The sequence below is a fragment of the Astyanax mexicanus genome, chromosome 4 (assembly GCF_023375975.1).
Source record: "Astyanax mexicanus isolate ESR-SI-001 chromosome 4, AstMex3_surface, whole genome shotgun sequence".
Lineage (NCBI taxonomy): Eukaryota > Metazoa > Chordata > Actinopteri > Characiformes > Acestrorhamphidae > Astyanax > Astyanax mexicanus.
In genome coordinates this window covers 34,248,821-34,320,909 of record NC_064411.1, presented here as the reverse complement: position 1 = coordinate 34,320,909, position 72,089 = coordinate 34,248,821, and the positions used below count along the sequence as shown (strand labels likewise).

The 72,089-nt window shown below is 38.5% G+C and overlaps 2 protein-coding genes across 2 annotated transcripts; both read left to right on the top strand.

Moving 5' to 3' along the window:
• The first annotated feature begins 23,246 nt into the window (after positions 1 to 23,246).
• Positions 23,247 to 34,004, top strand: pi15b (peptidase inhibitor 15b). The gene is made up of 5 exons (XM_007252983.3): positions 23,247 to 27,544; positions 31,335 to 31,453; positions 32,185 to 32,317; positions 32,582 to 32,697; positions 33,367 to 34,004. Exons 1-5 carry the CDS (start codon positions 27,257 to 27,259, stop codon positions 33,500 to 33,502), a joined length of 792 nt encoding a protein of 263 aa, XP_007253045.1. The 5' UTR covers positions 23,247 to 27,256; the 3' UTR covers positions 33,503 to 34,004.
• Positions 34,005 to 43,756: 9,752 nt separating this feature from the next.
• crispld1b (cysteine-rich secretory protein LCCL domain containing 1b) lies at positions 43,757 to 67,757 on the top strand. Its single transcript, XM_007253010.4, has 15 exons — positions 43,757 to 44,001; positions 46,251 to 46,549; positions 54,207 to 54,325; positions 56,399 to 56,531; positions 57,419 to 57,534; positions 57,712 to 57,812; positions 58,085 to 58,252; positions 60,510 to 60,570; positions 61,145 to 61,211; positions 62,374 to 62,504; positions 62,597 to 62,640; positions 63,664 to 63,736; positions 63,837 to 63,906; positions 65,054 to 65,187; positions 66,592 to 67,757. The coding sequence occupies exons 2-15, from the start codon at positions 46,292 to 46,294 to the stop codon at positions 66,641 to 66,643; spliced, it is 1,527 nt and encodes a 508-aa protein (XP_007253072.3). The 5' UTR covers positions 43,757 to 44,001; positions 46,251 to 46,291; the 3' UTR covers positions 66,644 to 67,757.
• The last annotated feature ends 4,332 nt before the right edge of the window (positions 67,758 to 72,089 follow it).

The following is a 72,089-nucleotide window of genomic DNA, read 5'->3' as shown; positions in this document are numbered from 1 at the left end:
CTCGTTCCACCACTTCATGCTCAGCCACCTGGGCTGTCCGCAGTGTTAATGCGGCCAGTTCCACTTCCTGTCCAGACGAGACAACCGGCCAGCATGGCTCTCGGTCACTCAGATTTCAGCCAGAGGCACGGTTGGTCTTCCCCTCCGTCCCAACCACATTAAAATTCCCTCCAACGGAACATGACGCTTTACAGCTCACAATATGAACTCACACACCATCCCACATCACACACTGTAATTCAGATCTATTTAAAGAGCTGCATTTGGATTGTCCAAAATGAGGCCGGCACTTTGGTCAAGCAGCACCAGCTGGAGTTCAGCAGGGCAGCACTGTTCTCTAAAACTGTTAACGTGTTGCTAGCCTACCTGCTGCTAATTTACACCACTGGTACAGGTAGGCCTAATTTATTCAATGTACCGTATTTTTCGCACTCTAAGGTTCACTATCAATAATCATCAATTTTAAGACGCTCCGGATTATAAGGCACATTTAAAGAGATACTATAAGGAACTTCTAATTCAGCAGGTCTCGCTGCTGGGTGTTGGGGGGAATTAGCTAACTATGTCAAGTAAATCTAAGATAAGTAAACAAAACTGTAATAAAAAAAGACTTTCTTTTAAAGTCAAACGAGCGCTGGATGTTAATCTACACAGATTTCTCTCCTGAAAACTGTTTATTTGGGTGTGTAAAGCGCTTCCATTTATTTACAGTAAGCTTAGATTCCCGAATTTCTCCAGCACTAAGGCTAAAGCATTAGTATTAGCCGCTAACTGCTAGCACTGAGGAACCCTGAGTGCTCTGGTAAGCCAGGGCAATATAAGCTAGTGGTTTGTCCCACGTAGCTTGTTTTAAGACGGTAAGCAAACAGGATACAGTCCAATATACTCCCCTCTGAACAATGAAAGAGCTAGTGTGGTTAGCTGTTAATGCTAATGCTGCTCCAGCAGTGCTAGCTGGGGTTATGAGCAGGATACAGGTTGATAATACTCACCTCTGAAAGAGGAAATAGCGCTTAGCAGCTAATGCTAATGCTACTCTAGCCCCGGTGCTGGAGAAACTTCAATGAAACTACTGTGTAATGCTGTGTACTTCAGTTGAGTGGCTTTACTGCTCCTTACAACCTGACTGGTAAAATAAGGCGCACTGGATTAAAAGGTGCACTAACAATTTTTGGGAAAATTAAAGGATGCATGTTTTAGGTGCACCTCAAGTGCGCGAATAATATGGTAAATTATCACTCACCGCTGTCTTGTTTTTTTCATTTTCCCAAAACACACTTGACACTGTGGATGGAGGAATGTCACGCTTCAGTCTTGGTGCCATGCTCGCCAGTGTTCAACCTCACTCACAAGATAACACCTCATAACCTATACACAGATGTGGATATTCACAAACTATCCCTTCAGGTAAGAATTCAGTTCAAACACTCAATTTATATACTGCAATCCCATGACTTTTGGCATGTCTCTGTAGTTCAATGGGGTTACATTGTATTATACTGTATATACTATACAATCGTTTGTTTCCATTTGGTAAAAGGAGTAGCAGCTCAAGGCTGTGTGGTCGGGGGCTTTACTCTGTATGGTGGTGGGCTTTACTTCACCCTGCAATCAAACTTAAAATCATTGCAATACTCAGGCTTTCACGGCTCATTACAGTCATGTGTCAGATATATAATACGTATGGATATTTAATTTGTGAGATAAAATGTGAGATCATACAAACTGTAAAGACGGGTGTTCTTCTGAGGGGTTTGTTTAAGTGTGTGTGAGTTTGTATGGTAACTCTCAAGGTCCTTTAACCATGCAAGCCATGAAGCTGACCAAGGCTGTTTTCTTTTCACAATGCCCCAATCAATCGTACCACAAAACAAACCACAAATTAACTGTCCAGAGACCACCTCAGAAGGTGGTCTGAGTTCGGTTTGTTTGTGGGCCCATTTAGAAAAGTCTGAGTTTGTTTGACATGGTCATACATCCTAAAGAAACCATTACTCAATGCTCTGGGACCACTTCAAAAGCTGAAACAGTCTAAGAACTCTTAGATGACCTCTAAAAGGACCACTTTAAAGTCATGAAGTTACAGTACATATAAAAAATATCTAAATGTTTAAAAACACAATAATGTAACCCATGAGTGTAATTACTGCCTAACTAGAGGTTAAGCAGACATTACATTTCTGCATTTCGGCACCATGATGCTTAATTTTGACCCTTTGGACCCTTTAGACACTGACAATATTACACTCAATTTATTTGAAAACAAGAAGGCGGGAATTCCAGTCAAACGTTTCTACAGCCAGGCTAAAAACAAGGACCAGGTAAAAATATTCTCTAATTTTAACTAGAAAATAGTTTATTAACTTACTGTAGAATTTAGTTTTTGGACATATTGTGTCTTCCTGATCCTAAATGGCAAGGACCATTTTTAAATGTTAAAATGAACTTCTGTCCCCATATGAGGACATAATATAAGAGGTCATAAGATTAAATCCTGCATGGGGACACAACATACCTCTGTGTTCATAAGAAGGAACTTTATTGTGTCATTTTGTTTCTAAATTCTCCAAACATTCTTTATCAGAGACCAATCTTCTTGTGTAACTCTTTCTTTATATTTAGTGTGCAGCATGAGGTTTTAAATTGTCTTGTTGAAATATGCATGGAAATCATTGAAAAAAAAAGATGAGTTGTTTTAAAGACAGCATATGTTTCTCTAAGATTTTAAGGTACGTTTCTGTATCCATCCAATGCTGCCATCACTGAAAAAACGCATACCATGGCAGATGGCAGGTGCTGGCATTTTGAATTGTTGCAGTCTGGATGGTCCTGTGTTTGGTCTGACATTCATTTCCTCTAAAACAAAAATATAAAAGATCTGGAGAACTGACTTTGAATTGAAGTTTTAACTATTGTTCTGGAAGGCTATTTAAATTAGGTGGAGGAGTGGGTGGAAAAGAACAGAGGTGGAAAAAGTACTGAAAAATTGTAATTATGTAAAAGTACCTTTACTTTGCTAAAATTCTACTCAAGTAAAAGTACCCATCTAAAATTCTATTCAAGTAAAAGTAAAAGTACCCATCTAAAAATCTACTCAAGTAAAAGTAAAAAAGTTTAAAATGTACTTTGAGTAAAAGTTACATAGTTGCTTTTAATTATTTAATGTAAAAAAGTAAAAACAAATCATAAATTAAATTGTTTTTAATGAACTATTATTCCACATAATAATTTGGACCTTTCAGGCAGTATTTGTTCAGATCACCGCATAAAACAAGTGGCATAGGTTGTTTTTTTTCTTTACTGTTAAACAGTTATGGTAATATATGTGACTATAAACTGTAATTTTATAGTTTTACAGTTCATTATTATTTTTTAACTTGCCATTGCTATGCTTTAACTGCTATTTACATGTTAAGCAGATTGTTTAATGATAAAAAATAGTTACACCACGTGCTTTCGCAGGTTTGATATGGAAGTTTTGAAAGCTGGCAGCTCTGTCCGGCTGGGCAGGCACATTTTGCATTGCATAAGGACGTTATTGCCTCGTTATTCCACGCGCGAGCATCCGTGCCAATTTTTTTTTTATTTAGACGATTGTTTTTTTTTCCCTCAGCATTTTATTTTTTACTCAGTAATTGGAAGCTTTCCAATGTAGCAAAGTAAATTACTTGTGTCAAAATGTACTTGCGTAAAAGTAAAATTACCTATTTTAAAAACTACTTTAAAAATTACAAATTACTCATAAAATCTACTCAATTACAGTAACTTCAGTAAATGTAATTAATTACTTTCCACCTCTGGAAAAGAACAGTAGGTTTTCAGCTCTGGCTTATGAATATTCATGACATGCAAATGTCTCACGCCTGATTGGCTAATAGCACTGTGATGCTCCCTCCATTGCTCTGCAAAGGGCGGTCGCAAGCCAAGGTGGGCGAGACCAAGAAGCCTAATTTACAGGTTGACATCAGTCAGGTGGCTTTTCCTGATACACTTGATTTTGTGTCTATTTTCTTGTATTGGCTAATGCAGCCAATGGGGGCTGAAGAACAGTTTCACATGCAACATTCATGCATATGCAACTCAGAGTGACCTGTTGAATTTCAAAAAGAGCAAGTACTAAATGGCTTCTAGAAAAATGACCTTTCAAATTTGTGTTTTTTTTTTATTCTTCAGTTGCTCCCTAAAGACTCTTGTGATGCTGCTTTTGTATCAAATCCCAATTAACTAACTAACCACCTGTTGCCACCATCTGTTTGAAATCACATAATTTTTATTTTGTGAAATGAAAGTAAGCATACTATACATAAATATTTTTATATTCATTTTTCATACTGTTTCTACTGTTTCTAAATTGAGGTTGTGCTATTTATTTATGGACATACCTCACAGTGTTGAAGTATCAAGGGCTCTTATTATAATCTATTATTCAGCACAGCTACTCTAAGCCTGTCTAATGCGTGATAAATGCAAAATCATACACACAGACTTTGCTAAAAGGTTGGAGGGTGAAACCCTGCGACCCCATGACATCAGCCTGTTCTGGGAAATTAAAAAGTTGCCCTTGGACGTTTTTGCCGAGGGCCGCATCCATCACTTGTCATGCTTCATAAGGCAGGGGTGAACAGGTCCAGTCTCAGAGGCCTGCACAAGCCAGTGTTTTCATTTCTGTAACAAACTCAGCTTTGGTAGTGAGGCAGTGAGCGGGTTCAGAGGGGTTAGAACAGGAAAAAACAACAAGATAAAAGGCCGTCACTTATCATAATAGGACGATAAGCTTGTTAAACAACATTAATCTGTAGCATTGTTTAGCTTTATTTAGGTAAAGTATCTCATTTAATACACTGTAAATATATGCTGCAGTCTCTTTTTAAGGGTGGATAATATTAATAATGCACTCTAAATGTAGTTATTGTCATATACACTGAGGTGGAGCCACAGTTCATCGTTAAGTTGAATATTAAAGGAACAATATGTACTAAATGACAGCCTGTGTGACGAATGGCTGACAATTAAAGGGCTACTGCAGTCAAAACACTGGGGAGATTTATCTGCCCTGCCCCCTCACACAGGTTGCCTGGTTGAGGACTCTAAATTTGACAAACGAGTGCAAGACAAATTCAGCTTTTTCAATGGCAATGTATAATCACATTCCTAGCTATAATTAGCAACATTAGCTGAAGCTCAGTGAGTACCTGTTCAGAAGAAAATTAGTCAGTTTGGCATCTGTCTTGTAGTCCTTCTGGGCTCTAAGATGTCTCTATTCATCAAATACATTGCCAGAATTTATTGTATTATACTACATTCGGTTAGCTTTTTAGAAGGATGCAGGTGCTGCAGCATGCTGTGGTAGCATTGTCTGCCCCATCCCCTCACTAGGGTTGCCAGGTTGAGGACACTGAACCTACACAAACAAGTGCAAGATGTGCTCAACATCTAATCACATTTTTAGGTAAATTAAGTTAACATTTATGCTGTTTTCTGCGGGGGTAGTAAAAAGCTGTGGCCCGACTTTTTCTCCACTATGACTTGATAGCAGTTCACAATAGCCTGTTGTAGAATGATGGCTTTATCCAGCACTAGTCTAGATCACTTTACCTATCTCAAATATTATCTGCCTTGATAACCCAATGTGAGTCCTCTAATGTAGTGATTTTTAAGAATGCCCATCCCTACTAGTGATTGTGATAGATTTAAGAATTAACAATATTAGCTGAAGCTGAGTGCTTACCTGTTCAGGACACAATTAGTCTGTTTGGCATCCGTAGTCTTGTAGTCCTTCTCGGCTCTAAGGGGTCTCCATCTATCAATTTTTATTTGCTTTTTTTTTCAGTTTACTTAGTTTAGCCATTTAGAAGATTTCCACTCCATAACAGACAATTTAAAAAACAACATACTGGCTAAAGCTGAAAATCTGATGACACATCCTGATAATTTTTTTTTAACTACAGAAAATATAATACATATTGGTTCCTGAATAGCACATTCTAAATGTAGGTATAGTGATATAGACAGAGGTGGCGCTACAATACAGTGTACAGTTGAATTTGAAATGTAAAGACACATGCTTTGTATCTTTCCTGATACATATATTTAAGCAGTAAATCACATAAAGGCCACCGAGTTTACGGGGTTTTTCCAGTAAATAAATCTGACACGTGAACTCTTCCTCGGCACTCTGCTGTCAGACCACAGCGGAGCTCCTCCGAGCTCGGGACCTTGCCAGAGCCATCAGGTTCCCAAGCCTCAAGCTGGTGGCTTACTGCCACATTAACCATAATAGCACACACTATAGTTAGGCCTTTTAGCAGGATTATGGATTCCCACACATAGTTTTCTGATGGTGTGGGCCCGGCTCATCTTTGGTGGCTGTAGTGAGTTACGAGGTGGCCGATATAAATCACGCTTAGGGTTCTGGACACCAAACCCACACCTTCACCAGTCTACTGTGTGCTGGTAAGATGAGGTGACGGACTGCAGCTGCATAAGGTGAACTGTAACCACAGATAAATTAAGCATTAAATAAGCATTTTAGGGACAAAATAGAAGAATAATGAGGAACAAAAAATTATTTTAGATTAAAATCATAAAAGATAAATAAACGGTAACAAATGGTTTTATTAAAACTATGTATCTGGCCGAATCGGTGCCATTTCTGTCCCCAGGAAATTACATGTATAAATGTGCACACAAAATAACTTTAAAATACATTTTATTAGTAAGCACTGACATAACTGCAAAAGAAAAAAATGTAATAAAAAAAAACCTACTTAGAACACTGAAATAGCATTTGTTACCCATCCCCACTATCTAACTATATACTTTTCCATAAAAAAAATATATATATTTAAATTCATTTTTGATAGTCCAAATCCCACCTGTTTTTTTTTCATAATAAATGCATAATATTTAAGTTAAAATACACGTTTTAGTTGTGCCCCTGGGTTTCACTCCTGTTACAGTAAAACATTACCCCATCTGAAAAATCTCAACACTCTTTCCTGTTACCTAAATTAATTCTCAGATTTTTGTTTTGAGAATTTTTTTTCTTTTGTTTTTTTTTAAGTACACATTTTGGGAAAATTACTAGAATGTGAATTTTTAGCTATTATTTTATTAATTTTGCAAGTTCTTTGCTAAAAACTCATTCCTGTTTCTTTTATTCCTGTAATTCAAACCTTACAAAATGTAACAGGAATGAGTGTCAGTAACAGGAGTGAGTTCCAGTAACAGGAATGAGTGCCATTAACAGGGGTGATTTTTTTTGTCATAATATCAATTATTTGAACATGCAGTTAACCATTCCTTTAAAATAAAGACTTTCTTGAGAGCAAATGAAAGGAATTACCGGACTTGCTTTTAAATATGCTTTTTAAATGTCACATGAGTTTTGTAACCATCTTCGTCTTAGTAACCTCGTAAAAAATGAAGTAAAGCTGCCTGAGTATTACCAGTACATGTTTTAATAGTTAAATATACAGTACAGGCCGAAAGTTTAGACACACCTTCTCTTTTTCAATGCGTTTTCTTTATTTTCATGACTATTTACATTGTAGATTCTCACTGAAGGCATTAAAACTATGAATGAACATGTGGAGTTTGTACTTGATTCTGATTACTGATTTGCACACTCTTGGCATCATTCTCTCAAAGTGCTGTAGGAGGTGGTCACCTGAAATGGTTTTCCAACAGTCTTGAAGGAGTTCCCAGAGGTGTTTATTAGCACTTGTTGCCCATTTGCCTTCACTCTGCGGTCCAGCTCACCCCAAACCATCTGGATTAGGTTCAGGTCCGGTGACTGTGCAGGTAGTTTTTTGTTAAGTACATAAAACCCCACATGTGTTCATTCATAGTTTTGATGCCTTTAGTGAGAATCTACAATGTAAATAGTCATGAAAATAAAGAAAACATATTGAATGAGAAGGTGTGTCCAAACTTTTGGCCTGGACTGTATGTGTTATTGGATTCAGAGTTGAAAAAAGATAAAAAAAAAAAAGTTTAATTTGGAAGATTTACAACAAACAAATGGCACCCTTTCGTTGGACTGGCCCATCTTATGTTGTATAGGTCCCCCTCATCACCTCTGAAGGTGTCCTACAAGCCAGTTATCAGGAGAGTAACAGAAGGTTAAACAAGGATATCATAGAAAAAAAACCCCAGAAAAATAGCAGCAATGAAACGCACTGCTTTTATACGATAGTAAATCAGAGTGGATGAAATTTGCTGGATGGACTCCAGAGTTTATGAGCAATGATCCTTCATTAGACCCTGAGCATGACGTTGTGAAAGCTGCTCATGGGTTCACTTCATTATTGTTACGCAGTACTGTACGTTCACAAGCTCTAATCTCATTTCAGGGTTCATAGATGCCAACAGCAACAACCACACTGCCCTAAATGGAGCTGAGGTGGTGTAAACTGGGGTTGATGTCATGTTTCTGGTTGAGCCGGAGGGCTCATGGTGGTCCGGGAAACTCCGTAAAAATGAGTCAGAGGGACGGAGGTCTTTCATCAGACTGTTTTTCCCATTAGTGAAAAAAGGTCACTAATGACGGACAGAGAAACACTGGACTTCTAACCTTAACGTTAAAGCCACAGGTGAGGTGAGTAACATTGATTATCTGGTTCCAGCAGCACCGTCAATGAGTGCAATATATTATAGTGTATATGGGTGACTTGGGATGAGATGAAGCTTCACAGCGTGAAGGAAAAGCAGCAACTATTGTTCACCACCTCCACGAACTCCTTTAGGATGCTGAGAAAACTATTCCAGGTGACTCCACCTCATGAACATACTGAGATTAAAATGCCAAGAGTGTGCAGATCTGTCTTAGAAAAATCTAAATTATAAAACATATTCTGGTTCCACGTCACTATATAGCTTTAATGTCTTCAATATTATTCCAATATGAACAATGCAAAACATAAAAAGAAGAAAACATTAAATGAGAACAGGTGTGTTTAAACCTTTGAGTGATACTGTAATTGTAACTTTAAAGCTTTGGCAAAGGCCCCACCTCCCCCTCATATTTGTATGCATGCTGTTTAAAGTGAATGGAGTCCGGGAGGGATCCCTTTGGAAATTAGGTTTCACTCACTGTCACTAAAAATTTTCACAAGGCTGCTGCTTTAGGTTTAAAGGGATACCAAACACTCAGATTTTTGCTGACTCCACCCTCAACTCAAATGTAAAAAAGGCTAAAAAATGAGAGGTGTAGTTTGGGAGTGGCACTGGGTGATGTATGGGTTTAGAAGCAGGGCAGGAGGGAGAGCTGATTGGCTGAGCTGCCGCTGGTTGGACATCAGCAGGGGGGTGGTATTATTGATTGGTTGATCTCTATATTATGAGTATTTGTGTACAAAAGTACACAGACACATCATCCTCACCTGCAGAGGCAGAAGAGACCGCAACAAAAGCATTATTTTAAGGTTAGGAAATGTTTATAAAAATGTTAAGCAGGACGGATATGTTTCATTACTTCATGTAATGAAAAAAACGTAATGAAAATAATATGGTTTAGGGTTTAGTGGATCTTTAAAATTGGAAAGCCTTCTAGGGCCCTCCTCTGGACTGGGGTCCCAAGCTGTTGCTTGGTTTGCCTGGTTATAAGAAGCAGGGGCAGGGCCTACCCTGGCAGACTCTGGCAGAACTGACTTTAAGGCAGTGTGGAGAAAAGATGAGATGTCAGCTTTTGCAAGCAACAAAGTGAATGTGTAAGTGCCGCTCTTTTAAAGGTAGAAGCTGGTGACTGAAGAATATAAAGAGAGACGTGGCATTAGAGTCTTCTGGTAGAACTTTCAGAAGTTCCTAAGGGCATTTTCACGCCGACACTTTTTTAGTCTGGTTAAATCAGACTTTGGTTCATTGGTGTGATTTGTTTCAGCAGGTGTGAAAACAGTAATCGCACTCAAATGTGGAATAAAACAACCATACCGAGACCCACGAAAGGAAGTGGTCATGGTCTGGTTCCAAACAAACTTCGGAGTGGTTCGCTTGTGGTGAATTTGAATGTGATCTGGTCTCAATCCAACCCAACTATTAAGTGAACTCATTTTATTTGAGTTAAATGGCTGTTCAGGTGCAGTTAAACCTGATTAATTACTTAGATAAATACTACAGCTATGAACAAACAATCAGTGAAAACAATGTGCTTGTGTTGTTTATTGGTTCACATTTTGGTGTTTAAGTTTGTACCTGTGTGAAAACAAAACAAACTGAAGTTGAAGTAAATCAACTTATCAATTGATTCTGACCAGAAAAACAAACTTCAGGTGTGAAAACATAAAACTAAAACTAGGAAAATCTCCATTCAAAATGCTGTGTAGTCCAGGGCCCAAAGGCTCAAGGCCTAATGTTCATCTTAATGCCAGATACTGTAAGACATTTTTAGACATCTTGCTTTTACAGCTCAGAGCTGCTTTTGCAGTATGAGGTGGACCTGCTCAGTATTAGACAGGAGGATTTAATGTTATTGCTTCTAATGGTTATAATTTAGGTAGATGGATCCCTGGTTTCTAATTTGTACATAAGGGCTTAAAAATAAATAACAATACGTTTATTTTCTTAGGATCTAAACTCCAGATTCCTCTCAAAGCTTGTATGATATGTCAAGGGAAGAGTAGAGATTCTGGCTTTAATTCAGCACTGAGGAGTTACACATCTGGCCTGTGAACAGTTCTTTCAAATGCAGTGATTCAGTGGTTTGTGCTGGCAGACACAACCTGTGCCGTGAACAGTGAGGAGCTATCCTCTGATGATGTAACCACTTACCTTTCTTAGGTCAGATTCAGTTTTACTGTCCTGTCCTGGTTGCCCTCAAAAGATATTGGGAAAAAACCCAGGGTAACCCAGGGTACATATGGGTAAGAACCCAGTCAATATGTAAATGCAATATATGACATAAAGTAACAGTCCAAAGTGTGGCTTTTCATTATTTGAAAATGTTCTGCAGATTGTAGATTATTATTAAAATAATCCAAACTATGAAGAAAAACATATGGAATTGCTTAGTAAAAAGTGTTAAACTAACACTTCAAAGTAGCACCTGTTACTTAGATAGAGATAGCTTTGCATATCTTGGCTGGATTTTCAAAATCAGATTTATCAGGTAGAGTCACATGGAACACAGGTTTAGTTAATGTTTAAGAGCATCAGCTGGGTTGTAAAGAGGTAGAGTTGGTGTACAATAAATAAACCTGTTTGAGTAATGCTCTAATTCAGACTAAAACTGCTTAACTAAGTAAAAGGAAAATTAAAATATTTGAAAACTAATCCAGCGACCATCAAATGTTATGATGAACTTGGCTCCCATTAGAATTATGTTTTTACAAGTGGGAAACTTGAGTGTGACATAAACAGCTCTGGACAAAATCAAGAGACCACTTCAGTTTCTCTGATTTTGCTATTTATGGGTATATGGTATAAAATTAACATTGTTAGGTATAAAATTAACATTGTTGTTTTATTTTATAAACTACGGACAACATTTCTCCCAAATTCCAAATAAAAATATTAGAATTTAGGACATTTATTTACAGAAAATGAGAAATGGCTGAAATAACAAAAATAATGCAGAGCTTTCACACCTCAAATAATGCAAAACAATAAACAAGTTCATATTCATCAAGTTATAAGAGTTTAGAAATCGATATTTGGTGGAATAACCCTGGTTTTTAATCACAGTTTTCGTGCATCTTGGTATGTTCCTCTCCACCAGTCTTACACACTGCTTTTGGATACCTTTATTCCACTCCTGGTGAAAAAATGTAAGCAGTTCAGCTTGGTTTGATGGCATCCATCTTCTTCTTAATTATAATACAAAGGTTTTCAATTTGGTAATATTAAAGAAACTTATAATTTTAAGTCTCTTATTTTTTTCCAGAGCTGTATATGTGACATATATTGTGACCTTTCACTTTAACAGACTCTAGGGCTGGCTAAGGTCTCCTTTCTTGTCAGCTTCTTTTTTTTTACTGTTGATTAACACAGAAAACTGACTCGTTGGCTGGGATGTTGCTGTGACAGTCAGTAATCCAGTGGTTGGGCAACACAAAACTATTCACCACTGTGGAAATAATCCAGAAACAAGTGTGTTGAAACAAATTTGACTGTTGGCTTTCGATTGCTTTTAAGCATTCAAAACTATTTTGGCATTGACAGTGACCTGACTCTTCTCCCTGTTAAAACTGCATTGCTTTCTTTATCCAAAACATCGCCTAAATCTACTAAAAAGTCAATTATCTTGTGTGTTGTTTAATTTATTAGTGGAAATGAAGCATTAAGTCACCCGTGAATAATAAAATTAGGCTGTGACGAGTGTGCTCACTTCAAAACAACTCAGGCAGGACTTCTGCCTCAATTGCATTAGTGTGAATACACACTGTACATCTCAGACAGATTGTGGTGCTGGTGTCACGGCCTCGCTGAGTCATACATTGGCTGCAGTGTTGTGGGGCTTGACACACACACACACACACACACACACACACACACACACACACACACACACACACACACACACACACAAACACACACACACACACAGACACACAGCCAACATGTGAAAAAAAAAGAAAGAAAAAATCACTCTTATGGTCATCACCTCTGGTGGCTGGCCAGCACCCCGGCTGCCAAAGCCTGAAAGCCTGAAGCCCTGAGCTGAGGCCAGCAGAGCAGGATGAAAAATGGAGCCTGTGGTTGCGTATGAATCTTGGGAGAGAGAGTAAGCACTGTACTGTACACACATTTCACATTTCGCTCCAAAGCTTTAAAGGGATGGTTTGGCCTTCAAATCAAATTAACATAATTAAACCCCTGAACCCATATGCAGTCCATTAGCTCAGATGTGTTTGGTGTCAAAAGTTTGCTTTGTTAGTTTAGCACTCGATCATCTGACAACATTTTATGCTCACTGGTATCTTACACCCCACCAACAGTCTGTTTTCAGCCTTTGCACCTGCATTGTTTAAACTGCAAAGGCGCTTGTGAATATGTCTACACTGTTGGGCATGGTGTTCTCGAAATGAGCTCGCCAGGCTCGCCACTGACTGACTGAAAACAACCTAGACAGATGTCCAGTCCACCATCAGATGTTCATTGCTATCCTGGCAGTGAATTGTAAACACACGCGCATCCCCCGCTTGTTATGCACACATGGACACACAGCAGAGCCCAAATACAGGCAGCTGCACCCCTGGAATAGCAATCCACTAAAGTCAGAGCGCACCTGGCTCTTAAAGGTAATGACAAATGAAACAATGATTGGTTTATTCCAAGACACACCCATTATTAATTAAGATAATTAGAACATGACTTTTGCGCATTTCGAGACACGCAAAATACATACTCTCATTATGTGTATAAGCCCCTTTTTTGCTGTTCTTTGTTGAGTTTGTGTGTGTGCCATGTCTCTTTTTTTGTTTTTTATAATTTTATTTAACATTTTTCCCATTTTCTCCCCAATTTCTCCCCAACCCACTCATAAGGACTCCCCCTATCACCAGTAATTCTCCAACACACCAGGAGGGTGAAGACCTACACATTCTTCCTCCCATACATGTGAAGTCAGCCACCACTTCTTTTTGAGCTGCTGCTGATGCAGCATTGCTGAGCAGCCAGCTTGCTTGGATGAAAGCGCAGCGACTCGGTTTTAATACATCAGCTCACAGATGCCTTGTGCTGTGGACATCACCCTAGAAGTGATGTGGGGAGAGAGCGCCATCTACCCACCTGGAGGGATCAGGGCCAATTTTGCTCCCTCTGAGTGCTGGCAGCTTAATGGCAAAGCTGCATGAGCGGGGGTTCGAACCTGTGACCTCCCGCTCGGCGCCCCCGTTTTTTTTTAAAATATGTTTTTAATATATATTCTTTTGTATTCTTTTGGATCCTTTTTATTGGAATTAGTTTCTCAGGGGGACGTCTGTAAAAACATTTCACACTTCTACTCAGTAATTTAACTTTTGAATCCAGACTGCAATTTTAAAAAACAGGAGGAACAGTGAGTTTTTAGTCTTTTTCGGTCACGTGACATCGAGTTCAGTAGCTCCTCCATGTCCACTCCCTGTTGTGTTTACATGGATCTCTATGGAAACGCACGTCCAAATTGTCATTACGGTGCATGGCAGTGGACAAATAGCTATTTTTTATAATAATATATAATAATAATAATAATAATAATATAATAACTAAAATTCAGCAAATAGAGTTCAGCAAAAGAGTAGATAATTCAGCCTGTAATTTTCTTAGAGGACGTCTGAGAAAAACACATACATGGTCGTTCCGGATGGGAATAAAATCACAGAGGATAGGGCTTTGGCCAAGTCTCAGTTCTTCTGTTTCTTGTTTTCTCAGTTTCATTTTATTTATCCAGTTTTTGTTATCTTTAGTCTTACCTTTGTGGTTTAGTTTACTTTGTCTTGTTTATTCAGCCAGTATTAACTATCAGCTTTGTCCCTTCTCAACAGAGTTTCTCCATTTTCTCCAAATCCTTTGGTGATATTGTGTATTGTAGATTTCTTTACAATTTCTGTTAAGGGACAATTTCCTGAAAGTGTTCCTCAATTTTAGACACAGATTGGCATATTGGTGAACCTTTTTTATATCTAGCCGTGTGAGTTTGCAAATTGCTGCTATTTCATATGTTTTTGTAAATTTTTGTATTGTTTTTGGGGCGAATTGGAAGACAAAATCTAATCTAGTGTAATTTTACTTAATTTAATTACTCTACAAGTGTTGTGCATGAACACCCAATCTGGGTAAAACCCTGTGACGGCTCTTTTCCATCAGTGCGACTCGGTTCAGTGAGCTGTTTATGGCTTTCTAATACTATCAGAGATTTATTAGGTGTGTTTCTGTTGGCTGGAGCGAACAGAGTGAGTGAAACGAGAGATTGGAAAACACACTTGCTGAAATGATGTGTGTGTTTCTATGTGTGTGTGCTGATATTGTGTGAGCCAAACATCTGTTTCTGCTCTGAACATCTGCCCTGCAAGTTAACTGACAGATGTTTTGCAGACATACAGTATCACCACTGAATTGGGACACAAATGTTTTTTTGGGGGATTTTTTCATAATTAAATTTATTAAAGATCCCTGATATTTGCCTGAAACAATATTGCAAAATGATATATTGCTGTTGCATGGATTATTTAAGCAAGATACCCCTATCTTTCATATCTGCCACACCTGCAGTTTGAGGGCTGAAGATCACAAACAATGCAAAGAACACAAATGTATCTTCATTTGGAAAGAACAATTCTAAAGTTTTAAGAGTTCAGAAATCAATATTTAGTGGAATAACAGTTTTCATGCATCTTGGCATGTTGTCCTCCACCAGTCTTTCACACTGCTTTTGGGTAACCTTATGCCACTCCTGCCGCAAAAAAAATATTAAGAGTATCAAGCAGTTTAGCTTTGTTTGTCCTCCTCTTGATTACATTCCAGATGTTTTCAGTACTATTTATACTATGTACACACTTATTTAGTATTGATATGTTTCTACAATATATTAGCCATATTTTGATGATCCTCATAAGAGGATAATCTTAGATAGCTTGGATTTAAAAAGAAATTCCCTTTATAAAATTCCTTTATAAGTGTTTACATTTTTATTTGTAGATTTGCTTGTAAATCCACAGCACTGTGTTAGGTGTGGAGTGATGCCTCCTAATATCAACATGTTACACACATCATTCCCAGTCCCAGAAGGCCTTGCTCGCCTCAGGAAAGCTCGGAACTACCCATACAGTACCAGTACTGTATGCTGTATTACACATGGCCAGCTGTGTTCGTGCAGATACTGTACAAAAAAAATAAACCTGATAACTGGATGGAGTGATTTAAAAAAAGCTGCTTCAGAAACAACAACAAAAGCCTCCCGAGGGCCAGTGACAGTGACGCAATCACTCCGGCTCATTCGCCTTGGCCTTTAATGGCCTTTTCAGTGCGAGAAGCTTTCTCCGGCCCTCGCTCCGACATGTGAAAAGCAATTGTTCTGCCGCAGGTGGACCGTGGATTCTGGCACGAAAGGCATATGTCACCAGATACTCGGGAGTCAACTCATTTCTGCACATGGCGTAACAGTAATAAGGCTATGGCGGCCTTTCGCTGGAGATGGAAATCTAATAAAGACGCCCTCCAGGCCTAGAGGTGCAATTCAGACTTTTATACCGAGATAAATCGGGCCGAGTGCAGCTCCACAGCATCGTTAACACGCCCCAGAATTTACAGATTAAAAGGCTGCTGTGCTTATTTTTCTCTTTTAAGGAGTATAAACACAATAGTTATACATAGAAGCTTTTGCCTTTAGTGAACTGGTGCCTGATTACAGGTTTGTCCTTTGCTAGTTTTGCTTGGACGAGCACTGAGACCTAAAGCCAGTGCAGCAGTGTGGAAAACTAAGGAGTATTTTGTGACACAAAGTGTACCGAAAGGCTTCTTTCTCTTTCTCTCTTTCTATTTCGCTCTCCACCACATCTACACTGCCATTCAACAGTTTGGGGACTCTTTTAATATCGATTAGCTTGTTTGATCTGTTATTTGGCTTTAATTCCTCACTGTAGGCAATGCAGTTTCTGCAGTTTCTTACTGCATTTCTCAATCAGATATATTCAGCTCTGGAAAAATTAAGAGACCACCTCAGTTTTTGAATCAGTTTCTCTGATTTTGCTATTTATAGGTATATGTTTGAGCAAGACAACATTTCTCCCAAATTCCAAATAAAATTATTGTCATTTAGAGAATTTATTTGCAGAAAATGAGAAAAGGCTGAAATAACAAAAAAGATGCAGAGAAAACAAGTTCATATTCATAAAGTTTTAAGAGTTCAGAAATCAATATTTGGTGGAATAACCCTGGTTTTTAATCACAGTTTTCATGCATCTTGGCATGTTCTCCTCCACCATTCTTATGCACTGCTTTTGAATAAATATATGCCTTTACTCCTGGTGCAAAAATTCAAGCAGTTCAGTTTGGTTTGATGGCTTGTGATCATCCATCTTCCTCTTGATTAAGTTCCAGAGTTTTTTTATTTGGTAAAATTAAAGAAACTTGTCATCTTTAAGTAAAGCTTCTTATGGATAGTATCCCTCCTGGTGAGAGTTTGTTGACTGCTGCACAGGCCTCTGTTATAAACCTAGGGGTAAGTTCATAATTGTTTGTAGTGTGTAGAGTCATTGTGTTAGAGATGTGCTGAAGGACCACTAGAGGGAGCTGCCTATAAAATGGTGTGTTCTCGGTTTCCTAACCATAAGTGGTGCATGTGAAAGAGCTAACTAGTTACTTTTATGTAATGACATGACTGTAATCAGCTCAGTTGTTAATGTTGTGCTTATTGAGATTTTCATACAAGGGGCTTTATTTATATTGTGGAGCTTTCATTGTATTAGACTATATTTTAAAGCTGAGCCAAAGTGGTGGCGCATAAAGTTGTATTTTTGTGGCAACCATTTAGAAAAAAGTATTGAAAAAAATATTGTTTAGGTATCAGTATTGAATTCAAAGTATCATATCAGTATCTGTATAGAAACTTTTAAAATGATACAAAGGCCTAGATGTGACTCTAGCTTTGGTAACCCAAGGGCAGATTAGATAAACTAGTTGTACATATTTGTATTTACTTTCAATTTAAATTTTCATTTTTTTTCATCTTTTTGTTTCAGATTTCTGACTCTTCTGCACAGTATTGTAAATTCAGACTGTCATACTGAGTCTGCTGCAACCAGACCATAAATACACACAGTATGAAGCTTCACACACTGTCTGTCTACTCTGTTACCACAGTGCAGGACACCAATATCCACAAAAAAACCCACCCTCAGTCAGAGAATTAGCAATGCAACGACTCGAATGGCTATAAAGTAATGCAATATGAAGTTATGAAGTGGGCTTGGTCTCAAAAATCACATTTCGGCTCACGTTTTCATACCGAGTGCGTTTGAGCCTTGGCGGTGTCTCTGTTAAACACATTTTCTGCTAAAAAATGGTTCCACCATTATGTGTTATAATCCCTCAAACAGCTGAAGTGAAACGCTAGATGATCCTTGCGGGACGTAAATCAGACCATATTGCCCTTTTTCGGGCATTGGATCTTTTATTTAAGAACGGCCTTGCTTTTAAGCTGCAGCTATATCATCTTCCAAATGATTCCCAGACAGAAGGATCATTATGCATTATGTCACCCTTCGGCTGAGCAGTTTAAAGGAATATTACACCGCAAAGTGATAACACACTGCAGCTAACAGTGAAGGAAGACTAGCTTGGGCCCAATTTGCATTCCTAACGATGTATTAAGCGAGCGATAAAAGCCTAGCCAGCGTATAAATGAAGTGCATCAACAATATTGCCCTCAGTTGACTCAAATGAGGTTTCCAAGAACCGTGTCTGTTGGGTGTCCAGTTATTGGTATGTGGCACAACTGGGATTTCAACCTAAATTCCGTCTGAATGGACCGCCACATTTGTTTGGAGTCCAGTCTGCAATAACAGCAATAATTGTCAAAAATGTGTGCATGTTTCATTAGGCATACATTCAACCGTTTCCACCTGATTGGGCCAGAAATGCATTCGTTTTAATGCTTGAGGTACAACCTAACGTCGATTTTAATTCATGTAGCATCGCTGAACCAAAGCATTCTGCACTGACGTGATCTCACACTACTAAAAACAGGGGTTATCAGGGGTTCTTTTTTAGTCAAAAAAGAAATTATTCTACTGTATATAGAACCATGATCACTAAAAAGTCTTCAATGGATAGCCAGAATTTAGTACTATACTTAGTTTAAATTAGTTTCTTAACCCTGATCTCTGCTCTAAAATTTTATGTTTTACACTGGATCCAACTGATCAGCTAATAAACTACACATTATAGTGTTAAACATTATATATCAGGATATTCATATATATATATATATATATATATATATATATATAGACATTTGGCGAGTTCTCTTGAGTCTCTTGAGCCATGGATCATCTTCATACCAGGCTACATAAGTCTTCTCTGTTCTTGATAGTGTGTAATGTGAGGTGCAGGTGCGATGGATGAGGTATAAACCAATGGATGGAGAGATTTATCTGGAAAGGGTTTTTTATTGAATGATGACGAACTGGAATGAAAATAAGCTAAAATGAAATAGTAGTAACGAGGCTATATTAAAAGTATGATTAAAAAGTAATCTAAAAAATAATTACTCCAGTAAAGTATAGATAACCAAATGTATAGGTAATTAAGGTAATTAAGCATTTGTACTTCATTACTTGACACCTCTGGCGCTGGGTGCACCGTACAGTAGCTGTATAAGGGAAAGCAATGCCTGAAGATGCTCAGAGGCTCATGATTCAGCCGTCGTTGGAATATCCCTGTGTTTTAGGGTAATTTCTAAGAAAAGTGCAGTACAGTTCAGAAAGAAGAAGGGAGGGGTCTTACACTATCTGCGTCACTCTGCTCTCTCTGCCAGGCTTCACCTGCCAAACCAAACAGGCCCCATCTGAAGGGCTTCTTAACTTGGCTCTCAGCTCGCTCTGAAAGAAAAGCGCTTCAGATCCAAACACAGAACAAGTGCAAATATATAACGAGTATGACAAGAAAAACAAACGAAGGAGAGGCCCAGCAAAAGCCGTATCTCACTGAAACACAAGCTTTTCCACTGCGCTCTGAACATCGCGTTCACGTACACGAAGGTTTCTTCTAGTCTGATAGACCTTAAGGGCCTTATCAGCATTTTATCTTGACTCAACTGTAAATAAAGTTCAAGAACATAATGTTCTTCTATGCTAATAGATGATGGGGAACTCTTGGTATCTGCTGTTAGGTGAATTTCGGCCCATAATTAACATGTGGTCTGAATCTGAGCCACATCTGCCATTCACTAGTGGCCAAAATGCTATTAGGAATTATAGCCAAGGAGTGGACCAGATCCAGATGCTGGACATTTAAAATGAATCAATTTTAGAAAATGTTCCTCAATGTAAAGACTTTGGATATTCCACCATCTACAGTACATTATATCTTAATAACAATGAATCTGGAGAATAAAAACATCTGTGCATAAAAACAAGAGTGATGGGCAACACAAAATGCTTGTGATCATCAGGCCCTTAGACTGCACTGCCTTAATACAGGGATGTACTGGAAATCCATGCATGGATGGACACTTTTAAAAAACACTGTCTGCAACCAACAAATGCAAGGCATAAGCAGCTTTCATGTCTGGTAACGCAATATCAATGCTGAACAGTATATATACAGGGGTTGGACAATGAAACTGAAACACCTGGTTTTAGACCACAATAATTTATTGTACCAGCAGGCAGTTCTGGTGGAAACAGGAAGTTGAGGTGCACATTGAATTCTGCTGTGATTTGGGCAGCCGTGGATTTACGTTTTTTGGATACAATCCGGGTTAGCACCCGAACATCCCTTTCAGACAGCTTCCTCTTACAGCGTCCACAGTTAATCCTGTTGGATGTCGTTGCTCCTTCTTGGTGGTATGCTGACGTTACCCTGGATACCGTGGCTCTTGATACATCACAAAGACTTGCTGTCTTGGCCACAGATGCGTCAGCAAGACGTGCACCAACAATTTGTTCTCTTTTAAACTCTGGTACGTCACCCAAAGTCAAAGTGTTTTTTATTGTCATTTCAGCTATATACAGAGTACACAGTGAAACGAAACAACGTTCCTCCAGGGACCATGGTGCACATAAACACAGTGTAAACAGAACAATCGTGCAACAGTACAAAAGTGCAGACAGACAATACAACACAATACAAACAAAGAATAATAAATAACAAGACAGTGTGCAAATTATGCAGTGTGCAAAAAGTGTGCAAAAAAGACCAGTGAGGTAGTAATTGCCTCTATTACACAGTGTGCAATAGAGTCCAGTGAGGTAGTAGGGTTTTTAGTGCTTTCCATTTTCTGGGGTAAGTGGGGTAAGAGTGTGTGTGCATGTACAGAAAAAACATCAGTTCAGTCTCTGCAGTTGAGGAGTCTGATGGCTTGGGGGTAGAAGCTGTTGCAGAATCTGGTCGTGCTGGACCGGATGCTGCGGTACCTTCTTCCCGAAGGCAGGAGGGAGAACAGTTCGTGTGAGGGATGAGTGGGGTCATTCACAATGCTGGTTGCTTTGCGGATGCTGCGGGTGGTGTAGATGTCCGTGATGGAGGGGAGAGAGACGCCAATGATCCTCTCAGCTGTCCTCACAATACGCTGGAGGGTCTTGCGGTCAGAGACGGTGCAGGTCCCAAACCAGGCAGTGATGCAGCTGCTCAGGATGCTCTCAATGGTCCCTCTATCCTGAAGTCAACAACCATTTCCTTTGTCTTGTCCACATTCAGGTGAAGGTTGTTGACTGTACACCAGTCTGTCAGCCGCTGCACCTCCTCTCTGTATGCTGACTCGTCGCCTTTGGTGATGAGACCCAGCACGGTTGTATCATCGGCGAACTTGATAAAGCTGTTAGAACTGTGTTTTGCAGCACAGTCATGAGTCAGCAGGGTGAACAGCAGAGGACTCAGGACACTGCCCTGGGGGGCCCCAGTGTTCAGTGTGATGGTGCTGGAGGTGCTGCCCCCGAACCGGACTGACTGGGGTCTCCCCGTCAGAAAGTCCAGGATCCAGTTGCAGAGGGGGGTGTTGAGGCCGAGCGAGCTTAGCTTCCTGATGAGGTTCTGTGGGATGATGGTGTTGAATGCTGAACTGAAGTCTATAAACAGCATTCTGACGTAAGTGTCCTTCTTCTCCAGGTGGGTGAGGGAGAGATGAAGGGTGGTGGTGATGGCATCGTCCGTGGAGTGATTGGGACGATACGCAAACTGCAGGGGGTCCAGTGAAGAGGGCAGTCGTGTCTTGATGTTCCTCATGACTAGCCTCTCGAAGCACTTCATGATGATGGGTGTAAGTGCAACGGGACGGTAGTCATTGAGGCAGGACACTGTGGACTTCTTCGGCATGGGAACGATGGTGGTGGACTTGAGGCACGTTGGGACAGTGGCGCTGCACAGGGAGATGTTAAAGATGTCCGTGAGAACATCTGTCAGCTGGTCTGCGCACTCCCTGAGCACTCTGCCGGGGATGTTGTCTGGTCCTGCAGCTTTTCGTGGGTTGACACCTGCTCGTCCGGCTTGGGCATGGTCTTTCTCGCCATCGTGTTGTTTTGTGCCTCAAACCGTGCATAAAAGTTGTTCAGGGCATCAGGGAGGGAGGCATCACATTCACAGGACGGTGGCATTGTCCTGTAGTTGGTGATTGCCTGGATGCCCTGCCACATACGCCGCGCGTCACCCGTGTCCTTGAAGTGGCTGTGGATTCTCTGGGCATGTGCGCGCTTTGCCTCTCTGATGGCTCTTGACAGGTCGGCTCTCGCTTTCCTCAGGGCCACCTTGTCACCCACTCTGAAGGCGGAGTCGCGGGTCCTCAGCAGCGCACGTACCTCAGCAGTCATCCAAGGCTTCTGGTTTGGGCGTGTAGTGATGGTATTGGAGACAGTGACATCATCAATGCACTTGCTGATGTAGCCAGTGACTGATGCTGCATACTCCTCCAAATCAACAGAATCGCCTTCAGTAGCAGCCTCCCTAAACATGTCCCATGCAGTGCACTCAAAACAGTCCTGAAGGGCAGAGATGGAGCCTGCCGGCCAGGTTTTCACCTGCTTCTGAACTGGTCTGGAGCGTCTGATGAGTGGTGTGTATGTTGGAGTCAGCCAAACACACGTATGGTCCGAGAAAGCGAGGTGGGGGCAGGGCTCCGCCCGGTACGCGCTGGGGATGTTTGTGTAAACAAGATCCAGCGCGCACGCTCCTCTCGTTGCAAAGTCCACATGTTGATGGAATTTAGGGAGCACTGACTCGAGATTTGCGTGGTTGAAATCTCCGGCGATAATAAACAGTCCGTCTGGGTGTTTGTTCTGCAGATCGCTGATAGACCGATAGAGTTCACACAGAGCCTCTTTAGCATTAGCACCAATGCTAGCGCTGGGTGGGATGTAGACAGCAGCTATTAGCACGGCGGAGAACTCCCGTACTAAATAAAAAGGTCTGCACTTGACTATCAGGAACTCCACCAGCGGAGAGCAGTGTTTGGCGACAGTCACAGCGTTGTTACACCATTCCGTGTTGATGTAAACACACACGCCTCCACCGCGGGTCTTCCCGGATAGAGCCGCGCTCCTATCCGCTCTGAACGCGGTTAGCCCGGCTAGCTGAATGGCGCTGTCCGGAATGTTGTCGTTCAGCCACGATTCCACAAAGCACAGCAGTCTCTGAACTCACGCTGGGTTGTTCGCTGGAGTTGGATGTAGTCCAGTTTATTGTCAAGGGAACAGACGTTTGCCAGAAAGAGCGATGGTATAGCCGGCCGGCTAGGACTAGCCTTTAGCCTCGCGTGGATCCCGGCTCTCTTTCCGTGCTTCCGCTTACGCTCGCACCGCTTGCGATGGCACTTCCGTTGTGCTCCGGCGTCAGGAAACACCGCGGGCTGGCGGTCTGGGTCTCTTAGCAGGCTAAGCTCAAGTAGCGTCTGCAGAACCTCATCCGGTAGCGTGTTTTCTGGCTGATTTCTCCACTGTAGCAGGGTCTGGCGGTGGTAGAACATGTGCACGGGTGTTCCGATGCACATGTTTGCAGGAAATAAACGGAAAAAACGACAAATAGTAACACAAAAGCACCATTTAACGGACCCGGAGCGGCCGCTGCGTGTTAACGCGCCGCCATCTCGTGTGCATTGTAATATTTTGAGCAAAACTGTGCTCTTACCCTGCTAATTGAACCTTCACACTCTTCACACTGCAATTAATGAAGATTGGCCACCAGACTGCTCCAATTTTTCCATGAAACCTCCCACACTAAAATGACAGGTGTTTCAGTTTCATTGTCTAACCCCTGTAGGTGTAACAACATACACTCTCATTAACATAACGAGCCTGTCAACAGTCCAGACCTTTCACCAATAAAAAACCTTTGGTAAATCATGGAAGGAAAAATCCGGTAAAGAAGAACCATGACTGTTGCAACAACATTCCTCTCCCAAAACTCCAGCTACTGCTGCAGAATATTAGACATGGCCCTGTCCCAACATTTTTGAGATGTGTTGCTGCCATCAAGTTTTTAATTACTTTTAACATTTTATTTGTTCTGTGTTCTGTTGTGAATAAAATATGGGTTTAGGAGATTCGCAAATCAATGCATTGCTTTGTTACACAGGGTCAATGGAATTGGTGTTGTGATTGTATTTTAATTGTTGTAGCTAAAAGTAATGTCTATGTATATATAAAGACTTCAGCAGAAGTAAATAAAAAACTCTGAATGGTTTCCACATCTGGCCCATTGGGCCACAAATAAAATTGATGTTGCTATCAGGGATATATGTAATACAATTTTTGTATCATGTTTTAATGAGCTTTGTACTAAAAGCAACTTAGAATGAAGCAGGCTTAAATAGATGGGGCTAAACTGCTGTATGTCTGTAAATCTGTGTGACATCAGAATAGTGGTGATTTCATCACTGGTTTAATTTGCGTACATAGACAGAGTAAACAGTGCTTTAATCATGTTTGCAAACTACATTAATACTACCTTAATACTATTTAACCTTTTTAATAACCTCTAGTTCTGTCATTAATTATAACTTCTGAAGACCCACAGGGTTCAGTTTTAGGGTCTATGAAGAAGTGATGTATGGGCCTAGGAACAAGTTTCAATGTTAAAATATTTTATTAGATTTCTTATGAGTGATAATTGGCTAGTTAGGCACATTTAAATTATTTTATAGACAACTGAAAATAGCAGCTGATAGCGGTTGACGACAGCACTGTAAATGTGTGTGTTGTGGGATAATCCATTCTTCACAAGAATAATAACTATATCTGTCACTTTAATAATGAATCATAGGAAGCAGTCACATAATATTAATAACATAATGATTAGCTGGAGTTTGTAAAGTCTGTAGTTCAGTAAATGTACAGGATGCCCATGTTTATAGATAACATTAAGTCATGAGTGTCAACAAGACACTACTCATCATTACTCATCAACACCCCTTCATATCATTTCAACATACAGACAATTGATTTATGGGTAGCACTTTAAAATAAGACTACCTTTATAAAATATATATAAATGGTTTGTAAATTCGATTATTACTTATTGTTGATTAAGTTGCAAATGCTTTAAAAAAACATTGATAAGCAGTTCAAACACACCAATTAAAAAAGCAACAGCGGCAACTTATTCATTTAATTTATGGTAAATAGTTAAACAATACTTATAAATATATTAATATGGCAAGTTTAATGCTGATTGATGGAAAACACAAAGTCAGTAAAATCAGTATCTAGAAAGAGCTGAGGTTTGACAGTATAAGTGAGTGTGGAATCACTACTTTGCTAATTTTCAGCTCACTGTTGCCATTTCTGTTTATGTTATATATTAACTGCTTATTATTGGGTTTTAAAGTATTTGCAACCTAATTCATAATTATTAATAAACTCCTTTATTAACCATGCATAAACCCTTTATAAAGGTACTCTTATTTTAAAGTGTTACCGATTTATGTCTTAACAATAAGAAAATATGTAAAATTTACAGTTAATGTTAGATATGCAGTTTTCTTGTATAATCAGTATTTATAAAACATTTATAATTTTTTTGCAGTCAGACTAAATCACTCCCAGCTCACACATCTTGTCTTGACTTCCTGATTTATACATTGAGCTTGAATTGTACATTAAATATTTTAATTAATTTTGGGGGGGGGGGTTGTTTGTTTACTCTATTATTACTTCCTCAGTAATAAAATCAGTCTTATCTATCTATTGTAGTAATTTAAAAGAATACTTTATGACAATTCCAAATGTTTTGGTCAGTTATGTTAAATCTAATATTAAGCTGCATAAAATATGCAAATAAAACTTACAAAAATAATAATAATAAAAAAAAACACATTTGTCCTGCACACAATTATAGCACTTCTCTGCCTGGAAACCTGGAAGGCAGTGAGATACACTCTATTGCAAAAGTATCTTGGATGCAGCTTCTTGTCTATGAAACCCATTACATTCCTCTCTTTGCTCAATTGCTTCTTAAGCTAATCTAAAGGCCTGAATGGAATCAGCTGGCTCCGCTCTGTTATTTTACACTGACAGAGCGAGTTGCTTTAATTCTGAGTTGCTTCCACTGTGTTGTAATATCACTGACAGTTGGCTGTGGAATATTTAGGAGTGAGGAAATCTCACAATTGGACTTGTTGCACAGGCAACATCCTACCATGGTTCTATTCTGGAGTTTACTAAAAGTGACCCATTCTTTCACTAATGCTTATAGAAGCATTCTGCACTTGGTTTTGTAGATCTGAAGAAAGTCAGAAAGTCTTTATGACTGCAGTGCAACAACTCTTAACATGCAAGGGAGCAAAAGTTCCATCTCCTTAACTAAATGTTTATTGATATATTTTGCATTGCATTGTGTAAATTATTAATAGTCTAGTTTTAGGCCTATTTGTTTTAACAGTTTAATGTTGATATTTCTTAAAAATAATTGAAACACTGAAATGCATCCAGTAATATGCATTATATATAGGAAAAAATATTTGTAGTTTAAGCAGTTTAATAAATAATTTGTTCCAACAAGATCCAAAAGATGGAGCCTCTTATCAGGGCAGTAGGAAAGAATCCTGACTTCAAGCATTTATTAAAAGTGCTCGAGCATGATTATAATGAAGTTCCACTTTTATTATGAAGGTGAAAGGTGCCTCTATACATATTTTTTTTTTCACCAACCATACCGAAACCCAAAAGCGTATCGAAAACGTGCCAAAAATGTACCGAACCGTGGGGTTTATACCGAGGTGTGAACCGAACTGTGAATTTTCTGTACTGTTACACTCCTAGAAAATACTGTAGTTTTAACTGGACTGTCACTTTAAGTACACTGTCCTCAGTGTGCTGCTCCAGCAGGTGACAGGGAGGGACTGTATGGGGGCACCTTAAGCAGCACTATATAAAGCAGACAGTGGGACATTTACAGGGTGTGTGTGAGAGACAGAGAGAGAGATAGAGAGATAATCTCTGGTGCTGGTGGGCTGTCCACACTAACACTGTAACTCTGTAGCTCAGAGTTAAAGGCTGAGGATTCTGTGCGCTTTTACGCACCGCACGTTTACTCAGAGTCTTACTCAGATCTTCCCAAGTCCTCTCTCTCTCTTTCTCTGTCTGTGAGCGGCTGTGTGTTTCTCTGAGGGAGCGCTGTGGATCAGTTTAAGAGGATGAAGAGCGGCTACTTTCTGTTCCTCGAGCTGCTGCTCCTGTGCGTCTCCGGCGGCTCGAGCGCGTGGATCGTGCGTAACGACACCGGCTTGGCCAGAGGAGTTAACGCGAGTGCAGCGATCAGCGGCGCGCAGACGCAGCTCAACGCCAGTCTCCCCGGCCTGGCCAATCTCCCCAAATCCAGGAAAAAGCGCTACATCTCCCAGAACGACATGATCGCCATCCTGGACTACCACAACAAAGTGCGCGCCAACGTGTTCCCACCTGCAGCCAACATGGAGTACATGGTGAGTGTGTCAGCTTCTACTACAGCTGTACAAAAGCATCCAGACACACCTTACAGTGTAAAGCTTTTACGTTCATGGTTTTAAAGAGTGTCAAGAGTAAAGCTGGGTGCAATCAAATCCTCCTCACAGCAATGTTCAGACATCTCTAGAGGTGGAGTAGATCTTAGTAGATCTTCTCAGAAAAGTAGAGTGGTGACTGTACTATATGTGTACTATAAGTGATTTCAATCGTTAAATCAATCAATAAATTAATCAATCAATCAATAAATCAATCTTTATTTTCATTCAGTAATACACTTAGGGTAACCCTTATTAAAAAAATACATAAAAATTATAATTAAGTATTTAATCAGGTGAGCTAAAATAAGTAACTTCATAAACAAAACAATCTAAATTAAATAGTAAAAGTATTAGAAAAAATCAAACAATATAAAATTTAATTAAGAAGAAATTAAGTAATTTCTTAAAAATGAACAGGCTAAAATGTAAAGCAATAAAATAAAGAGATAAATAATTGGAATAATAAAATACATATAAAAAATAAATAAAAGGATGAAATAAATGAAATAAAAGGCCAAAACTAAAACAGGGAAAACATGAAATAAATAAAATAAATACAAACAATTAAAAGGCTTAAAGGTAAAACTAAGTGGTGAGCACCACATACTAAGTAGTAAGCACCACATATTAAATGGTGAGCCCCACTTATTAAGAAGTGATCAATAGTGCAGCTCTGTGAGAGAAATAGCGCCCCCAACTGTACAATGAGCTAAAGTGCGCAGGTGTGGGGCAGGAGTAGGTGTCCATATACTTGAATAAACTTAGGTGTCCATATACTTAAAGCGCCTAAGTAAACAAAAGTGTAATTCTTAAAACAAAAAAAAATATTTAAAAGTCAAACGAGCGCTGGATGTTAATCTACACAGATGTCTCTACTGAAAAACATTAATTTGGGTACGTAAAGCACGTCTGTTTAATCACAGTAAGCTTAGATTTCCAATATTTTGTCTTCTAAGGGCGAGTTTTCAGTTTCAGTTTCTTCAGCACTAAGTCTGGGGGCAGCAGCATTAGCATTAGTATTAGCCGCTAACCACAGCGCTAGCGGGACGTAAATGCCGCCTGATAGAACTAGACTGAGAAACCCTGAGTGTTCCAGTAACCCAGGGTGTTATCAGCTAGCGGTTCATCCCACGTAGCTTGTTTAAACACACCAAACACGCAGACTGCAGTTCAATATACTCACCTCTGAATGGCAAAAGCTAGCGTTGTGGTTAGCGGCTAATGCTAATGCTGTTGCACTCAGGGTTAGTGCTAGAGAAACTTCACTAAAACTCACCCTTATAATGCTGTACTTCAGCGGAGTGGCTTTACTGCTCCTTAATACCTGGCTGGTAGAATTCACACAGAGGGAGCACCAGATTAAAACGTGCACTGACGATTTTTGAGAAAATTGAAGGATACCAAAAAATTAGATAATAATACACTATTTTCAGTATCTGTCATCTGTTCACCACAATGTCAGTGTGTGATTACACACACCAGAGGCAGGGACTTTACATATTGATAATGTAATTATATTGTATCAACTCAAATTAAGAAATATATTGTGATATACATTTAGGTCTTATAGTCCAGCCCTAGCCTTGTCACTACAGCCCACTTTTTTAATGTACTTTCCATTTAGGCCCATGTGTAGTGTCTAATCCAGATGGAGCCCATGGAAACATATTATACCTCTTTTTACGCAAGTTAGAATATGTCTATGATCTATACAAAACATGTTTAATAAGTTATTTGCACAAAATTACTCTCACAAGCTGTTGTTGGCCACAGTCCTTGTTTACTGAGTGTTTACCACATGTACCACATGCAACACACAGCGGTGTTTCCTAGGGTTGGCACTGGAGTTTGCATTGCATTTATTCAGTACTAAACACAATCATATGTTTCTCACAACAATGTTCAGAACCCTCTTGTCTGATCTCAAGCGCACAAGTATGCCTGCAGCAAGCAAAAGAGATATAAAATCTCTATTATTTTCATTTACTTCATGAGAATTCCCTTAATTCCCTGGAGGAGCTGGTGTCCACATACTTTTGGACATCTCTCCTGCAGTGAAAACAGCACAGCAGATGAAACCTGAGAAGTGCGCTATTGTGCACTGAACTGGGGTCATTTGGTTGTTTCTGTTACAAAGGAGGTCAAAAGTGCAGCTTGGAGAAAAAGCACTGCCACATGTTCCACAGTCAGGTGTATGGAAGTATGTAGGCACTCCCTCTGCTGGACTGACTGAAGCATTTCCTCATGTAGGCAATTATTGCCTTACAAGGCGAGACAGGCGAGATGAACATATTTTCAAACACATTTCCTAAATCTGGGATCAACCTGGAATTTAAACAGATATGATTTGTTTTTAATCCACATGGCATTCATGTTTTAGTGCTGCTTTAACACTGGCAGGAGTGCTGCTGCGCGTGCTTCGCCATTAGAAGATCAGTACGTTCTGGACTGGGTCAGCTGGGCGCTATCAAACTGATAGTACAGCTTAGTTTTCAGTGTTTCTTATGCTTATTATCTTAAAACAGTCTGTCATCTGGATATATTGACTAATGAGGGAAACATAACAAGACGGTGACCTTAAGGTTCTCCTCCAAGCATGTTTAGGCCTTAGTGATGCTTCTTTTGAATCCCTGATAAAAATTCAGCACAAGACCAACTTTTGATGGTTGCTGGTTTCAGACAGTGTAAGCTGTTAAAAAGCAAAACAAAATATATTGTCAATATAACTGGTTAACCAGCTTTTGACAACTACAGAGTATGCTGGTCATGCTTGGCCACTCTGGTCATTCTGATAAACCAGCTTGGGCTTGCTGATACAGCAGCATACATTGCCAGTAAAAGAGCACCCTCTAGGGGTTCAACTGTGTTTGTTGCCTTGAAAGTTTGAAGACAAAAACACTGTAATTTCAAAAAATATTTTTTTATATTAAAATAATTGGAAAAAATGATATAATATTATTGAGCAATTAATATATTTATGTTGATTTGATTTGAGGATGTAGACCATTCACCAGTAGAATGGTGTACTATTAAAACACATTTGGTTAATTCATTTATTTGGTGATAATATAAAGCACTTTAAAACTGGAGTACTGCATACAAATGTTTATATATCAAAAATGGTCAATCATTAAAAAAACAAATGTTTATATATTAATCAGGCTCGAATGCTACATTCTCCACCAGTAGCAAGGCAGACCTATATCTTTAGTTTATTGTTAGTTTACTGTCAGCATTTTTAGGTGTAGCTTTGTGTTTAATATTGACATATTATTCAGATATTAATTCTCTGTTAATGCTCCCACCACCATGCTTCACTGTTTATGCCACAATTGGCATCTTGGTGTTTGTCTAGAAAGGTCAATTTATTTTTTAGTTTATGCAGAGACTGTGTTATTGTATTTTATTAGATAGTTAAGTAAAGGCCAATTGTAAGCCATTTTACAACATTTTAGCTCTGAATATTAAGTCCCTAACTGTTTTTGGAGATTGGTGACAAAAACCTCAGCCCATTTTTTATAGTTTAGCTGCAGCTTAAAATTTTTACCTTTCTATGGACTCCACAGAATACAGCTTAATTCTAGCTAATGTAATAGGATAAAACCTGTTGGGATTAATTGTGTTTCCTCAAGTTAAAATGTAACCCCTGTTGGATAAAGCCTTGTTAAAAATGGTACTGAACCAAGTAACTTGTCAGTATTTATCAACGGTGCGCTTTGTGTATGAGCAGGTGTGGGACGAGTCACTGGCTCGGTCAGCAGAGGCGTGGGCAGCCGCCTGTATCTGGGATCATGGACCACCCTACCTTCTCCGATATCTGGGCCAAAATCTCTCCGTCAGGACTGGAAAGTAAGTCAGGCATATCATGGTTGGAATTATTATTAATGATGCTCTTCTTTTAAATTTAGCTCTTTAGTTCTGAGCTACGGAATATGTATCTCTCTAGGCCCAAGCATTCTAACAATTTCTAGTGGGCCAAAAGTATTTAACCTGTTGTAAACCAATCTGCTCTTAAAGATTTAATTACTTCTCAAGTCTAATTAAGTTGTATCTAGTTGTATCTCCCTTTATTTTAGACCATCCATATGCTCTTCAGTTTACAGATAACAATATGTCCAAACCCTGCTAAGGAAAAATATCCCCACAAGATACTTCCACCACCATGCTTCACTGTTAAAATGGTGTTTGTTGAAGAATAGGAAGTGTTAAGTTTGTGTTACAGTTGGTATCTTAAATTTTGTCTAGAAAGCTCCATATTTGATATTTTATGCAGGAACTGTGAACTGTTTAATTAGTTAATTAAGTAGAGGCCAATTGTATGACTTATTACATAATTTTAGTCCTGACTGTCAAGTCGCTAACTGTTTTAGAGATTGTCAAAGAAAAACCTCAGGCCAGAGGCTAATCAGCACTGGCTCAGCATTCGCTGTGATGCTATTTGTGTACTGCTGAAAGGCATGGTCCAACAGGTTGCAAGTGATTGCCAATGCATTGCAAGCTCCCAACAATATCGAGCAGGTTTAATACCTAGAGCTGTCGCTTATCAGTGGCATTTATTCTGTTCCTCTTCTGTTCCCCAGCTACCGCTCTATCCTTCAGCTGGTTAAGCCCTGGTATGATGAAGTGAAGGATTACGTCTTTCCGTATCCCAGAGACTGTAACCCCAGGTGCCCGATGCGCTGCTACGGACCCATGTGTACACATTATACACAAGTAAGTAACAGCAGCAAATAGTAGCAGCTTCTGGAAAGTTTATCTGTAAAATGCTGAATTAAAGCAAAGTTTGTCAAAAAATCTAAACAATTAGCCAATCATTAGAATGTAGTTTTTCACTGGATTTACTCCACAAATCTTCCACCACATTTCCAGTTTTTCCTGTATTAGCTCATATGTTTGTAGCTCTATTGTAATATTAAGGTTTAACTAATCTATGCCTCGACTTTAAGCTCCTTTATCTGATGATCTGTGGTTTTGCAGATGGTCTGGGCGACATCAAACCGTGTCGGCTGTGCAATTAACGTGTGCTACAACATGGTGGTGTGGGGCTCCGTCTGGAGGGAGGCCACCTACCTGGTCTGCAATTATTCTCCCAAGTAAGTTACTGTTCCTTGCTCTTGCTTATTAATATTCATAGCAATATTCACTACGTACCAATTTTAGCTTTAAACATAAGCTAAGAGAGAGAATGGCAACTCTCTTATTGCTCCTCCTGACTGAAATGCCGAAATGCACTATAAAACTGTCAAAACTGGGAAATACCACATAACCTGCGTCATGTTTGTGTCAAGCCTGATTTGTATTTATAGCAGTGGTGTAAAAGTGAATCACATTGTCCAGCTGCAGGAGAGGCCCAGGAGCACAAATACCAATTTATAATATTATAATATTTTGAAAATTATAATATTGAAATTTACTCAGAGAAAGGCAGACTTTGGGTAAACAAATCAATGCTAAAGCTAAGTTAGCTCAGCCAACATTGCTGTAATGGCTCTGTACAGATTGTATCTTTCAGTTGACAAAGAGCCAGCTTGTGAAGTAGATGTATTAAACTGAGTAATCTAATACAAAGAGTGATAAGTAATGCTTTTTATGTTATTTAATTCATGCACATAGATTGTAAAATGATTCATTATTCACAATTAGTCACAATACTAATACTTAATTTCATACTATCTATATATCTATAATATCTAATAGTGATCACATATGCATGTTAAATAATTCTGATAAGATGTGTAAACTTTTATAATGCTGTTTTCCAGGGGGAACTGGATCGGAGAAGCTCCCTACAAAGTGGGCGCGCCATGTTCAGCGTGCCCCCCAAGCTACGGAGGCTCATGCAGCAACAACATGTGCTTCCCTGGCATTAACTCAAACTTTATGTACTGGTTTAAGTAAGCTGTCTGTTTCTTATATCATCAGATAAGTGTTTATGACACCAAGTTCTGAAAATTTGCTGGAGCATTTAGTGTTGGAGATAAATTCATTCAGAGTGGGTTTTGGTGGTAAAATAGACTCAGCAGACTCAGGCGCTGACCCAGGTCATGCTGCTTCACCTTTAGCTGCTGGAGCGAGAAAGCACAACTTTCAAGCTTTCTCTGGGTGGGTAGGTGGCGCAGCTGATGCCTTTTTTTAAGAAAAAAAAAAACAATCTATTTTTAGGTTTAAACTGTTTAGGTGTTTGTTTTAATTCACGACCACTGTGAACAATCATGACAAGTTAATTCTAACGTTCCTCAAGTTCTTTAACATTTAACCCACTCTGAATAATAATAATACAGCAACATTCCTTGTGTAGAGTTTTCAATGTAAAATTTAAGATTTTCTTTGGACTATTTTATGACTTTTCTTTGTATGGGCCATCATATTGATGCTTTAAATAATTTTTTTATTAAGTTTTGTACTTTCCTATTTTCCTATTTTATTGATGCTTATTGATACTAATTAGTTATTGATATTCTATTGTCAGGGCTTTTCCATGGTGCTTTAAACAGAACTGCTTTTTGTATTTTGTTCAAATACAAACCTTCATACACTGACATGCCAATAATCATAGGATAGTAGTACATAAACGGATCAGAAAGTGTTACCTCGTGGAAGGGGTTGGAACCACCCAGACCTGGCTATTGTGCTCATGACAAGGCAACAACAAATTTGGGAATTGGAGAGAGGCATTATAGAGGGTGACGGATGGATGGATATTATGATTATTATATTCTGATTCTGGGCACTTAACATTCCTCAATCCATAGTGCTACTCACGTGTGTAACGGGAATACTAGAGTTACTAGTGGTGCCTGGCAAGAATTGGCGATGCATTCAATGCAGGATACCTCACATGTACATCCCACAGATCATTGCAGCATTCTTTAGTGTTCATGGGGCATGACAAAAGTCATGGGACACCTTTTGACATCTCAGTGTATGTACAGTTTTTACTGAATATCTATGGTTCTATGGCAGCAGCTACATCTTGTTAACAGTGTGTATGTGTGCCTGTATACTGGTCAGACAGAACATATGGGTTATTCCACAGCAACAGCTTCCATCAACAAAGTCAGTTTATGTTAGAATACAATATTCTTAGGGTTTCAGTAGTTATAACTTAATAGTAATAATAATTAAAAATAAAATAATAGCTTTAGTATTGAGATATTTGTTTTATGTAATACAGAATCAGACAAACACTTTAATAAATTAGTCCAATGAGTTTGCTCAATACTTTCATATTATTTTTTTTTAACTATAGTCTATTATAAATGTTTGTTTTTTATGTATTATTTTCAACAACTCTATGAACATATCTATGAAATATTACTTGTTAATGCAATATTTAAAGGTAATATATTATGTGCAAAATCTCTGCAGAGGCACTCAAATAAAAATTCTGCTGATAACATGCTAAATCCCAGTCCTGATCTTAATGTTAGTCTTAATCTTAATCACTGTTATGCAAAAAACAAAATATATATATATTTTTTTACCTAATTTGGGAAGGCACCCATTGCCGACGCATACGCAAATATACATACAAAGCTGCTCTATTCCCTTTAGAGAAATATTACCAATAGATTAGTGCTCTCCAGAGAATATAAACCTATTGACACCATGCCTAATGCATTTATTGGTGATGTTTGTCCCTTTTGTAATGATTAAATTCAATATTTAAGATGTTAAATATTATTTAACATAATATTTAACATAACATAATAATATTTCATATTTAAGAACATAGGTGAGCATATTTTTAAGAGGGCATATGCATTTCATCAAATTTTCATCAAATTTTCTGTATTTTTTTGCTTATGTCATATTATGTGACTTGCTGTGGAATAACTAATAAGCACTTTTTGTTGCTGTAAATCTGTTACAGGTCTGTTATTACTTCTGATCCACAGTGGTGCTCATATGGTATTGTGTTATAATAGACTCTTGTTTATTGTGCATTGTTTCATATTTGTAAAAAAATCAGTACATTAGAGGGCCACTATGCAAAAATGCAGAAGAAAATATTAACAGTGAGGTTTATAGGTCAGTCAGTTTGATGTTTTTAGTGCATTTATTAATGCACTAATTTGATTCTAATCATTCTCTTCATTACCTAGAATTAAGCTGTGCCTTTAAGACTGAAATATATTTAAATGAGCTCTGTTCTATGTCTTGTAAAAATAATAAAATATACACTAAATTATAATACACTTTCTGGCCCAAAAAATGTCACACTCTCTAATATTTGGTTGAACTGCCTTCAGCATTGATTGTAACACGCATTCTTTAGGCATTGTTTCGATAAGCTTCTGCAATGTCAAAACATTTATTTCAATCCAGTGTTGCATTAATCTTTTACCAAGATCTTGCTTTGATAATGGTAAAGTCTGACTGCTGCACAAAGTCTTCTCCAGCACGTCCCTGCCATTGTCATCTGGGAAGAAAAAATGCATAGATGGAATAACCTGGTCTATATTCAGTATATTCAGGTAGTCAGCTGACCTCATTCTTTCAGCACATACTGTTGCTGAACCTAGACTTAACCAACTGCAGCATCAACCCCACATCATTTACTTAGTTAAATCCAGGTGGCAACTTTATTTTGGTCAGGCAGTGAATCTTATTAAAGATTCAAAATGTGCCTTAAAAAGCTCAGTTCTGATTGGCTGCACTTCATTGCACCCAATTAAATAAAGTCTAGGCTGAAACACTGCTTATAATTTTTTGAGTGTAAATAAACATCGCTTTAGACTCATATTTGGGGTATTTGGACAGTGTTTGCATAGTTCACTATATTGGCAAAAGTGTCCGCTCACCTGCATTGCGTTTGGTGATGTGATAAATTAGATAAATGAGGCTGAACGCTCTGCTGTTCTTGAGCTGATTCTTTAAAAAATGTTTGTAGAAGCAGTGTGCATCTCTAGGTGCTTGGTTTTATATACCTATGGCCATGGAAGTGATTGGAACATCTGAATTTAAGGATTTGGATGGCTGATCGAATGCTTTTGGCAATATGGTGTATTTTATCTTCTTTTAAGCTGAATCAGAAACAGTGTTATCCAGAATATGAGCTCTTTAAAAACATCTGTACAACAAATAGCAGACTTCCAAGATCAGGTACATGGTAGACCCCTCACACACACTTGTTTAATTAATTTAAGCTGCAGTGGGGGGAATTTATAAGCTAATAAGGTAAGGATATGTAAATTGCACACTTTGTGGTACTTTTTGTACGGTATTTATTTTAAGTTTGTAATTTTGTAAACATAACAATCAGTATGTTCAATCCAGATTTTCTTTTTTTGGTACTTTATTGCAGTGTATGCAGCTGAATGCACAGAAGGTGCTGTACTGTACAATGTATTTAAACATTTTTTCTTGTTTCTTTTCAATGTTTTCTTGTATTTAAGTTTATTTCATTGCTGATGTCCATTTAAGGTATATTTGCGCTGTTAGCTAATTATGCCATCTACAAATACCTACCGTAATGAAGCTTATGCACGCTACATAGCATTTTATGCATAGCAGCACTTTACAAATGTTCAAAAAATGCTTTCTTACAAAAGCTTTAAAAAAATTTTTGGTTAGTTTTCATAATAGAAATGTACCGTAGTTAATCGCATGGGCAGCGGCAGGTGGTCCACCCTAGCTAGGGGTGGGCAGTGGTTTAAAACACTTTGTGTTCCTATACAGACAATCCTATATCTGCATGTAGGCCAAATGGCCCTTTTCTGTCAAAGTGGGCAGGCCTTTCTGAGTGAGTGGGATGTCCGGCTGGTGTGGTGTAGTTTTTTTGTGTTTGTGGAGAGTCGTCACTAGGCAGGGAATGCACTGAGGTTGTACAGTTAATTTGTATTTATTTCTTCAATTATTGTATTTTGCCCTAAATTTCTGAATGAGAATTTTTTACTGAAGATGTAACAATAAAGTGGTGCTGTATTCTAACATACTGAATGTGTGTGTGTGAAGTATATGCAGTGTATATACTGCAGTGTCAGTGGTCATGAAGCGTTACTTTAGGGGCTGGCATGGAATCACTCACACATGTCTGGGTGAAATTGGGAGGTGTTATCTTGTGAAGGCTGAATGCTGGCTGGTGTATTTAAGGAAAAGCATGCCTGAAAGTGAGTGCCAGAAGGATGAGAAATTTAATTTTTTAAAGATGTGCAAATATTTAACATTCCTTTATTCACAGTGTCACAGAGAGTCACACGTGTACCAGGAATAAGTGGTAGAAAGCATTACCCCTCACAGTGGACAGCAGTGCAGTGGCTGGTAATGCTCTTAACCAGCAGCATCTGGCTGTAATTGACAAACAACTATGGCAGAAATCCCATCACATTTAATACAGGAGACCCCACACTCATAATCCCACAGATTAGTGCAGTGTAATTTGGCAGTGTTAAATCAACACTGTTAGTGTTAAATCAACACTGTTAGTGTTAAATTAACACTGAGAGTGTAAAGTTTAACACTAATACATGTTAATTTAACACTAACAGTGTTGATTTAACACTAAAAGTGTTGATTTTAACATTTTTAAATACTAAGTATAATTTTTTCATTTAATATTTTCATTTTATTATCATTTTATGAAATGTATAAAATGGTGTTTTAAAATATTCCTATTGTTCTCTCATCCTATTAATTTTAATTATACATCATTTATTATAATTAAACTGTAGTAAAACTTTTATTTAATTTTGTTTATGTATTTATTTAATGGTAACAACTTTTTATTTTATGGATATTAATTATAAAACATTATTTATCTACATAATTTCATGCTGAAAACACTGAACTTTTGAACAGTGACTGCATGTTTCCTAAAAACATCTCTCTCTCTCTCTCTCTCTCTCTCTTTCTTTCTCTCTGTCTCTCACATACACAAACACAGTACAGTTTAAAGTGTACAGTGAGGAAGAGAAGTCTGAGTGAATAAATCTGCAGCTCCATGCCGGTCAGGCCGACCCTGAGAAACAACAAATCAGCTTGTGATTGTTCTGGCTGCAGTCTGGCCCTTTTGATTTGTTCAACTTCCCGGGCCTCCAGCACTGGCAGCATATCTGAGGTTATCGGAAATTGAAAAATAACCCTCCTTCAGAAAACAAATCTTTATTAGCTCAGCTTTCACAGACAGACTGCAGGTCACACCGCTACCTCCAACAGTCAGGACCAAGCTGACCAACCAACCTGCAGCATCCAGAGACCTCAACTTCACTCCTCTGCACTGCTTTAAAGCCACAGTTTAAAAATTAATCTTTAAAGTTACACAACAGGACATTTTAGATGTCTAGTTTGTGCTTCTGCAAAGAAAAATGGGGCTAAAGCTGAAAGTTTATGTGGGTCATTATGAGATTACAGTGACTTTAAACTCAAACTTTTTTACTATTTGTTATAATACTATAACAATAATAATAATAATAATAATAATAATAATAATAGCGTTGGGAATGTATTATTATTATTATTATTATTATTATTATTATTATTATTATTATTATTATTATTATTATTATTATATAAGACTACACAGAAATTATACTTTTTTTTTGCTTCCCATACAAATGCACTATAAATTCTTTCGTCTATTTTCTGGTCTATTTTCATACATAAGGTGCACTGGATTTTAAGCCTCACTAGTAAGGAACAGGTGTGTCGCCATGTTTTCTTTCTGAATCAGCGGGTCTCATCTTTTAAAGCTAAGTTAGGTAATGGATGTTAATCTACAAAAAATTCTCTCCTGAATCATTTATTTGGGTAAGTAAAGCACCTTCGGTTTATTTACACTAAGCTTAGCTTTCCAGGTTTGCAGCCTTAGCATTAGCAGCTAACCTCTTTAAAGAAAAACTTCACTGAAACTCCTGTTTAACGCTGTAATAAGCTGTGTACTTACACTGTAGCTTTACTACTCCTTACAACCTGAAGAATATATAATGCACTCGGGATTAAATGACAAATTTGGAGGGTTTTAGGTGTACCTTATAGTGCTAAAGAAAGAGCTTTTTATCCTCACTTTTTATAAATAAAAGCATAAAAGAGTAACAGGGTGGACAATTTTAGCGAACATTTAGCATACTTTTAGTCTTCAGTCCAGCTTCAGTTATTGTATGATTCTAAATCACATGCTCATAAACTGTCCATTGTTTTTAATTAATGTGAAAGTAACACCTGTAATGAACCACGAAGACCAGTTAATTGTATTCCCTTGACACTGTTGCTTCTCTCGCGTGATCGTTTCACAGCTTAGCTTTCCAGGTTTGCAGCATTAGCATTAGCAGCTAACCGCTTTAAAGAAAAACTTCACTGAAACTCCTGTTTAACGCTGTAATAAGCTGTGTACTTACACTGTAGCTTTACTACTCCTTACAACCTGAAGAATATATAATGCACTCGGGATTAAATGACAAATTTGGAGGGTTTTAGGTGTACCTTATAGTGCTAAAGAAAGCGCTTTTTATCCTCACTTTTTATAAATAAAAGCATAAAAGAGTAACAGGGTGGACAATTTTAGCGAACTTTAGCATTTGATTAAAATATGGTTGACCTAGAGATACAGACATATTGAAATTAATTTTAATTACCATGATATTTTACTATGACAGCTTTACCAAAATGAGAAATATGAAGTGAAATTAATATTTCCCTAATGTGTTTTTAATTTTAATCTAAAATGTAGAATAAAGTAAAAAACACTGAATGAAAAGGTGTGTCTAAACTTTTGACTGGTACTGTAGTTGTTATAACAATAACATTGGGGACTGAATTAGCTTCCATTGGATCAGGTGTTGGAAATGTACAGTTTATTGGGTTTTCATAAAACCCTCACAATGCTGCCATCTAGTGGCTCCATCAAAAACTGATTTCTACATCATAAAGACGGTCTTTATAAAATAGTGCATGTTATATTTTTATTATGTTGAGCCTTGATTGTTATTATTATTATCATCAGCATATCTACTGCTATTGTTTTTTTTTACTAATACCATTAGGAGACTTTCTTAGGAAGTTCTTCCTCCTTCTCTTCTCTCTTCTTCTTTTTCTTATCAGAATTAAATATAATAATTATAATTTACATCTTTAGTTGTAGTTAACAGAGGTTAGACTATAATCAGACTATGGAGTGCTTTAGTAAATTATTATTATGATATATATAATATTGTAATTCAATATAATATTGTAATTCAATAATTTATCATTTTCTCAATTGTTTCTCCCAATCACCACTGATGCCACAACACAAGGAGGGTGAAAACTAGCACATGCCTCCTCCGATACATGCCAGCCACTGTCTCTTTTTTTAAACTGCTGCTGATGAAGCATGCTCAGAGGAAAGGCTTTCCTGTTTTTTCTGTCTTTCTCTTTTTTATTGATTACTTTTAGTCTTCAGTCCAGCTTCAGTTATTGTATGATTCTAAATCACATGCTCATAAACTGTCCATTGTTTTTAATTAATGTGAAAGTAACACCTGTAATGAACCACGAAGACCAGTTAATTGTATTCCCTTGACACTGTTGCTTCTCTCGCGTGATCGTTTCACAGTTCATTTGCATGCTTCGTTTTTTTTGCAGCATTTCTTTGCACGTTTTTGTGTCTTTGGTTATTTTTAAAAGCTGCCCAGCTTTATTTTCCCTGTGCCTGAGCCATCTGTTGCACTGAATGGTGAATTAGAGCAGTGTGGTGGGCTTTCTCTGTGAATTCTCCTCACAGAGGGGCTCACTGTTACCAACTGTTACAGATGCGAGGTCGCGGCCACAGCGGGAAGAGCTGCTGATTTTAGTCACGGCTGATCTTTACGTTGGCACACCGAGGTCCAGTAGTGTCTTCGGCCACTTAGCTTGAAGGGTAGCTGCCATAGTTTGACACAAAGGCAAATTTACCTGGTCTTAATTTGCCTCTTTAGCTGTGAGGCTAATGCAGCTACCAAACTGGTGCTAATTCTCACACAACTTAAACATAAATGAAATATCCCATCCCCTCTGCCACCCACTATCAAATTTATCAAAAATTCACAATTCATGCCTTGCCATGAGAATACTGGCCAATGCTCAGCCTTACACACCAGATAACACCTGCCAACTTATACAGGTGTGGGTGTTCCCAAGTCGTCACATCAGATAACACTTCATGATCAATTTACTTACTACCATCCCATGACTTTTGGCATAATAGTGTATATAAATGAGCTTGGTCATGCAAAAACATTCCTTATAGAACATGGATGGGCTGAGCTAACCTGCTAAAGGTTAAATAGGTTAAACGAGGTTAACAGATAGCTTTAAATATGCTGTATAATGCACTAGAGAGTGGGCATTGACAATGATTGTGTTTACATTCATTCAATTATCCGATCATAATCCGATTTCTGCGAGTATCCGATTATTCAAGTGGTCATGTAAATAGTACAATCTGACGTCAGATTGAGCCTGTTTCTATCTTGTGTGTTTTTTTTCTCTTTTGGTTCCATGAGCTTCTGCCCATTGTTTTCCTGTTTTGTGTTCCCAGCGATGTTCTCTTTTAAGCACATGGCCTTGTTTTGTTACTGCCCTGTCCATTGGTGTTGTCACATTGTGTCTTGTTTGTAACCCCACCCCCTCATTTCCTGGCCCAGGTGTTCCTCACCCTCCTTGTGTATATAAGCTGCTTTATTTGTGTTTCCTCGTGGAGTCGTTTGTGTGTTACTATGCCATGTATCTGTGTCAGGTTTGTTTGTTTTCTTGAGCCCTGTGTTATTTTTGTCTATTAGGTTTCTTGGTTTTTTTTTTTTTTTTTTAGTCTTTGTTTTTGTATTTTTTTATTAAATTATCCTAGCCTTGTTTATTTGTTTTGTATGCTTTGTATGCTTTTCTCATGTTTGTTTTCCAGTTATGCTTTAATATTCCTTATTTTGTTAAATAAATATATGCCTGCAATAACGTCTGTCCTCTCACCCTTTTCTGCATGACGCTTCTTTTGTTCAGACCAAATTGAAAATGTAACTTGCTCAGTAGGACAGATGCTTATTCATAAAAAAAGCAACATATTTCCTATTTGTATATTCAAGTGCATGATCAGATTCCGGACAAAATCGAATTGTCTGTAGTTATGGCAATGTAAACGTACTCACTGTTTATAAGATAAGATAAGATAAGATAAGATAATCCTTTATTAATCCCGCAATGGGGAAATTTACAATGTTACAGCAGTACAGAGGAAAGGACAGAGAAACATGCCAGGAAAAAAAGATATATAAAAACAAATAATGATAAATCTATATATACAAAAACAATTACAGGAAATATATAAAAGCTACTTTAAAAAAATTATATATAGTAAAGGAAATATATATATATATATACATCTAGTGCATAGAGATATAATTATGGTAGGGTGTGACCAGTATTATTGCACAAAGAGTAGCAGTAAATAAATATCAAATAAATAGTAGATAAAAAGGTGAGAGAAATATTGCACGTTAAACATATTGCACAGATGGTGAAGGTAGATAAGGTGACATGTAGTGAGGTAGATATTGCACACGGTAAGCATTACAGCTATACTGAGTAGTATGTAAGTTTGTATGAAGTACTGAGATAATAAACTAGTGTTTAGTTTGAGTGTGGTGTGTTGTAAAGTCTGATGGCGTGTGGAAGGAAGGACCTGCGGTATCTCTCCTTCACACAGCGCGGGTGCAGCAGCCGGACACTGAAGGAGCTGTTCAGTGCTTTCAGAGAGTGGTGCATGGGGTGAGACAGGTTCTTCAGCATGTTCTTAAGCTTAGTGTGTTATACTATGTGTTATTTAAAAAAAAAAGCAAGGATATATATAGATATATAGATATATAGATATATATATATGTATATGTTTTGGCTTGTTTTGAAGCAGGGTTATGTAGTGGCACATACATGGAATAAGGCAGTGCATTCAGTTTATAAGCCTGAAATGTGTACATGCATATTATTTCAACCCAAATTTGGCACTCAGATTGCTAACTTAGTCAGTTTTGCTGATGTAATATATTGTATTAATATATTACTGAGGTGCACAGTAAACACAGGGCATCACTTTCCTCAGTGCAGAGCCAATGGCCATTCCTTAGGGAAATGCATGGTCAGGGCTGGAGCCAGGGGGCTTTGCTGTGTAGTGTGTGGGTGGGGAGTGGCCCACAAGTCCACAAGTCACGCCTAACTGAACCCACATGGAGGATATAAGGAGCAGAGGCAGCGTTACTGCTGCTTTAGTGCCCTCAGCGACTCGAGTTCCAACGCAAATATTCTCCCAAGGTGGTCGAGCGAGGCAATCAAACAAACCTGAAATAATCCAGAGCTGCTCAGACTGACAGAGCTGCAAACTCTCCTGCCGGACTCTCACACTGTCCAGAGGGAAACCAGGCGGCAACAGCATCAGCGCACACAACCAGAGATAGAAGGTCAGTGGAAGTTGAATGAGTTCACTTTGCATTTCATTAATGACCTCTGTGGTCATCTGAGCCTCAATGCTTTCAGCAGTGCTTTATAATTATGCTTAATTAAATGTTTTTGTAGATTGGTCTTGACATACTAATATTGCTTTCCTGGATTAGTGCAATTGATTGCATTGATTTGGCTCTAGATCAAATCAAACAGCCAACACCAGCCCATGCTTTAAATCCTTTGGTTTGCATTTTTTTGCATTGCTTTTCTACTGCAAGTGTCTGTGACAAACTGTAGAGCTTGCATGACAGCTGCAGTTCATTCTGCAAAAGTGCTGACAGTGCAGTTCACAAGGAGAGCTGAATAATTGTGCAGGCAGGTTAGTTGCATAGAACCAGAAGTGGGTTTTACAAGAAAAATCCCAAGTGCATGGGACTAGAACCTAGCTGCATGTAACCAGAATCCGTTTTTAAGACCAGTTTAGTCCAAAACCCCAGTGCGTGAGACCAGAACCCATTTGTATGAGACCATTTTACACCAAATTTTAAATTGCATGGGACTAGATCCTAGCTGCATGAATAAGAGCTCATATGTTTGAGACCAAATTAGGCCAACCCCCAGCTACAGGTAACCTGAACCCAGTAGATTACAGCCCAATTGCATTGGAGCATTTTAGATCAAAACCTAGTTGCGTGAGACCAAATACCAGTTGAATAAAATCAGAACCCATATGGATGAGACCACTTTAGACCAGAACACAGCTGCATGAGCCTGGAACCCATTTATATGAGACCAATTACGCTACAACTAAAATTGAGCTGCTTGAATCAGAGTCCTTTTCATTGGAACTATTTTCGAGCAATACCCAGTTGCATGTATCACAACCTATTTAAATAAGAGCAATTCAGACCAAACGGCAGATGCATGAGACTAAAATCTAGCCGCGTTGATCAAACTCTTTTTTTTTGGTTTATGGTTTCAACAAAATACAAAATTGCACAAAATTGTACACCCAGATGCATGAATCAGAATTAATTTGTGTGAGAATTTGAACTAAAACCCAGCTGTATAAATCAGAACCCATGTGTTTAAGATGGAATTAGACAAAACGAAATGCCTGAGACCAGAACCCTGACAAGAACACAGCTGCATGGATCAGAACCCCTTTGGATGTAAACAATTTAGACTAAAACTGAGCTGCACAGAACTGGAACCCGTCTGCATGGTACCAGAACCAAGAGAAAAGAAATAGAACCCATTTGTATGAGTTCAATTCAAGTCCATAACACAGTCGTATGAATCAGAACTCATTTGTTTAAAACCAGTTTAGAGCTAAACATAAGAAGAGAACCCAGTTGCATGAAACCACACAAAATCAGAACCCAGTTGCATGAATCAAAACCTATTTGTATAATATTAGTTCAGACCACAATCTATCCACATTTGTATGTAACCAGAACCAACATTGCATGAATTCAAAATCCAATTGCATGAATCAGAATTCAATTACATAAATTAGAATGCAGTTGCGTAATTCAGAATGCAGTTGCATGGATTTAGAATCCAGTTAGATGATTCAGAATGCATTTGCATGAATTTAGAAGCCAGTTTCAGAATGCAGTTACATGAATTCAAAATCCAGTTGCATGTATCAAAATCCAGTTAAATGAATCAGAATGCAGTTGCATGAATCAGAATCCAGATGCATGATTTAGAATGCAGTTGCATAAATCCGAATGTAGTTGTATGAATTCAGAATCCAGCTGCATGTATCAGAATGCAGTTGGGTAATTTAGAATCCAGTTGCATGAATTTAGAATCCAGTTAGAGGATTCAGAATGCAGTTGCATGAATCCAGAATCCAGTTACATGAATCAGAATGCAGTTGCATAAATCAGAATGCAGTTGCATGAATCCAAAATCCAGATGCATGATTCAGAATGCAGTTGCATGTATTCAGAATCCAGTTACATGTAACAAAATCCAGTTAAATAATCAGAATGCAGTTGCATGAACCAGAATCCAGATGCATGATTCAAAATGCCGTTGCATAAATCAGAATGTAGTTGCATGAATTCTGAATCCAGTTGCATAAATCAAAATGCAAGTTTAAACCAAAACCAAACTGTATGAGACCAGAACCCATGTATATAAGACTAGTGTACACCAAAGTCTAGTTGCATAGAACCTAAAGCTGCATAAAAAACAGAACCTTAATGTAAGCTCATACAGATACCCTTTCCTGTGCTCTCTGTATTATTTGCAGGCTAAACTGAGACTGGACAGTTTTTTGGGAGTTTGATAGCCATGAAGCGTCCACCCCTGGCCTGGCTGTACCGTGCTCTACTGCTGCTGTTTGCTCGGGCTACAGTGGCCATGGTGATCCCCAACAACACGCAGGTGGAGGATATGCTGCAGAAGTACCTGGAGAAGGAAGAGTCGTGGTGGGAGGCGAGGCCGAGGAGCCGGAGGGCAATTTCAGCTAGTGACATGCAGCTGATCCTGGACCTGCACAACAAACTGAGGGGGCAAGTGTATCCTCCTGCCTCCAACATGGAGTACATGGTGAGAAAACCCTTTGTGGAGTTGTGAGGTAGTCATATGAGGTGATGTTATTTATGTTTGGTCTTACATTATATCATCTGTTTGATGTGATGTAAAACACTGAGGGGTGACAAAACAACAGACAATGAGCAATTGCAATTTTTTTGTTTGTTTTGTGAACGACTGTATTAATTACTGTCATCCGATGCCTCAGATGTTTACAATGCATTGAAGCTTTACTCTAATTTGCCAGTCTGACCCACATCCCTTGATTATCAAGCCATGGAAGCCATAATGTTGGAGAAAGGGTTACTGAAAGGGTTATTGCTCTTTTGAAAGGTGATTTCAAGGTGATTATTGGAGTTGAGCACTGGGGTCTGTGGTTTTCTCACTCTCACTTTCGTCACTGCCTCTTTAAAAACAAGGGCCTCAACATCTATCAGACGAATTCGAGCTTACAGGTCAACAGTTGGAGCCAGCTGTGGGAGTCAAAGGCCGCATTGTTAGTGCTCTATAAATCTCCCCTCAGTGCATGCACGTGGCCTACACCTGTCCAAATCAGCACAGAGGTTTCACACCGGGATCGTAGAGGTGCAGAAAAAAATGGATCTTGAACTACAGACAACTTTGTGGTCTACTGCAAACAGTTTAGGCCAGCTGGAAGGTTGGCAACGCATACACACACGCACATACACGTACACAAACACACGTACACATACACACTCGCACCCCGCAGTCTCCACCGGCTGGCTGCTGCTGCCACTGGCCCTCGGCCAGATATTTCACTTCTTGTGAAGCTCAGGGTCTTCACAAAATTTCACACACTAGTTCTTGGAACTCGTCTTTAAGCTCTTCGGTCACGTCTCAATTCAGCATGCTGGCTACACTGGAGACTGACACTGGCTCCTGAAATAGAAGGTCAAGTGTTGACGTGCTGGAAGGGTACTCTCGTCATCAAAGAAATAGTTACTAGTTAGATATAGTTACACTTAGAAATAAGTGTTGGCTTGCAGTGCAAGGAAGGTAAAGGTTATCAATAAAAGAACGATAAATTATTAAAACTTTTGACTAATATGGGCGACTCTTGGTCATACTTTTTGAGCTACACATGTAACACACATGTAACGCAACATGATAAGAGATTTCATGCAGCCAAGGCACCAGACCTTCGGCATGTGTCAACCATGACAACAAACCTTTAAATTTCAGCTAAAATACACTATTTCTTGTTCATTAGTGTTATATGCTTTGCCCAGTAATTCAGAGCTAAGAAACAAATAGTTAGAATTTGTCTATGAAACACCACCAGCCAAGTACAATTGAGATAGGTAGGTGTATTTTTAGAACAGTTCTGTTTACACTTGTTAAAAGTAAAAATCCAACTGCCTCTCTGGATTTTTATGTTCTGGACTTGCACTACCCATCTCTGTGTGTAAGTAACTATAGGATTTACATAGGATCTCCAGTGGATTTGGCATTTTACAGAGACTCTAAGAGTTGGTCAGCGGCTGAACTGCACTAAGCAGGGAAATAAACATGTTGTAAAGTAACATAACATTTCAAAGACTGTGATTAGTGTAAAAATGTCTTTATTTTAAAACGTTTCTAACTGTTTTCCATCTCGCTGCATCACAGTTCAGAGGCGATATGTTTGCATGTATGAATATTCATGAGCAAGAGCCGAAATCCTGTCTTCCCCCACAACCCCCCCAACACTGCTCCACTGGCCTAAAGCAATGTTTATTGTAATTCACCGCTGCACTCTTTTAAACTAAAAAAACAGCTCACATGGCATTTATCCCTACAAAGACCACAACTAAATGTTTTAAAATAAATGAAAATACGATGGAATGAGACCGTTATTCGTGGCATTGACCACCATGACCTTCTTCACTAAGACAGAAGTAGGACTCGTCGTTGAAGATGACCTGCTGCCACTTTGAGTCACTCCATGACAGTCTCGCACAACTACCCACGAGGTTTCATTCCTGTTGGTTGATTCGTGCAACTATTGTTTTTGATGAAGAGTGTGTTTTAAAGAAATGCAGTAAGAGCCTGGTGAAGTGTAGAAGCTGCTGCTGCTGCTGCTGTTGGTTCCCACAGTGTAGTCAGGCATAATGGGCATTTTCCAGTTGAGCTGTAATGTCTTATAGTAACAGTATCTCTAACACTGCGGCTTCAGAGCTGGAGTGTTTTCTGGGTTTTGGAGTCGGATCAAATGTTTTAATTGCCATGTTTGCAGTAATTAAAGCAGACATATCCAAAATGAATTCCCACGAGGCCAGCTTACTAAGTTTAAATGCACTGAAGGGCCTACATCTAACTTTTCTCTTGTACTTTATTCATGTCCCCTCAGGACAATCATTTGAGGTAGGTTTTACTAATAAAGTGGCCGGTAAGCAGAAGTAGGAGGTCAGGGGTTGTAATAAATTGGCCAGTAAATGAAAATAGATGGCAAGCAGAACAGTACTGGTAGGTGTTTTTAATAAGAAGACCAGTGACTGGAACTTGGCTGTAGGTGTTTCTAATAAAGTAGACAATGAGTTGAACTGCAGTGTAGTTTAATTAATAAGGTGCCCAGTGGATGGAAGTACAGCGTAGTGCAGGGGTGTCAAGTTTGTGGCCTGTGGTCTAAAACTGGCCTGACAATGGCATAGGCATAGGCCCAAACAGGGAGTCAATCCCTACAGCACAACCAATCAGAATCTCTATTTCAGCTAGAACGCTGCATAAATGCATAACACTAAATACTGACACTGACTTTATGATTATTATTTTTTAAGTAGTAGACCAACACAAAGTGGAACATACAGTAATTGTATAGTGGAACGAAAATGATACATGATTTTCAACATTTAAAAAAAAATAAAATCTGAAAAGTATTTTGACTCCTATATTAATACTTAGTAGAGCCACTTTTCGCTGCAATTACAGTTGCAAGTCTTTCGGTGTATGTTAAAGACTGAGATTTCAGCCCATTCTTCTTTGCAGAATAGCTCAGTTGGATGGAAAGCGTCTGTGAACAGCAGTTTTCATTTCTTGCCTCAGATGGTCAATGGGATTTAGGTCAGAAATGACTGGTGCATTATAACACATGAAAGCATTAATTTCTTTAGATCTAAACTATTTCTTTGTAGCTCTGGCTGGATGTTTTGGGTCACTGTCAACGATTTTGTTCTTGGCATTCTTTCATAAATGGCTAGATTTGTGGAATGCAACTTATAGTTGTCCTGTGGACAAATTGTTCCACCTGAGCTGTGGATTTCTGCAGCTTCTCCAGAGTGACCATGGGCCTCTTGGCTGCTTCTCTGACCAGTGCTCGTCTTGCTTGATCTATTCGTTTGAGTGGATGGCCATGTCTTGCAGGTTTGAACTCAAAGAACATTTTTTCCGTTTTTGAATGATGGATTGAACAGTGCACCTTGGCACGCCCAGGGGTGCTTTGGATATGTTTTTATAACCTAACCCTGCTTTAAACTTCTCCACAACTTTATCTTCTTTGTTGGTCTTCATGATGCTGTTTGTTCACTCGTCTTCTCTAACAAACCACTGAGGCCTTCAGAGAACAGGTGTATTTATACTGAGACTAAATTACACACAGCTGGACTCTATTAACTACTTAAGTGAGTTCTGAAGGCAATTGATTGTGCTGGATTCTATCTGAGGTTTCTGAGGGGGGTAATGAAAGGGCCCATGTGGGAAGGTAAAGAAGTTTTTCTAAAGTTTAGTGTTTCTGATTGTGTCTTATTGAATTGTTCTCGTTATTCAAGGTCAGTACATTACCTCTGGAAGCCCAAACCACAAAACACTGCACACACCTGACAGCATGGCCACAGAAGTCAGGAGCAGAGCTGTCTGCTTTGCTGTAGTCTCGGCGGGGTCCATCCCGATCTGCTGTGGACAAATGGCTTTTAAAAACTCCTCAGAGCGGTGCTTTTAGTCTCTTTTTAAGCTGAAGCCATCTGTGGTCTGCTGGGTCTAATAACTGTTCTGTGTTTAATCTGTCCATCTCTGGAACCTCATGCTGAGGTGAACAGTGTGTGTGGGTATGTGTGTGTATATGTGTGTGTGTGGGGCCCTCCAAAAGAGGAGGAGGGCACAATAGCTCCCCCGCCGTTTTGGGACTGTAGGGTAATTGCTTTGAGCTGTGAGCCGGGCAGGTCGCTGAGGATTCATATTTCAGCTGGATTGCACCCAGAGGGCTAACATAACTGCTAATGAGGCGTTAAGTCAAGTAAACAGTGTCAGAAAGAGAGTCTTAAAAGACAAAAGCAGATTTAAAAGCTGCGGTAGCCCTCTACCGTCTATGGGCTGAGAACGTGGAGCGTAGTAATCTGCTCTAGGCTGTGCTACAGTGTGAGCTATATGCCTTGTGCAGCACAGCCAGGCTATTGTTTTTGAAAATGTACAGTACTATAGAATACCTCAGTATTCAGTAAATAATTTAGTTTGCTTGGTTGTAAATGTACAAACAGTTCAAGCATCAGAGCTCATGCCCCTATTTACTAGTATTTTGCCTATGGGTAATAAACAACCTTGTTTTCTGTGAAAAAAATTGCTCCTGAATGCTGAGAAGCAAAAAGACAGACTGAGTGGCAAAGAGCTGTTGTGTGATTGACTGTACAAACAGATCTAAAAAATTATATCAGAGCTATCATTTTACACACTAATGAAAGCTAACAAAGTACAAAGCAAATTATTTTACTGAAATTGAAAGTTACAGAACCAACTGGGATCCAGGCACTGAAACACGACTATTTTCAGTCTTTATCTATTTCATTTGATCATTAAAACCAGTACAAAAATGTGAGGAAAGGTGATTTTTGGATACGTATCAATTTTAATCAACCATTGGTTCTTTGGTAACTTTGATTGTTAACTGCTGAGCCTAAAACTGCCTTTAATTTGAGTATCTAATCGCTTGTTTTATTGTTGGTTTCACCTGAAGGAGAACTCCGGTGAGAAATAGATTTGGGGTGTAATGAAACTGCTGCAAATACAGAAAAGCCCACACACAACACAACAGAATTTCCCCGGGGGACCCTAAAAGATGGTGTACCCCTAAACTACATCTTCATTAACGATCTGTGAAGTAGGACTTTTAATATGCATTCGGTTAATATGAAATTTGTTTGCCACTAATAGTCCACAGAGCAAAGTCTGAGATATTGTTGAAGGGTCCCCTGGTGAAATTCTGTTGTGTTGTGACTCACTTCCATTGTGTTGGGGATGTATTTGCAGCGTGTTTCTGTATTTGCAGCTCATTTGCAGTGCCTGATGACAATTCTGAGGACATTCTGATTTTTAAAACGAAGCACTGAAAACTTTGAAAGTGCACAGGTAGTGTATAAACTCTGTTTATACACACAGTACCTTGAGGTAGTTCTCTGGGCACCACCATCTTGAAATTATTCACATTGTAAGGCTGTTGGGAGCATCAGCTAAAAGTGCTGCATTTCGGAATGCTGGAGCAGAACGGATCTGACATATTAGACAAAAGTTTGTACTCGTTATCATGTTTTACTACACCCCAGTTTCATTTCACACTTTTCCTTTAACCAGCTTGTTTCAGCAGGGACTTCACTTACAGGAAAAAAACATCTTGGGATTTAAAGAATGTTCTCACTTCAATCAAATTAGCTGTTGAGAAAAATGCATTAAGTTTATATCAGTAATTTCAAATTAGCCCTGATCTGCGGTAAGTGTAGGCTCCAGAAGAAGTGTATGCTTAGATATAGGCAACTTCTTTGTCCAAATCTGTTGACGCAAGAACACATTAGGGTTTTTTAACTGCTGCTAACCCACATTTAGATCTCTATCAGAGAGCTGCAGTGTCCAAACAGCCGTGACCTGACGTACGGAGAGCAGAAACAGGCCCGAGAAATTACAACAATTCAACAAAAATGTAGGACTCTGTTATTTTAAGAGGGGGAGGGCTCTTTGGCTGGCATATTTCATGGTTTACCACATACAGTATGTGATCTAAAGTTGAACTGCTGTAGCTCTGGAGGATTTGTTGTGCTTTTGACCTTTGATCATGCCCCACAGAGAAATGACTGGTGGGAAATTACAACCTGCACTAAGAACAGTGTAATTACGCTCCACTCATAGGGATTTAAGTCTAGAGTGATTGTTGTCTTTGCTATACTTTTAGTGTCTATTATGTACTTACACTATAAGTAAAAATGTTGATTGTAGATTAAGACTCTTTGGAGCTCTGGAGATAAACATAGATTTATTGTCACTATGCCTAATTCCAGGTGCTGTGGGGAATAATGGTGTATAAAGCCCTGCAGTATTGAGCTGTGGAATTTTATCATGTCTGTCTAAGCCAGAGACTGTAAAAAAGATGGACGCCGTGTCGCTGTTCCCACTCATTCAATGAAAATGAAGCCAAAATCTTCCTCCATGTTGGCGATCCTGAAACCCGAGTCTGCACCGTAGAGACCAAAGGAGGGAGAAAGACTGTATAGAGACCGCCTACTCATTTGAATAACCCCGCCCCTGAGGGCTGCCTCGAGGTCACAGGCTGCAGAGCAGAGCGGAGCGGAGCTGACGGTCTGTTATTGGTCCCACCCATAACCGGCCCTTTTACAATAACCACACCTTTTTGAATAGAGCTGAATAACGTTTTAAAAAACGAATTCTGTGGGGATATAAAAAATGACAATATAAGCAGAGGTTAAACTAGCTGTTGCATTTAAGTAATGGAGGTAGAATTACAGTATATTGGAAAAAAACGTGATTGAAAGTTGTGTGTTTTGGATGGGTGGGGTTACACAGCTTTCTGCAACCGAACAGCAGGGGGCGCCCTACCTGTGGTGGCTTCACCTTTGAGAGACGATGCTCTGTCCAGTTATACACAGTCTATGGTCTAAGCTCTTCTCAGCATTCTGATGAAGGTGCTAGGCATTGGTTAGTCGTAAAACGGAGCGCATGCTGGATTAGTTCAATAGTTAGCTAACTATAATGGAACTGCGACTGCAAATGAGACAGATAGTGTGTCGTATCTAATTAAAAACCTTTTTAAAGGCTACCCTTCAATGTGAAACTAATTCACAATAATAGGCCACCTGGTGAGTTTTTGTGTGTATTTAATGTTTTGGCTGCCCTGGTGTACTGTAGACATACAAGTGAGTGATCTTGGTTGAACGGCTGTATTTTTAGGAAAATTAAGCATTGATTGTTGTGGTCTGTTGAACATGGTACTTTTGTCGTTTCTAGGCTGTTAATGTGTATTAAGTAAATGTAACTAATTCAAGGCCGAGAATATGTAGTTATTGTAATATTCATACATGAGTAGCCTGGCGGGGGGCACCACTGGTTCTTGGGTCTTATTAAGTGGCCAGCAAAGAGTCTGAATCTAAATCCCACCTGTTGGAAGATCTTAAAATTGCTGTTGGGAGAGCAGTCTGCAAAAAAGAGTGGTCCAAAATTCCAGTTGAGAAGCGTAAGAAGCTTCTTGTTCATGGTTGGAGGATTTTTGACCTATTTATGTGTAGTTGTAATAACACTCTGGGAAAGTACCAGTACTTTTAGCCATGACTGTATTTTATTTTTTTTCCTTTATTTCAGAAGAAACAAGCATGTGACCCAATACTTTTGTTAATTAAATCATTTTACATGTGTGTGTCTGTGTGTGTGTGTGTGTGTGTGTGTGTCTGTGTGTGTGTGTCAGGTGTGGGACACAGAACTGGAGCGCAGTGCAGAGGACTGGGCTCATACCTGCCTGTGGGAGCATGGACCCCCACACCTGCTCAGACAGATCGGCCAGAACCTGGGGGCTCACTGGGGAAGGTGAGGGCCAGCGATTAGCCAAAGTGCCCTGATATACCACACATTCACCACTACCGCTAAATGCTAACAGGCATGGACTCAAGTGGAAGGATAAGTTAGCACTACATGTTCAAAGACATGTCCACAAATGCTAATTGGCTAAAAGAGAGCAAATAGCTGCAGCGAGAATAACACAAATAATCCAGTACATTTTCTCATATAACTAATTAATTTCATCAGTATGTCTAAACAAACTATTTTTTAGTCAAACTTTATTAGATAATGTTGTGGACGTGTGATGCTAACTTGTGGCTGCTGGCTTGTTCATACAGTAGCTAGCTAGTAGTAATTAGCCATTCTGAAAAGCTTACTGTAGCTATTCCACTCCATTATCAGCGGCAAATTATGTTACTAACATGTGAGAATTAGCATGTTTGACTGGTCATTAAAAGAGGGTTAGCATGTAAGCACAGTTTGACTGGTCAATAAAAGAGCATTAGCATGTTTAGCACAGCTTAACCTGTCAATGAAAGAGCATTATCATGTTTATCACAGTTTGACTGGTCAATAAAAGAGTGTTAGCTAGTTTAGCACAGTTTGACTGGTCAATAAAAGAGTGATAGCTTGTTTAGCACAGTTTGGCTGGTCAATAAAAGAGTGTTAGCTTGTTTAGCACAGTTTAACTTGTTAATAAAAGAGCGTTAGCTTGTTTAGCACAGTTTGACTTGTTAATAAAAGAGCGTTAGTATGTTTAGCACACTTTGACTGGTCAATGAAAGAGTGTTAGCTTTTTTAGCACAGTTCAACTTGTTAATAAAAGAGCGTTAGCATGTTTAACGCAGGTTGACTTGTCAATACAAGAGTGTTAGCTTGTTTAGCACAGTTTGTCTGGTCAATAAAAGAGCGTTAGCATGTTTAATAAATATGACTGGTCGTTGACAGGTGACTTCACAGTGATATTGTTTGTATTAAAGCATTTTAGTTCGCTTTCCCTTATAAATGATGCGCTAATCTGGGCTGATTTATCATCTTCCACGGTAGATTAATTTCCGCCTCTGCATAGTAAACAAACATGACTGTCAACGACCGATAAAAGCTGGTTAGCATTGCTTTGCACAGTTTGACTGCATGTTTATTTGTTTTTATTAAATGTGACATCATATCAGTCAGTAAAGTTATATCTACCATTATACATATAAACATATTTATAATTCTATATTTTCACAAGCATAAAACCATGACTGGCAAATACCTAGTGTTTCCAAAATGCCAACTTTACAGTTGAAGGAAATCAATTGCATGCATTTTTATTGGTTCATCATTTTAGAGCATTTTAGTGGATCATTTTATCATATCCTGTTGGTCTGTTCATAATTATACTTTGACACAATATAAAGAACAACTGCCAGATTCAGAACTGGCAAATAGCAAAAATATAGATTTTTTTTTGTGTGTGGCATATACTGGTATGATAGTCAACCAGTCCCAGACCAGCATAAACCAGTCTAATATTTGCTGCAAGACATTCATCAATTTTAGAAATAAACACAAATTGTCACACCAAAACAATTCTGTTGAAATTGGCTACAATTTGATCATGATCTGATTTGAAATCTGATTTCAACTGACTTTTCATTAACTACCATCATCATGAAGTGAAACAGTGCTTTAATCTCACCACATTTTATTAATGATTCTCTTTGAGCAGTGATTCGTTCATTCAGCTAGCTTCCAGCTATGTGCACTGTGTGCAGACTTTCAGTCCAGCTTCTGACAACATCATTAACATCAGCATTTTTGGGCAGATTAGCGCTTTAATCACAGCATAAGCCCTGCAGTAAAAACATAGTGTTGCATGAAGCTAATTTAATTATGCCACACATTTCCATTCACTCTAACAGAGCAGAGTAAGCATATACTCAGTTTGGCACCTCAGCATAAAATGCAGCTGTGTTATTGATATACAGTTTGTGACTCACTTGGCTTGTTCCAAAAAAAAAATCTATAAATTTAATAGACGCAATAGATGCAATACGGCTAGATGGCTCAGTTGTCTTTCATTGTGGTAACTGAATAATTTTTTATGGTTTTCAGAGACAGGCCTCCAACCTTCCATGTGCAGGCGTGGTATGATGAAGTTCAGTACTTCAGCTACCCGTATCCACAGGAGTGTGATCCCTACTGTCCCTACAGGTGCTCTGGGCCTGTGTGCACCCATTATACACAGGTAGATATATATTGCTGAATTCACCTTTCTCACTGGTTTACACTAGAGCTTTGTTTTGTGCAGCTTGATTTATGGTGTATCAGCTCAAAATGTACAAATTCTCTTAATTAATCATGGGTGTGTTTGGACATAACGTAAAATAAACCAATCAGAGTGTCACTTGCTATTCCCTTTAAGATCGAGGTGCAGTCTGACTTTGGCGGATTGCTATTTTAACGGTGCAGCATTTCTGCGCTTCTCAGCAGAGAAAACAGACCTGCGAGTTCACACTGTTAATGGGTTTGAGTCGGACATTTACGGGAACAGCAATGTTATTTTATTTGGAATTCTGTTTATTGTTTATGTAATAGTTGAGTTGTATGCTGATGCGTGTGAATGTATGTGCACACTTGCTTTGCCAAGATAGGAGTGTATATCCGATGGTTGACTGTTGTCAGGGTTCTAATCAGTCTGGGTCACACCTGTGTTTTCTGTTGCCAAGATGCAATATGCCAGAAATTTACTTGAAAACACCTCACTTCTAGACGCTAATCTCTGTGCAACTCCAACAATGTTCACTATAAATCTGGGAGTGCAAATGCACCAGACAGTTATGAGAAAGCAGCTTTGGATTCAGCATTTCAGAATGTCTAAAGCAGCCTTTGGAAATCTGTGTCAGCTATAGGGCCAGTCATTTCCAATCACTGGCCACCCTTGCCAGGGTAGAAATTAGAGGAATGGCACTGGTTCATAAAAGCTAGAGAGTAAAGGATAGTCTAAAAACATTTAGCTAAAGTTTAACAACAGCTCGTTGTGTACATTAAAGTACAGTTAAGTACAGTCATTAAAGTACAGTTACCACATAATGTTGTTTTAAGTATTTTAACAAGTCTGTTTTTTGATTGCAGCTAGTTTGGGCCACAAGTAACAAAATCGGCTGTGCCATCAATGTGTGTTACAACATGAACGTCTGGGGCATGATCTGGGCCAAAGCTGTCTATCTGGTCTGTAATTACTCTCCACCGTAAGTATTTTTCTCAGGCATTTTGTGATAGCAGCTTTATATTTATATTAATGATTTTATTAACCAGTCTCGATTGGGTTGGATCATTGGTTTTCTGAGCTGGATTACTCAATGATACTTGATAACTGGTCAAAGTCCGTGTGCATGTTTTTACACGGCCTCGTGTTTCCTCTGCAGGGGGAACTGGTGGGGTCACGCCCCCTACAAACACGGACACCCGTGCTCTGCCTGTCCGGCTAGCTATGGAGGCGGCTGTAGGGACAACCTCTGCTATAAAGGTATCAGTACTGTTTACAAAGATGACTGATGATGTCTCTACTGACAAAGCAAAAGTTTGGGGGCATCTAGAATTTCATGAATAATGTTATTTTCTGCAAAGAAAAAAGTGTTATGTTGTATTTAAACTTTGCTGTCACAAATATATAACAGAAGAATTATCTTAAATATCATTGAACATTTTTTTCGCTTGGTAAAGCATGGTATACCCAGATTTCTGAAACACTGTGGTAAAGTTTTTGAGACCAATATATTCTGATTGTGTGCTTTTCAGACGATGGCAGTCAGAGGTATTATGATCCAGAGCCTGAGGAAAGCAACTACATAGAGCCAGAGCCAGAACCTGCCCGGAGTCAGGTGTCCCACCCTGCAGAACCGTCCCCAACTCCACCCCCCAGCCATGGTCTGGACAATAATGATGTCACCAGCACTGACCAAATGTGTACGTGGGCCATTCTTTTTTTCAACTGCTGTTTTTTTATGTGTGTGTTCATCGTAAGAGCCAATCAAAACCCACATATTAATCAGCTAATGCATATTCCTGACTAATGCTTAGCACCTGATTACAATTGTGCATTTGTTTGTTGATGTATTTCACCAAATAATAGTATGCTTAGATTATTAAAATCTAATTAATGATTAATAACCATACATTTTAATGACATGTTGATTTGTATTTGTTGTTACTGAAGTATCATGTAAGAACATGGTGTGTTCAGAAGCATCACTAAAATGATAAGAATAGTAAGAATTTTACAATATACCGTATAAAAATGCAATTATTCCTTTAAAACTATTATCAATTAAATGTTATTTAATAATAGTTTGGAGACAATTTGTTCTGCCTGTCAAAACCTTTTAACAACGATTAGCCTCAAGCCTTGTGTGTATGAAAGCACTGTTATTAATACATTGGTCACAGCATGCACTGCACTCTTTTTCTACACAAAAGACAGAGGACAGACAAGAGACAGAATACTGTGATATTGTGATGTTAATTCTCATGCAAACACACACACAATACATAAACCTATTGGCACTATTGGGTTCAGCAAAAAGTTTTGCTACCCAATAAATTGTTTACTGTAAAATTTAACTGCCTTCTTATTGATCTTGTTTCAGATAAATATTAAGACCTTTGAGATGTATCTTATATTTGGGTAGTGCAACCTTGATGAGTAAAACTGAAGTTTCCATTCGCACCTGGTTCCAACATTTGCACACTGGACATTAGATTCATACAGTTTTAAGAGTTCAAAAATAAATATTTGGAAAAATAATCCTGTTTTTTAATCACAGTTTTCATGCATCTTGCCATCATGTTCTCCTCCACCAGTTTTACACACTGCTTTTGGATAACTTTATCACACTCCTGGTGCAAAAATGTAAACAGTTCAGCTTGGTTTGATGGATTGTTATCATCCATCGTCCTCTTATGTTGCACAGGTTTTTAATTTGGTAAAATCAAATAAACTCATTCTTTTTTTAAGTGGTCTCTTATTTTATTCCAGAGATGTGCCTAAACTCAGTGTTGAAGGCCTTTCTCTTAACCCTTTCTCTGCTACTGAGAGTGGCTTCATTCTGTCTGAAAGCTACATTATCTTTTCATGCACTATGCAGATTTAGTCCATGAACACCTGTTACTTGACTTGAACTGTACTGGACCTCGGGCCCCTGTTCTCAGCTGTGGCCAGGTTTTAAAATCTAGACCTTGAATCCAGTCTCCAGGCTTGTTTTTTTTTCTTGCTGGAAGTTAAGGGAACAGTTTGTTTATTGTTCTGAATCCTGCTACGTGCAGAAATACAGAAGGTGTTAGACTTCATCCGTGCTAAAGAAAGCGTGGGTGCAGATGGAGTGTGAATGAGCCTCTGCCGGGTGATGTCACTGACCTCTGACAGGATTCTGGAGACTTGTATTTCCTCACTTCTTTCAGTGTGTGTTTACCTGTGGGAGGCGGAGATGTGAGAGGTTAGAAACGGCTTCCGTCTCAGCGAGTGGTCCCTCTGGTTAGTGCTGATGAGTTTAACAGCTGTGCTGTTGGGGGGCTTTTCATATAAAGCCATATTAGTTGATGTAAAGCCAAAGAGTTGATGTTTATTACTGTATTAAAGCAAGATTAAAAGTGAGAATGTTATTAGTTAAACAGTAATTTAACTTTTAATAAGATCTACTTTTTTGTAATGGCATCTTCACGATGAAGCACTGCTGCTGCACTATGTTAGTGGGTGGAGCATATATATTGAACTCTCAAGAGTCTACGAACTGCAAGAACTACACAACACTAATACTAAGTCTAGTCATATTTCCTTAATCCTCTCTGGTTTTTTATTAATATCTTTGCAATAATACAGCACATTTGAGAAACTTGTCCCTTGCCTCTCACTGTGTCTTACTGATGGATTTCTGTGTCCATCATCTGCCAATCATCTGTAATTAATATATTTCGACTATGTCCATACTGATGATTTCTGTAAAGCTGACCTATGGATACTCAGGAAATCACAACAAACTTCATGAATGAATTTGAAGGCAGCCTTCCAATTAAACTTCTCAATTTGTCAAGGCAAAAAAATCTGGTTAACCAGCACTCAAAAGAGTTTTGTTGGAGGCTGCAAAAGACTTGAGACACATTAAATATATCTCACTTCTGCAGTCAAATGTATTTATGTTTTATTTGTAATTGTTCTTCTGTTTTGCAGCACAGTACGTTTCATGTGATACAAAACTACGGGATCGGTGTAAAGGAACCACCTGCAACAGGTATTCCTTCTAATACATCAGTGGTATTGCTGTAGAATCATTCCATTGATCATTCATATTATAGTCTTATAATAAGACTTATTGCAGCTCAATTGCTATATTTAGTTTATTTTTTAAAGCTGGTTTATACATATGAAAATTAATATGTACTTCTCTGCTAGATTTTCTTATTCTTCATATCCAGATGGCAGTGGTTGTGTTTCACTTTAAAGATTGGCAACACTGCCCCCACAGCAGTGGTACTGCTCCATTCTTTTTGAATCCATAAGCTTTATGACTTGTGCATACTGTAAATACAAACATAAGCTTTAATGGTGTTACTGGTTACTGGTTAAAAAATCCACCATGAGTGCTCATGTTTAGTTTGGCCACACTGCTCCCATGATTTCTAGTGGTACTGCTCCATTCCATCTGTACCCATAAGCTTTCTGAGATGCACAAATACAGAAGCCGTGTCCGTATCTGTATCCAAGAACATAAATAAGCCTAAATAAATAATCAGTATTCAGTGTTTAGGAAGGCTCTAAATATTCAATATTGTCAACAGAACACTGTTTTCTTATATCATTAACAGGTATGAATGTCCGGCAGGTTGTTCATACAACTATGGAAAAGTGATGGGATCGGGACATTATGATATGGTAGGTTATACATTTAGTAACTACTCTGAAATACTGTCATATGGATGGAAAGTGGAGAGAGTGAGTTTTATAATTGCGTTATAATTAAATATAATTAAGTACATATTATCACAATTGTGTTTGGGATTAAACATAATTACTTTACTTGTATAGTTCACAGATGTGCCAAGTGATGAAATACAAATACATTTTTTACCTCACTCACTAACTTTTACTTCTTACATTTTCATTTAATTATCTAAACTTTTCACTCCTTGCATTTTAAAAATAGCCTTGTTGCTCCTATTTTAATTCAGCTTGTTTTTATTCTGGCTTCTTTAATATGTCTGAATTGTACTAAAATACATTTCTTTTCAATGGGCATATATGCAGCTGAAACAGGCAGTTCCATTAAATATACATTTAGTTGAAAGTTAGCTGAGCATCTGAGGCATCAACAATTGGCCATCCAGGTAAAGTGTTACTTAAGCAATAATACACTCAATTATTTTGCTATAACGTGTAATAATGGCCTACGGCCCTTATGCCCATGACTGCAGCACAGCAGTACCAATACTACACAATATAGCACGTAACTCGAGTGTATTGTTGCGATTTGATCACAGTTCCATTATCGCTGTTTATTAAAAGATTTAAAGAGGACGAGAAAATTCTGATCTGTTTGGTTTTAAAAAACATTGCTGCTCTGTTTGTAGCTGCGCTGTTTGGATTGTAAGCGCTGCATCTTTGTTTGGATACCTGTATGAGGTGGAGTAAAACATGAAGAGCTTCGGTTACAGTGCATTACCTGCTGATAACGGCACTCATAGAACGCCTCTCTGCCAATCACATTGCAGGGTCGGGACTAACTGTAGTATAATTGATCTTTTATCAACTATGGTAAACCAATGTTTTGACAGACAGTCTATTCATAACCTATTGGTGTAAAAACCTGTGAGGGTTCAGACTCTTATTACTAAATACTAAATTATTTAAAACATACAAATGAACAGCTCTTTCTTAGCTATAATATTTTGTACAGATCAAAAACTGTTGATAAGTAAATTTGACACATTCTTCTCATACTACTACTACTCTATGTATTGCATAAGCTTTATACTGTTACTGTAAAACATCTCAAGGTCAGTGTAATTTTACAGAGCCCACCACTCTGTTTTTCCAGCAATCCAGCATTTGTGGAGCAGGTTTACATGCCGGAATTATAGACGATGATGGAGGCTGGCTGGACATCACCAGAGTGGGCAGGAGGCCGCGCTTCGCAAAGTCCTACAAAAACGGAGTTCAGACACTGGCGTAAGTTACAGCTGTGTCATGCTGCTGGCTGCGCTAACTGTGAGGAATGCAGTACCGCTCTCACGTTTATTTTTTATCCATTTCCTCCACAGGAAAAACCACAGCGCTAATGCCTTCACCGTATCGAAAGTACCAGGTCAGTACAAACTGCTTAACCCTGTAAACCCTCTTGACGGCCCCAATCCTTGCTTGAGTCTTCTTGAGATGTTATTGCAGTTCTGTCTCACCGCTCATATGTACAGAATTTAATTTTACAATAAATTCATTCCATCATTAATTAATTCCATCATTATTTACAAAATGTCATTACAAAAGTCATAGGATAGCAGTATGTAAATTGATCATAAACTGTTGCCTCAAGGAATGGCTTAAGAAAGCCCACACCTGTATGTAAATTGCATGTAAGTTATGAGGTGTTATCTTATGAGTGAGGTTGAACAGTGTGCAGCATGCTAATGGCAACATGATGTGAATTATGGGAGATGGAGCGAGATGCCAGATGAATAGGACTTTCTATTTCTGTCATTTAATGTGGAATGGGAATATGTCATAAAAGGCATTACTACCCACAGTGGACAGTGCTGTCCGGTGGTATTGTAGAATTGTCAGTGCAAACAGACAAGCAGCTCTGTCAGAAATCTCATCTAATTACAGTACGAGTCAAAAGTTTGGACTCAATCAGTCTTTTTCTTGATTTTTTTTTCTGCATTGTATATTGATATTGTTATTATTTAAATTACATTTTATTATAAAAAAAGTGTTTGTACTCCACAATCCCCTGACCTAAACACAACCGAGATGGAGATTAAAATACCAAGAGTGTGCAGATCTGTCCTCAAAGAAAATATAAAACGTATTGTGTTTTGTTTACAGAATAATTCCTGTAGAGCTTTAATACAGTCTTCAATAATAAATTTACAATATTAAATAAATCATAAAAAGAAAAAAAAACACACATTGAATGAGAAGAGACGTGTCCAACATTTGACTGGTACTGTGCGTTCAATGTTCGTGGGCTGAATGATACAAAATATAAAAAAACATGAGAAATTAAGTTAAACATGCTAGTTCTGGGCCAGAATGCTTACATAGCCAGATTTTAGTTTTTAACTAGATTTTATAACTGATTAACTGAATTGCATCTATATTTCTCCTACAGTTAAAGCTGTCGCGTGTGACATGACGGTGGCTCAGTACTGTCCCTTCAAAAAGCCAGTCCGGCATTGTCCAAGGTAGTATATTTTAATTTATTTCAGAAGATAAACTGTTTCATATTGGCCACATATGTACCACATATGCATGTCATTAATAATGATGTCTCTTTATTTTTAGATTGTATTGTCCTCACAACTGCCTGTATGAGAGCAGTGCCCGTGTGATTGGCACGCGTTACTATGCAGATGTAAGTTCTCTTTGCATAAGGTCTTATTCTATGTTCTTGACTGCAGGTTATGCAAAATGTGTGCAATATATTTCTGCAAGTGTGAATTATTTTCATTTAAAGGGCTGATGTCATTCAAATTATTAAAATATTGTTAGAATTTGGTTATTTAGGCCAAAATGGTAATCATCTGTTGTTTGAGGAATGAGGTGGTGGTTATTTAAACTCTAGTAGAAATCTAGTAGAATCTAGAGGTACTCCAACAAAAGTAGAAAAAAAACTGATAATAAATAAGCAAATGTGGACTTCTGTCTGTATAATTTATATGTAAATGAGATTTTGATTGGCTGATTTGTGCTTTATTCACAAAGCAGTACAAGCTAAAAGACTGTTAGTATGTTAGTGTGGGTGGACTGGGTGGTAAGCTAAATAGTATGTTTATAATTGTATAAATCTATTTAAAAAACACAAGGATGTTTTAGCACAGTTTATTTTGTGTATTGTGCACTGTGTGAGTGGGTAGTATGTTGGCTTAGAAGTAGATGCTTAGGGTTGTTGTCTTGGTGCATGACCCACCTCCTCTTGAGGTTCAATTCATGGACAGATATTCTGACATATTTCTTCAGAATCCTCTGATATAATTTAAAATTCATTGTTCCATCAATGAAGACAAGTTGCCCTGAGACATCCCCTGAGACAAAACACCCCAAACCATAATACTACCACAACCTTGTTTCACAGATGGGGTAAGGTTCTTATGCTTAAGCACATTTAAACCAAAAATTCTGTTTTGGTCTCATCTGTCCACAGAACATTCTTTTAATAGCCTTCTGGCTTGTCCAAATGATTTTTAACAAACTGCACAAGCTCAGCAATGCTCTTTTTGGAGAGCAGTGGCTTTTTTCCAAGCAAGTGTCCTAATACAGCACATAGAAAAAACACATAAAAGTAGACACACAAGCATATGTACAAGCAGAACTAAGCACAAGTAAAACGGACAGTGGACGGAGCCAGAGCATTGCCAACAAGGGGCATCATAGAATCATGGGAATAGTTATGACATTTACACAAAATTCAAATGTACTTAAAACTCCAAATACTGATAAAACTGCCCTTAATCTCCTGCTCAGTATCGAATCATTCTTTCTCTTTCTGTCCGTTTGATCAGAGGTCCAGTATCTGTCGGGCAGCGATTCATGCAGGTGTGATCCAGAATGAGTCGGGGGGATACCTGGATGTGATGCCAGTGGACCGGAGGCGGCAGTATAACGGCTCAAGCCAGAATGGAATTACATCAGAGACGTAAGTAGTCCTGTGGTGTGGAGTCCTGTGGTGAGTGACCAAGACCCAGAAAGGCTGCAGTTAAAACATGACAGTTTTTCCTTATTCTGTGGCATGAAAATGAATGGAAATTAATGTGAATGGTAATGGTAATTAAGGCAGGAATTTAGATTATTAGTGTTATGTCCATCAGAGTTTTAGAGATACTGAGCACCAAACACACCCAGCCCCACTGACCTCCCTTTTAAAAAACACTGTAAATGAAGCTGAGTGGGACATCACCTGTCTTATCATATCTTCTATTATTCTGTAACATTAATGATCTAATGATCTGATACACATACAGACAGTACCTGTCTAGCACACTGGCTTTAATAAAAAAAATGGTTGCAGTGTGCAGCATTAGCTTACTAAATGAAGTGCAGTTTGAGGGGCTCTGAGTGGTCCAAAGGACTAAGCGCTGCCACTATGATCAGGAGATCGCCGGTTCGAATCCTGTTCATGTAGCCTGCAATCGGCTGCCGGAGAGAGCACAATTGAGAGAGAGCTCTCTCTGGGTGGGTAGATGGCTTTCTCTCCCCACATCTCTCCAAAGGGTGATGTCCGCAGCACAAGGCTGCGTCTGTGAGCTGATGTATCAGAACCGAGTCGCTGCACTTCCCTCCGAGCACGCTGTGATGCTACTAAATTTCCTTTGGGATAAATAAAGTGTCTATCTATCTATCTATCTATCTATCTATCTATCTATCTATTGTTCTATCTATGTTTAATGGTTTCTTTTCCAAGATTAAAACATTTTTACTTATAAGAGACGAAATTCCATTTAAAAAAAACACACAACTTTTTTCACATGTAGAGGTGCTGGGACATGTTTTGAGGATGCTTGAGCACTCTTAAAAAGGGCTAGCGATGCCCATGATGTCCATGTCCATGAGTACCATCACTTTCCTTCAATACTTATTAGCTACAATCGGCAAACGTCAGACACCAAATATGTCTTAGCTAGCAGGCTACATAAGATGCAGTGTGTAGGGATGTGTAATGTTGATGACTGGCCAAACCATCACTATTAAAAAGAGTGGAACACATTGTGGTTTTTCCACTGTTTCATCGAGGACATATTCTATCTGCTGGTTTGCGGTTGCCATTAAATCAGCTGATCTAATACAACTAATAATCCCTCTGTCTTTATGAGCTTTTCCCAATGACACAATTATTTAATTTAATGGGCAGATGAACCCCAAGCATAGAGAGATTAGGCTGGACCACCCTGGCTGTGGCCTGTGGAGTGTATGTGTGTGTGTGTTGGGCTTGGGTTGGTTATTTGACTCATATTTGAAAAAAAAAAAACAATATAAATAATGTGTCTCTGTCTGAGCTGCCAAAGCCAAATGAAAACTGGACACTTTTCTTGTTCTTCTTTAGCCTGCTGAATCCCACAGGAGGCAAAGCATTCAGAGTGTTTGCAGTCATCTGAAGCCACACTCCAAGGACACACACTCCAACGCAGCACTTCGTAGCAGAACGGCCGGCCATCGCAGCGTTTGTTCACGCTGAGGCTTGTTGACGGCTGAAAAGTCTTTTTAATGGGACAAAAAAAACCCAAAAAAAACACATTGACATTGACGCCATCTGGACCCAAGAAACACCGGCGACTTTCTGACTTCAGCTGTTATTTTTCTGCAAGTCTTTTAAGAGCTTGTTCACTGCCTGTCAAAACTTTGTGGATGCCAGTCCCTGACATTTTTGGTATGCTGTTACTGCTCTGGAAAAAAATAAGAGACCACTTAAAAATGATGAGTTTCTTTGATTTTACCAAATTGAAAACCTCTGGAATATAATCAAGAGGAAGGATGATCACAAGCCATCAAACCAAGCTAAACTGCTTAAATTTTTACACCAGGAGTGGCATAAAGTTATCCAAAAGCAGTGTGTAAGACTGGTGGAGGAGAACATGCCAAGATGCACGAAACTGTGATTAAAAACCAGGGTTATTCCATCAAACATTGATTTCTGAACTCTTAAAACGTTATCAATATGAACTTGTTTTCTTTGCATTATTTGAGGTCTGAAAGTTCTGCATCTTTTTTGTTATTTCAGCCATTTCTCATTTTCTGCAAATAAATGCTCTAAATGACAATATTTCTATTTGGAATTTGGGAGAAATGTTGTGTGTAGTTTATAGAATAAAACAACTAAATTCATTTACTGAAATATATACCTATAAATAGCAAAATCAGATAAACTGATTCAGAAACTGAAGTGGTCTCTTCATTTTTCCAGAGCTGTATATAAGAATAGATTTGCTTCAACATGTCAACTTAAATGAGCAGCTTGTCAATAAAATGAATCAGACAGATTGATCAATGATCCCAGATTAATTCAATAAGCCAATACATTTGATACCTAATGTGTGCTTCTTTAGTCTTTAGTTTGGAACAAAGAATGCTAGGCTAACAATGCTAACAGACACTAAACAGTGGACAAAACAGTCACAATTCAATCTCTGCACATGGATGCTCTAATCGAAACCTAGATCTAAACCCTATATTAATGTAAGTAAACTAGATTATCAGTACCCCCCACCCCCCTTTTGAACTGAAAAAATATATTTATTTTTTGTTTGTTGACTAAAATAAGTCACACCACAAGTTAAGTTACTATTTTTCAATATGTGCAATAAAAATCTGATAAATTTTCCTCACTGAATAGCCAGGGTTTGAGATTGTCAGAAGTTGACAGCTAGATCACATTAAAATAGAGTGAAAACATCTTAAACAAAGTTGCATTTGGTGGCTCAGATAGTAAAAGAAATCCTATTTTCTTACCAAATCCAATGATTATTTTAGGCTGTTCACACTATATTGATTTTTTGCTGACATTGGGCTGTTGGACATCAGTCCAAATGTGGATTAAGACTCTAATTCCTTTTCCTTGAATTCTGATCTGGCTGTTCAGACTGTGATGCATTACCACGAATTGGACATGAATAGGTTTTCAATACCACATATTCTGGAAGCCTAAATTGAAATTGATTTTTTTTCTGTTCATACTGTCACACAAATGATACACCTGTGTCACATATGATAAAAACGATCCTATATGGACCACTTGTGCAGTGTTCAGTAGCAACATTAGTATTATTAGCATAGCATCTCCTATTGTAAACTAAAAAAGCACACACCAGATATCAAACATGTTTTGGCTGATTGACTGAATCTGGGGTCAGTAATCAATCCTGTTCCTTTAAGTTTTGGTTTCTTTGTTCTTAATTTGTATTAATTCCAGTTAATATTGTTGGGAGCCATCAAATCATGCACCGTGTATAATATGTTTGTTGTAAATGATTGTTTTGTGTTAATAAGTATATGTTACATATATTTTTGCTGACAGGTTATTCTACTTTTTTCAGGGGTGGGGGTTGTGAGGGGTCTGTACAGTTATAACTATAAGCACATAAAGGTTTTGATAATGTCCTTAGATTAAAAAAAAAATGTGCATGCACATAAAAAAGCTAAGCGTTTTTGAGAATGACAGAGATGGAGAAAGAGATCATATACTATTGCGATGTTTATGGAGTTTCTATTTTTGTATTTTTATAAGAGCGGTGTTGGTGCAGAGCTCTGATGCTGCTGCTACTGCTGACGGTGCGTTCTGCAGTCTGTGCTTCAGGCTGTTGTAGAGGAGTTACCTGGCAGGCCAGGAAATCGCTCTGAAAGAATCTGAAAATTTTTCCATGAGAAGAGAGAAAGAGTGCGTGGGGAAGGGGGGTTGGGAGGTGGGGGGTTATTCGTCTACATGTATTTATTATTCCACCATGCTGAATAAAAGTATGCTATCAGTTAGTCATGTGGACATGGAGTGTTATTATTTAGCCTGTTTCTGAGTAATCTGACTGAAAAAAGGAGCGAGTGCTATTTTTCCATGAAAATAAACGGGAAAATTACAAAGACTGTTGTGTATGTGGCATATGTGATGGATGGATGGATGGATGAAAGAAAGAATGGATACTGTAGATTAACGCATTGGATCGATTGACAGATATTGTAGATGAATAAATGTATTGGTAGGTACATAGCTGGGTGGATGGATACTCTGGATAAATATATAGATGAACAGATGAATTGATTGACAGATTGTAGATGAATAGATGAATTGGTAAGTACATAAATAGATAAACAGATGGATGGATGGATAGATAAATGTATGGATGAAGAGACGGATGAATGGATGGATTGATGGGGATAATTGGATAAATGGATTGATAGATACTAAAGATGGATAGATGAATAGATGGATGCATTGATGGAGTATATGGAAAATATAGATGGATAGTCAAATGTTTATTTGGATGAATGCAGTGATGGAGATTCTATATATATATATATATATATATATATATATATATATATATATATATATATATATATATATATGTATAAGCTATATGCATGAACAAATGTATCGATTGACAGATAACTGTGATTTATAGGTACATGTATGGATAAATGAACAGATAGATGGATCGCTACTGTAGATAAATAGATAAATGAATGGATGGATGTTAAGACATGAATACATGAATGAATGAGGACAACTGGATGGATGATGGATGAATAGACAGATTGATCGTTGAAAAGATGGGTGGTTAGTTGGATGAATGGATTAATGACAAGATTTATGGACAGATGATAATTGGATGAATAGATGTATGGGTGGATAGTATAGACGGATTGAGAGAAGGACAGTTGGATGGACAATGGATGGATAATTGGATGGATGAATGAAAAATCGACAGTTGCATACCATAGATGGATATATAGGTGTATGTATAGGTACTATAAATGAATACCCAAATGGGTAGAGAATTTTACGGACTGATGTTGGTGTTGTCGATGGATAGATAGATAGGTGTTGCATGGATGGATAGACAGACAATACAAATTCCAATATAAATTGGCTGATGAACCTCAAATATCATATAGATTTGATGACCAACGGAAATACTCTGTCGACTACTATTAACCAATGAGACAAGAGCACATGCCATAGAGCTCCAACGCATTCAGTCTGAAGAATGTAAGAACCTCCTCAACTTTTATTATATTGTCCAAATGAACACCTTCAAGTCTTAGGTATTGCTTCCACACTGTGGTTCTGTTAGTCTTGGAGTTGCTTGCCGTTAGCTTCATTTCTACAACGGTAAAAAGCTGAGATGTGCAGAAGGAGAAAAGAATGAAAGCTGATCACACCTCATGCTAAAACACCCAGGCTCTGCTGGCACAGGCCAAACGCTGCAGACAAAGGCGGACATTGTGATTGTGAGAGTGTGTTGATTTGGATCTCGTGTCCTGGACGGCATTTCCACCCTGCCTGGCACCCACATACACATACACTCACACACATAGCAGAGTCACTTTAGGTCTCCGTCACTCTTCCTGAGTCTCATTTCCTGCAAATCGAAGCTGATCTGATTATGCCAAAACGAATATGACAGCAATGCATCAAAAGGAATTAAGGTGTGAGATCTGGGAAACTTGCGCTTTTCGCTCTCACCGCCTGGAACTGTGATTTTCCTTTAGCTGAATGTTCTTCTTAAATATGATTTGAGCAATTTTACTGTGTGTAGGTATATGAATATGTTCTTCTCGTGAGGATTGTGGTTTGCGCCAGCCTGGACCATTTTCTCTGCACCATTGTCCTTTCTGACGGTTTCCAGAGTTGCTACAGTTGACTGAGACCACAAGATCTTGAGGAAAGAAGAGTTTAAAAAGCACTAAGTCATTGTTTCCTCCAAGAAAAAACATGACATGTAGCTCGTGTTCAGACTGCAGGCCAATCAGATTTGTTTTTTAATCTCTTCAAGTGACTGTCTGCACTGTTATTTGCAAGCGATCAGATCAGATTTGCATGTTCAGACTTCACAAACCTATCTGCTTGGGTTGCTAAATGATGTAGGTGCCAGTTGCCATACTGGTGTTGTGGTTTTCAAAGGTGGAAACAGGAGAGATGCAGTTTGGGACTCTTAGAAATTCAGCAACAGAAGAGGTCATCCACAAAGTTGCGATCAGAATGTGCTAGGGAACATTTGGCAGGCTCTGTGACAGTCTAGGACCAAGACTGGTCAGTCAAGAAACCTGCAGCAACATTTTTAAATCCAATTTGTGCATCAAGAGCATCCAGATGGAGACACTTCCAAATATGATCTGGATCTGAGATGCAAAATATGGATTCTGTCTGTCTCGGCAATCAAAAAATCTGGATATGCCTCCTTATGCTCTCATTTTTTAGTTAAGTCACTTCCTCAGAGTGGTTCCTCCACATGTTCTCAAGCAGTTTTGGATCCTCCTTTCATGGATTTTCTTCTCAGAGGAAAGACCGTGCAAGAGCCCTGGGAAGAATACCTGAGCTAAAACATGGGTTTCCAACACTGGGGAGCTCCTGTAGAGCTTCCTTCCTTCCATCTGAGTTTAGCTGCCACCAGTAATCAATCCTACCTTATCTATCTCATTTCTAACTTAGTAAGAGATTGATCGATTTAACCTGCAGTACAGTAGCTCTCTAAGTGTTTTCACATCAACTGTAGGAAGCCAAGTACAAGAATCTGATGTACAAGGCTCTTTCCAAAGGATGTAATGTATCTGTTCAGCACGTCTTATTTACAAAAATATAGGATTGCATGTGGTTTCTGGTTGTACAGACAATTAAAAAATCTGGATGCAATCTAGATAGGCCAAACTTAAAACTGAGCTGACAGTCTGAACATCAGATTCCTAAGATGCTGCTGAAAATGCAGAGGTCTGTCCAGTCTGTCAAGAGGAGGCAAACACAGTACCGAGTCTTTAAGCAGCAAAGCATCTTTGAAGTTTGACTTCAAAGATCAAGGAGGAATCCATGCTACTCCGTTAGAAGCACATTCGCCC

Excerpts from the sequence above, each read along its gene's own strand:
- pi15b (XM_007252983.3), top strand. The coding sequence starts at position 27,257 with ATGAAGAGCGGCTACTTTCTGTTCCTCGAGCTGCTGCTCCTGTGCGTC. Across the intron at positions 31,454-32,184 it reads CTCTCCGTCAGGACTGGAAA|CTACCGCTCTATCCTTCAGC; the intron begins GTAAGTCAGGCA and ends TCTGTTCCCCAG. Across the intron at positions 32,698-33,366 it reads GTCTGCAATTATTCTCCCAA|GGGGAACTGGATCGGAGAAG; the intron begins GTAAGTTACTGT and ends GCTGTTTTCCAG.
- crispld1b (XM_007253010.4), top strand. The coding sequence starts at position 46,292 with ATGAAGCGTCCACCCCTGGCCTGGCTGTACCGTGCTCTACTGCTGCTG. Across the intron at positions 57,813-58,084 it reads GGACAACCTCTGCTATAAAG|ACGATGGCAGTCAGAGGTAT; the intron begins GTATCAGTACTG and ends TGTGCTTTTCAG. Across the intron at positions 58,253-60,509 it reads CACCAGCACTGACCAAATGT|CACAGTACGTTTCATGTGAT; the intron begins GTACGTGGGCCA and ends TCTGTTTTGCAG.